The sequence below is a fragment of the Rhinoderma darwinii genome, chromosome 2 (assembly GCF_050947455.1).
Source record: "Rhinoderma darwinii isolate aRhiDar2 chromosome 2, aRhiDar2.hap1, whole genome shotgun sequence".
Classification (NCBI taxonomy): domain Eukaryota; kingdom Metazoa; phylum Chordata; class Amphibia; order Anura; family Rhinodermatidae; genus Rhinoderma; species Rhinoderma darwinii.
Window position 1 is genome coordinate 297,272,878 of NC_134688.1, and position 72,089 is coordinate 297,344,966.

General features: G+C 43.1%; 1 protein-coding gene across 1 annotated transcript; it reads right to left on the minus strand.

Annotated features, from left to right (window-relative positions):
• Positions 1-10,525: 10,525 nt before the first annotated feature.
• SHISA4 (shisa family member 4) lies at positions 10,526-37,781 on the minus strand. The gene is made up of 5 exons (XM_075853488.1): positions 37,174-37,781; positions 27,332-27,503; positions 19,362-19,495; positions 11,291-11,602; positions 10,526-11,182 (listed from the first exon to the last, which is right to left on the minus strand). Exons 1-5 carry the CDS (start codon positions 37,229-37,231, stop codon positions 11,148-11,150), a joined length of 711 nt encoding a protein of 236 aa, XP_075709603.1. The 5' UTR covers positions 37,232-37,781; the 3' UTR covers positions 10,526-11,147.
• Between the last annotated feature and the right edge of the window lie 34,308 nt (positions 37,782-72,089).

Genomic DNA, 72,089 nt, shown 5'->3' on the forward strand with positions numbered 1-72,089 from the left:
ATATTTTTTACAAGCTTTTTTTTTCACATTTTTTTTTACTCTTTACTTTAGTCCCACTAGGGGACTTGAAGGTCCAACTGTCAGATTTTTTTTCTAATACATTGCACTAACTACGTAGTGCAATGTATTAGATCTGTCAGTCATTCACGGACAGCAAGCCGATTAGGCTTTGCCTCCGAGCGGGGCCTAATCGGCTTCCGTAATGGCAAACAGGAGGCCATTGTTAGGTCTCCTGGTGTCATAATAGCAGTCGGCAGTCGTGCGATTGCAGGGCACAGGTGGCGATCTGCTAGCAACCACAAAGATGCAGCGATCACTGCATCCGAGAGGTTAATGGCAGGGATCGGAGCTAGCTCCGGTTCCTGCCTTTACAAGTGGATGTCAGCTGTAACATACAGCTGACATCCGCCGCTGATGACGCCGGCTCATTTCCTGAGCCGGCGCCATCTTGCTGGCAGCTACGGAAGCCTTTCAGGCCCCGCCTCCGGGCGGGGGCTGGAAGTTTTCCGTGCTAGGCACACCGGGAGGCCAGTATTAGGCCTCCGGTTGCCATTGCAGCCACTGACACCCCGGCGATTTCATTGCTGGGGTGTCGATGAGCTGCAAACACCTGAAATGTAGCGATCGCTTTTGATGGCTGCATTTAAGGGGTTAATGGCAGGGATTGAATCGAACTTCGGTCCCCGCCGTTACAGCAGGATGTCAGCTGTCAGATACAGCTGACATCCGGGGATGATGGCACTGACTCAGCTTCTGAGCCGATGCCAAGCATTTGTCGTAAGTATACGACATTTTGCGGGAAGCACTGGCTCTCTATGTCGTATACTTACGACAAATGTCTGGAAGGGGTTAAGATCCAGTAAATGGTAAATAAACACCTTTGAGTGAGCTAAGCCAAGTTTGTGCTCTGTCTAAATCAGGGGTCTCAAACTCGGCCGGGTAAGTGGGCCACATATAGAAAAAATGGGAAGTTGACGGGCCGCATTACTTTCAAATTTGATACAATACAAAATTATTGTTAATCAATTAGTTATTTGAACTACTATAACACTATATTACTATAATAATAATACTACATTACTATAATACTGCTAGGTTTAATTTTTGAGAGAATTCTCCACGTGCTTATTTCAACAATCCAGTTTTCCAGTTTAAGTGTCGCTAAATGCAGTCCGGTGGCTCAGTTGGCAGACGCACGTCAAGATTGGGCAGCCCCTTTTTAGATAGTGCCAGAGTCCTCTGTAGATAGTGCCACAGAGTCCTCTGTAGATAATGCCACAGTGCCCTCTGTAGATAATGCTACAGTGCCCTCTGTAGATAATGCCACAGTGCCCTAGATAATGCCAGTGTCCTCTGTAGATACTGCCACACACCCACTTGTAGATAATGCCACAGTGCCCTCCATAGATGCTGCCGTGCCCTCCGCAGATGCTGCCACAGTGCCCTTCGCAGATGCTGCCACAGTGCCCTCTGCAGATGCTTCCACAGTGCCCTCTGCAGATGCTGCCACACACCCCCAAGTAGATAGCTCCATTGGGGCTCCCTCTAGGAGTGGAATCCCCAGCCAGAGCGTTCCCGACGCTTTGGCTGGGGATTCCTCTGCTGTTGGAGCCCCTGACGTCACTGTCCATACACAGTGACGTCGGGGGATCCTCCTGAACCGGAATGTGATATCAGTGGCAACCCCAGAGTCGGTGTCCCGGAGCAGAGCACTAGTATAGGCTCTGAGCCGGAACTCTGGGGAAGCCACTGACATCAGTGTCCATATATGGACAGTGATGTCTGGGGCTTGCCCAGAGCTGGAGTCCCGGTGCAGAGCCGCTTCTAGTACTCTGCCTGGGATTCCTGCTCTGCTCCTGACATCACTGTCCATATATGGACATGGATGTCAGGGGCAACCCCAGAGCTGGAGTCCCGGGCAGAGCGCTAGTAGGCTCTTCCCGGGACTCCAGCTGTGCTCCTGACATCACTGGGACTCCTGCTCTGGGGACGCCCCTGACATCACTGTCGATGTATGGACAGTGATGTCAGTGGATTCCACAGAGTCCCGGAGCAGAGCCTATAGTAGCGCTCTGCCCGGGACTTCGCTCTGGGGAAGACCCTGACAACACTGTCCATATGTGGACAGCGATGTCAGGGAATTCCACAGAGTCCTGGATCAAAGCATATACTAGCGTTCTGCAAGGGACTCCGGCCTCTGGGGAAGCCCCAGACATCTCTATCCATATGTGGACAGCGATGTCAGGGAATTCCACAGAGTCCCGGAGCAGAGCCGATACTAGCGCTATGCCCGGGACTCCACTCTGGGGAAGCCCCAGATATCGCTGTCCATATGTGGACAGCGATGTCAGGGAATTCCACAGAGTCCCGGAGCAGAGCCTGTACTAGTGGCTCCGTGTTCCGCAGATGACAGCCCCAGGGGCTGCATGCGGCCCGCGTGCTTGAGACCCCTGGTCTAAATCAACCAAGCAAATCTGGTCCAGATTTGACCATTATGCCTTAATCAGTTCAAGTATTGCCGCAAGTTGGTACGAATGAAGGTCAGGGTACCCCATAACTCCCAACTTCACTGTATTGAAAAGAGTAATTTTAGCAATTCTTGGGCACTTTGCATGCCATATAAGGATCAGATAAGGCAACTCCTTGATTGTTGAGCTAGGAAAAATCAAGGTAATACACAAGTATAAAGAATAATTGGGAAGATTTTCACGTTCATCAAGAAAATTATAGATTCATTAATGCATTAATTTTTTTCCTAGTACTATCTATTCGGATGTTTGAGTTAAATTTTATCATTGACAGAGAACGTGATATTTGGATATCTGGGGAAAATCTTTGTTGCCCTAAGTATACGAAAACATTGACTTCAGGAAATGTGTAAGTTCATTATTTGTATGAATGACTAACAGCTGACATTTGTTTTCACTTCATTTATAAAATGAGAGCATAGCATAATCCATAATGATCTTTCTTAGGTTTGTCAAGAAAATAGTGGGGTTGATGCAGGAGACAATAATACAATCTGCATAAAGACTGCATAAAGACCCACTGTATAATTCCCTAAACCACTAATAATACCTTGAATGCCTGGGTTCTTTCTGATTGCTTGAACTGAATGTTCAATAGAAAGGTTGAAAATCACAAGGGAAAGAGGACACCCTTGCCGTATGCCATTGATTATTGAAAAAGATTTGGAACTATAGCCCATACTAGAGAGACCCTAGCCGTAGGGAGCGTGTACAATGATAGTAACAGCATCCAGGAAGAAACCAGAAAAAACATAGAATCACTGTTGCACTCTTATCAAACGCTTTTTTAGCATCTAAGGAAAGTAGTGCAGTGGTGGTTCCCGAGAGGCCCGCCAATTGTACCAGATCCACCAGCCTTCTCTTGGCGTCTCTAGCCTGCTTATTAGGCATAAAACCTATCTGGTCTGGTGAGATAAGTGAGGGAAAAAATGACATTTCATCTTTTGACCAATATAGTGGAGTAGATCGTAACCCTTTCAGGACCAGACTAATTTTCGTTTTTATGCTATTGTTTTTTCCTCCCCACCTTTAAAGAGGCTTTGTCACCAGATTTTGTAACCCCTATCTCCTATTGCAGCAGATCGGCGCTGCAATGTAGATAAGAGTAACGTTTTTTGGCCGAGCATTTTTGGCCAAAGTTATGACCATTATTATATTTATGCAAATGAGGCTCTTAAGTACAACTGGGCGTGTTTAAAGTTATGTACAAGTGGGCGTGTATTGTGTATGTAGATCTGGGCGTTTTTACTTCTTTTACTAGCTGGGCGTTGTGAATAGAAGTGTATGATGCTGACGAATCAGCATCATCCACTTCTCTTCGTCAACACCCAGCTTCTGGCAGTGCACAGACACACAGAGTGTTCTCGAGAGATCACGCTGTGACGTCTCTTCCTGCCCCAGGTCCTGCATCGTGTCGGACGAGCGAGGACACATCGGCACCAGAGGCTACATCGACTTACCTGCAAACGCTGATGCTGCTGCAGAATGAACTGTAGCCTGTCGCCTGGTGCCGATGCCTCTGGCATGACCTAGCAGATGCCTGTCCGTTTTAAATGGACAGGAAGTAATACACTGCCATACAAAAATATTTTTATGCTGATGCAGCTGTATGAGGGCTTGTTTTTTGCAGGACGACTTCTAGTTTTTATTGCTACCATTTTGGAGTACATGCGACTTTTTGATCACTTTTTATCAAATTTTTTTGAAGGCAGGATGAACAGAAAACAGCAATTCTGGAATTGTTTTTTATTTAATTTTTTACGGAGTTCACTGTGCGGGTTAAATAACGTAATCGCTTTATAGGTGGGGTCGTTACGGATGCGGCGATACCAAATATGTGTAATGTTTTCAAGTATTTTATAAGGGAAAAAGTGGGTTTTTCATTTTTTGTTATTTGGGATTTTTACTTATTTATTATAAAAATTGTTAAACTTTTTGTTAACTTAATTTTTAGTCCCGCTAGGGGACTTCACTATGCAATCTTCTGATCGCTTTTATAATACACTGCAATACTTCTGTATTGCAGCGTATTATTCCCTGTAAGTGTAAAACGGACAGGCATCTTCTAGGTCATGCCTCAGGCATGGCCTAGCAGGCATCCAATACAGGCAGACCTGGGGGGCTTTGTTAGGCCCCCAGCTGCCATAGAAGCTATTGGCACCCTGCAGTTGCAATCGCAGGGTGCCGATGGGGTGAAAGTGGGGGCACCCTCCCTCCAAAACCACTATTGAGCGCCGCATCTAAGGGGTAAAATGAGTAAGGTCAATGTTGAAATCGATCCCACCCGTTAGTGCAGGTGTCCGGCTGCCTTTAAACCGCCCGACACCCGCTTTAGCCGGCACAGAACACCCGTGCCGGGCTTATGTCAGAGCACCGTGAAAAGGTGTCGCTTTGGCATAAAAACCCTTAACGGCCGCCGTGACAAGGCGTATTGGTGGTTGTTAAGGGGTTAATTACAAACAATACCGGTTTTCTTTCCTTATTCAGAAATGTTGCGTGTCTGGTCCACAGGAAGATGCCCAAAAAATGCTTCATGAATAGGACGGATTGTGATGCAGTTAAGCAACCTGGATTATTATTTGAGTTTGTGTTTTTAGAGGATATAAACAGGAGAAGAATGATCCCAATCTGTTTTGGGGGTAGATTATAGAGGAAATTGAATATATACCCATTTCTAGAGAGTATATAACATATTTAGTATCATTCTAGGGGCTATAAAAGGCAATTTACACTATTTGTTTGTACAAAAAGGTTACAAGAACATAATGAATTCGCCAGCACGCTAAGAAAAAAAAAAATTACAAGAAGATAATGAATCAGCCAGCACGCTAGAAATAGTACAAGGTGGTAATGAATCAACCAGCATGCTAGAAATAGTTTACTAGTACTTGAGTGTAAGCACTTCAATAGAAAAATATAATTTGTGGTTAGGAAATGCTTTCTGGGTTTCTGACAGTGATCATACAATAAAAGGTTAAGCAACTCACTAAATTACGGTTTGTTTCAGTCCTCCACCATTGATGAGGACAACGTGGTAATGTAGGTATATTACTGCTACGGACAAGCTATTACATCCCTTACTATTGTTTACATGCAGCCCAGCTCTATACACTGTCCACATACACTGTGTTCCAAATTATTATGCACATTGGATTTAAGGGTCATAAACATTTAATTATTCGTTTTTCAATTAAACTCATGGATGGTATTGTGTCTTAGGGCTCTTTGGATCATTGTAATCAATCTCAGACACCTGTGATAATTAGTTTGCCAGGTGTGCCCAATCAAAGGAAAACTACTTAAAGGGGTTTTCCAATCCTTTTTTTTTTTTTTTAAATCAATGCAATGTTCCTCTATTAATATATTAGTGCACTCTGACTAGCTTTTTCTTGATAATAAATGGTTTTAGTAACACTACTCCCTATTGTTTACCTTGAGAGGTTTGTTTTGCTCAGTAAGTTCATTCCTCTTCTCTTCCTGTGTTTCTCCTCCCTGCATGCACTGCTCTAGTCCCAGCATGCAATGTGCATGCAGCAGTGCACTTGCTCCGCCTACTACACCCAGCTCTACTAACTTCTGCAATCTCAGTCTTCATTTTGGTGCTCTCATTCTATTACTGATAGCACAAGCTGAAATCACTGGATATCTGCGTTTTTAACCTCTTAACGCCGAAGGGCGGATATATCAGTGCTCTGCAGCTGCTAGTTCGCGCAGGAGGAGGGATATATCCGTCCTGTGATGGCGCGGGTACTGCCAGTGTACCCACGCGATCAGCGGCAGGAGCACGGCTGTTATACACAGCCTGGCTCTTGCTGCAACTGCCGTAATCGAAGCGCGCTCCGATTCCGGCAATTTAACCCATTAAATGCCGCTGTCAATAGTGACAGCGGCATCTAATGTGTTTGACAGAGGGAGGGAGCTCCCTCTGTTTTATACTGACAGGCAATAATAACAAGAAGTATACCAAAGCATTATATATGCGATCGGCACATCGCATAGTGAAGTCCCATGGTGGGACTAAAAAAAAAATGTCAATCCGTTAAATAAAGTTGGTGAAAAAACAAAAAAAAAATTACAGTGAAAATCAAATAAAACTATTTTTTTTTGCCCAAAAAGTTGTTTTTTGAAAGTAAAAGTGTCAAAACAAATCACACATACACATATATGAAGTCAATGGGTGTGTGAAAACCACGCATGTCGCACAGAAGCACTTCCGTGGGACGTGCGTGATTCGCGCAACAGCACTGTAAAGGATGAATGAAAACAGAAAAGCACCACGTTCTTTTCTGTTTACAAACATCCAAACGGAGTGTCATAATGATGGCGGCTGCGCGAAAACCAGGCAGCCGCGCATCATAAAGGGCTGACACGCGGAGCTGTTAATTGCCTTTTGCGCACGCAAAACGCCGCGCTTTTTGCTTGCACAAAATGCACACGCTCGTGTAAACTCGGCCTTACGGTGACACCAGATGTTTATAGTTCTTTTATGTCTTATGGCATTTGCACAATAAAATACGTTTTGTAAAAAATCATTCACTTTTTGTGTTGCCTTATTCTAAGAGCAAGAACTTTATTATTTTTCCATCAATAAAGCCGTGCGAGGACTTATTTTTTGCGTAACGATCTGTAGTTTCGATCAGGACCATTTTTAGGTACATGCGACTTTTTGATCTCTTTTTAATACATTTTTTGGGAGGTGAAGTGACCAAACAATTGTGATTTTGGTACGGTTTATTATTATTTTCTTTTACGGCGTTCACCGCGCGGGATAAATAACGAAATAATTTTGTAGTTCAGGCCGTTACGGACGCGGCGATACCAATTATGTATATTTTATTTATTTATATATTTTTATTAATAAAAAAGGACTGATAAGGGAAAAAAAGGGGATTTTTTTTAACTTTTATTTTCTTATTTTTACACATCTTTTTTTTTTACTTTATTACTTTGTCCCACAAGGGGACTTGAGGGCAGGAGGCCCTGATCGCTATTCTAATACTCTGCACTACATGCGTAGTGCAGTGTATTAGAACTGTCAGCTATTCACTGACAGCAAGCATAGTGGGTCCTGACTTTGTCAGGACCCATTAGGCTTCCGTCGATGGCATAGCCGGACGCCATTGTTTGGTGTCCGGTTGCCATAGTAACCATCGCCGGCCGCTATCGTGTAGCAGGCCGGCGATGGTAACTTAACCCCTAAAAAGCCGCGATCTCTATTGAACGCGGCTTTTAAGGGGTTAGACAGCGGGGACACAGCGATCGGTCCCCGCTGTAGGAGCTGCGGCAGCTGCTGTACGAGACAGCAGCTGTCACAGCTCCTGCACCTGTCGGGAAGACGGCCGAAACGGCCGTTATTCCCGCAACTTCGTATTCCGTCGGTAATTTATAAGGGATTATAATTTCACAGAGCATGCGCGGTGGAGTGTGTTAACCACGCATGCTCTGAGATAAAGAAGCACGTGGTACGGTTACGTCATTTGTGACGTAACCGTACAGTGTGAAAGCCGGAAACCGGAAGCAAGGCAGAAGACTAAATGGACGGGTCTGCACAGGAAGTGCAGATTTTGCTTCACTAAGGGGGCGGTGACGGAGGAGGATATACGACGCTACAGCCATCTGATGAAACGTAAGTACATTGTAAAGTTATATCATTTTCATTGTTTTATTTAAATAAATGTAATTTTTTAGTTCCGGAATACCCCTTTAAGTAGGACGTTCCACATTATTAAGCAGGCCACAGGTTTCAAGCAATATGGGAAAGAAAAAGGATCTCTCTGCTGCCGAAAAGCGTGAAATAGTGCAATAGTGCAAAATTATCTTCATGGATGACAAAGCACCATCTCATGCTGCAAAGAATACCTCTGTGTCATTGGCTGCTATGGGCATAAAAGGAGAGAAACACTTGTTGTGTCCCCCATGTTCCCCTGACCTCAACCCTATTGAGAACCTTTGGAGCATCCTCAAGCAAAATATCTATGAGGGTGGGAGGCAGTTCACATCAAAACAGAAGCTCTGGGAGGCTATTCTGGCATCCGGCAAAGATATTCAAGCAGAAACTGTCCAAATACTCACAAATTCAATGGATGCAAGAATTGTGAAGGTGATATCAAAGAAGGGGTCCTATGTTAACATGTAACTTGGCCTGCTAAGTTTTTTTTGATTGAAAGAGCTTTTGATTTATGTAAATATGACCTCCTGATGGTGCAAATTCAACAAATTACCATTTTAGTTCTCTTTACAACCTTTAAAATGTTTTGATCTCTGTTGTGCATAATAATGTGAAACAGTGCATTTAGAGTTTTTTTACTTCTAAAAAAAAAATCTGTTATCATTAGGAGATTTGTTCAATAAAATTTGCATTATACTCCAACGGTTGATGGCTAGATTATACTGTCATTTGCATCGACTATTTAGGAAAATTAGCGAAAAATAACATTTTCATAATAATTTGGAACGCGGTGTAGAAGAGGAGAATCCTGCTCTCCTATCTCTATCTACCGCATGTATAGAAGCTGCAGCAGCATGGAGGACATTATACAGCAGTAATGAGCAGTGTAGCTGAGAATCCAGCACTGGTGTGAAATAAGACTTTTACCAGGAAGCTGCTGCAACACATCTGTCTGTGTCTTTTTCACTGTGCTCCTGCTCCCACTCCCCTTTCCATAGACTTCTCTTGGCAGGCTGTGAAGAGACACACCACCACCTTCTGCAATCCGTCAATTTTGTTTTGTAACCAGGGATGGATTTTGCTTGATAACAGGAGGTGGACAGCAGATTAAATAAAGGGAGATAAACTAACTTCACACAGAATTTGCATTTAAAATCTTTAAAAATTGATCTATATCAGATATACTATTAAATCAGAATAAGTTGTTTGAAAAGTTACTATTCATTTAGGGACACAGCCAGTTTTGGCCTTATGGACACAGACCTATTTTTAAAAAACGGACGTGTCACTCTATGTGGTAATAACTTTGGAATGCATTTACTTATCCAAGTCATTCAAAGATTGTTTTCTCCTGACATTACTTTATGCAAGTAGGTAAATTTTGGTCGATACATTGTGTTTATTAGTGAAAAACATTACAATTTCAGGGACATTTAGCATTTTTATAAATTTGAATTTATCTGCTTGTAGGACAGATAGTAATACCACACAAAATCGTTACTAATTAAAGAGAACCTTTCACCTGCTCATACATGTGCAGCTAAGTGCAGAATGTGATGGGCAGGGCTGCACAAACCCTGGGGCACTTTAAATTTTTTCCCTACCCTATGCCCACTTCAGGTTTTTTTTCGTCAAGGTGCTATCCGTTGTTTTAACTGATAGCACCCTGACACATTCATTTTAATGGGGCCATGCACACTTCCGTTATTTTAACAGAACCGTGTGGCCATTCCGTCAAAAATAGGACAGGTCCTACTCCTGCCCGTTTTTGACGGAACAGTCTCGGCATTTTCATTAATTTGGTTTGTGAAACAATGGACTGCACACGGACACCATCCGTGTGCGGCCCCGTGTTTCACGGAACAATCATTAGCAGTCGTACTACGGCTGACGGAAGTGTGCATGCACCCTAATGCACAGATGAGCATGAAGGGGTTAATGTTTATGAATAGAAAATTGGGGGGGGGGGGGGGGGAGATCTATCAACTCTTGAAAGAAACTGGCGTAGAAAAGTTTGCATAAAATGTTTGGATTTTTGATGCATTTACGCCGCTCATGCCACTTTTTAAAAACGCATTTTAAATATTGAGGAGATTTAAGCCAGCTGATACTGGTGTAGATTTCCCTTTCTAATGCACGGACAGCAGAAGATGCCACAGATTTATTAAGAGATGTGCGCCTCTTACTAAATTAGCCGCATCTTACTCCTGCAGGCTTTATATTAAGACTGTTGTATTAAACTCAATTTTTAGTAAATGTGTCCCATTGTCTTTTTAGATTTGGTTTCAGAATTGCTTTTACCACTTTCGTAACAGATGGACAACACAACTAAAACACGGTTTTGTTTATTATGACAGTAACTCCTGATGACATGCCCACGAACAACCCACACATTAAAATATTTGTGAATTAAAAGTTTAGGATGGTAAATAAGTCACCATCTTCATTGTTTTTAATTTATGACAAAATGATCTGCTGTTCTAACACGTTGTATTCACGTGGGACTGGCAAGGTTGTGCTGATGAACGGACACAAATTAGAAAATTAAAAAGCTAGTCGTTTGCTATCAAAATATTGTGGGAACGCGGACTGAAAAATATATACCCCACATTCAAAGTTTTAATGACGATCATGTTAGTCCACAAGACTGAATTTCTGAACTGAAATCTGCCTCTGTATAAACAGGTAACCAGCAGTAAAAATGAACAATATTAAAACATATATACCCATGCAACTCAGTGGCATAAATATGGGAAGTCTGCCGAATGGAGGGATATACATTGCCATGACATGGTAGTACAGTGGTTATACAAAAGGTCTCTTCCTGGGAAGTGCAATGGAAAAGAAAAAGCCCATAAAATAAATACAGGATATCCCTCTGAGATGATCTGGAATCAACGGACCGAATCATGAAATGACCCCCGTGCCATCCACTCGCTCCCTTTGTTTTGTCATACTCCATGATGCATTGTGTTTGGGGGAGCAACTAAGAAAAAGAAAGAAAAGTCAAAACGTTTGTAAGTAAAGAAACTACAAGAACATATATAAAAATTACGAAACAAATTAATATATTTAATAATATAATTTGTCTTACTATTTGGATTGTACATAGGAGGTCCAGGAGGATATAGAGGGTACTGGGCTGTTGGACCACTTGTTGGATACGCAGGCACAGGCTCATATCCTGGTGGAGATGGGGCAAACTTGGGGTCCACGGGATATGGCATTTGTGGGGGATAAGGAGTCTGCATAGGGTATGGAGTTTGCATAGGATATGGAGGCTGCATAGGATAGGACGGCTGTATAGGGTATGACGGCTGTATAGGGTATGACGGCTGTATAGGGTATGACGGCTGTGTAGGATATGGTGGCTGCTGAGAAATTCCGGACATTTGGGTTTCCTGCACTAAAAGACAAAACAGGTTTTCTTTCAGTTTACAAGACTACAGCTTTCAATTGATAGTATAAAAATGCTGCTTAGTACTGCTTATAATATGCCCACTTTACCACACACTTCCACCATAGCAGTGTTACTTTGAATGGAAATACTATAGCTACATTTCCGTAAATCCAAGAACCTTTTTAGAGTACAAATAAATTGTGCATTGTTTTATCAATGATTTAAATCAAGTGCATAGGAAACTGTGATAGCATGTCAAATGCGGAGCGTATGGAAGTTTATTCCCTTTAGGGCTATTGCATAGGCCAGAGTCCTGTGCACAAATTCTGTACGGCAGTGCACGGAGCCTGTACGGCAATGCACGGAGCCTGTACAGCTCCTTAATATGGAGCAATACAGGCTTCGTGCACCGGCCTACAGACCCCACGTGTACAGAGATATTATACACTATAAGCAACACAGAGTCGAATGGAGCACAGCACAATTTTATTTTCTCTCAGAACTGTACAGAATCAGGCAGAAAAAAACCTTGGTATAAAATCAGAGGCACATGGACACAGCCATAAACAAATAGTTCGTTTCTGTACACGTCTGCACTACGATTTCCATTACTCTGTTCCATCAGAGATACAGAATGCAAAAAACTGAAAGGGCCAGATCCATCGCATCACGGAAACCAACGGCACCCGACTTTAATTGGTTCTATCAAGTTTCCGTCATTTTGCCGGACACAATAGCACTGCATGCTGCACTAAATGACGGAGCCTCTTCCGCAAATGTGAACAAGGGCTTAGTCAAGCTGCAACAATAGTTTGCTTGAATGTAAAATAAAGAAGACCACAAACCCAAGGGTAAGGAAACTCAAATCAAGCTGAAGGGGGATTTTTTGAAAATTGTAGGAACTGTCAGGTTCCTAGTGTCTACTGAGATCAATATATAGAGCACTGAACACCACTCACTATTTCAATCTGAAAAGTGTTTGGACAGATAACTGGGTAAGAAGTCTCGGCACTATTATTATTATTATCCCCTCATCCTACTACCTGCCCTTCTGATGCATTTCCTTAGGCCTCATGCACACGACCGTGATTTTCGGGTCGGCCAGCCATGGAGTGACACCCGCGAGCAGCCCGCAAACCGCGGGCAGTGCACATGGCCGCGTGCATTATTTCGTATGAGCCTGGACCGCAGAACACGGCCGTAATAAGACATGTCCGTTCTTTCTACGGTCCGGGCTCCTGGACCATGGAAACCACTGTCGTGTGCATGGCCCCATAGGAATGAATGGGGCCACAATTCTCCCGTGGTTTTTCGGGGAAATTCCAGCCACAAAAGCCCGTTCGTGTGCATGGGGCCTTACATACATTTATAGTAAATTATGTAAAAAATAAAAGTTTTACCATTGTTTGGAGTAGTGTTTGAATTTTGAGGCAGAGTTTGATCTGCCTGCACGCCGTTTGCCACGTTTTTCACCCGCGGCCATTGAGCACCATGGGCATAAACGCTGCGAAAAACACTTTCTCTGCCTCCCATTGATGTCAGTGGGAGGTCAGTGGAGTAAAAAAAAGAAGATAGGGCATGTCGCTTCTTTTTCCCTCAATGGCCACGGGCAAAAAACGTAGCAAACGGCGTGCAGGCAGGTCAAAATCTGCCTCAAAATTCAAGACATTATTTTGAGGCAGAATTTTCTGCCAGCAAAAAACTCAGTGTGAACAGGGCCTAATACAGGATCTCTTGGAACAGATCCAGCAGCAGGTGAGGAAAATGTGCTGACTGGATTGTGTGTACCAAGATGTCTGACATAGGTGGAGTGGGCAGACTTACATTTATCAGGCTGTGAAAGGGGCGGGGGAGGGAGATAAGTGCCTGTACTTCGATCAGGGATAGATGGAGACACAAACTGCCCTATCTTCTACCTAATCAAATAAGCTCTTTAATGTAGATAACAGTTGTTTTTTTTTTAAAAACTTTTATTTTTGACCAAGTTCTGATCATTTTTAGTTTTATGCTAATTTGTTCTAAAATGACCAACTGGGTGTTTTTTTTTTTAAACTTTTCACCAAGTGGGCGTTGTAAAGAAAAGTGTATGACGCTGGCCAATCAGCATTATACACTTGTCTTCAATTCATGCCGAGGTTGTTTCACAGCACAGCGTGATCTCGCGAGATCACGCTTTGACGAGACATCCTCCCGCAGGTCCTTCACAGGAGCGACGGAAGAGTCAACAGACATCGCCTCCAGCCATGACAGGACGTTTATCCGAATCTGCAGCGGCTGGAGGCGATGTCTGTTCAGTCTTCCATGACTTTGGTGAAGGACCTGTGGGAGGAAGTCCTGTCACGCTGTGATCTCGCTGCACTGTGAAACAAGCTGGGCATAAATGGAGAGAAGTGTATGACGCGGATTGGTCAGCGTCATAGACTTTTCTTTACTACGCCCACTTGGTGAAAAGTAAAAAAAACGCCCAGTTGGGTATTTGGAACAAATAAGCCTAAAACTAAAAATGTTCATAACTTGGTCAAAAATAAGCGCTTTTTTAAAAAAAACAACAAAAAAAAAACAAACCTGTTATCTACATTAAAACGCCTATTAGATTAGGTAGAAGATAGGGCAGTTATAAACTGGTGACAGAGCCTCTTTAAGGTCTCATGCACATGGGCACGGAGCCTTACATCTAATTCACTCTTGCCTCATCAACTATCTCCTTGCCGATTTATTGCAGAAACTTCTGCAACTGAAAATCCATTCCGTACATCACAATGGGGATGTTTCTGCAGCATGTGCACGGATTTCTGCAAACCCCATTCTAAAGAATGGGACAGTCCCAGAAAGTTCTGCAACAAATCTGCCGCAAATGAACTTACCCCACACCGCACTGAAACCGTTCTCAAATTTCTAATGACCTCTTGACTACTAAATCTAAGGGGCTTTGCTGCTTCTTCATCTGGCAGCAGCATTTGACACAGTTGATCACTGACTACTACTATTGCTGGCCCTAAAGGACATTGTGCTCTCCTGGTTTACATCTTATCCTTCCAATCGTTCTTTTAGTGTTTCCTTTGCACATTCCACATCTCCTCAGCTTCGCTGGAGTTTATTCAAGTTTTGTGCCAAGTCCTCTCCTATTTTCTCTCTACACAGCCCTAGTTGGGCACACAATCAGAAGATGCGAATCCTGTGAATTATAAAGCACTACAGAAAATTTTGGTGCTATATAAAGATAATAATAATATCAATAAACAATGAAAAACTTATCATTTAACAGTACAGGTGTTAGTTTGATAGAATGAAGTTGTCTTTTTTTTCCATTATGTTATCTCAATTGATTTTTGTATCTGCGACATTTTTCATATAATATTTATATATAAACAGCTGACAGTTGGACAGCCACCGATCTAATATTACAGTTAAAAATGCGGATAACCTCTAAAAGAAGTGTCAATCAGGACTGGACTGGGACATAAAATCAGCCCATTTTAAAGCCAAACAGGCCCTCCTGCGGTCCATGCAAAATGTCTGCGCGTTTGCGGATCCACCCTCCAGCTATACAAAAACATTGCACATTGTTTATGATGCTACTTGAAATGCTGTCTTCTTTTTGTGCTATGTGTGCTTGCATGTCATTATTTACTAGGTGTGTATCTGTGTGCGTACAGGTATGTAATGAACATGTGTGTATGTAGTAGATATGCGCATATATGTATGTAATGGGTGGGCATATGTGTGTGCGTGTAGGTCATTATTTACTAGGTGGGTGCATGTGTGCCCGTGGTGAGAGTTCATACGGGTAGGTTTGTAGTGGGTTTGCCTATGTGTGCATTTTATGGCAATATTACCTGTGTACTGTATGGTATTATACTATATATTGCGATCTTTGGTATATGGAGGCCAGGTCAACACTTTGAACTCTGTCATGTTCCTCAAACCTTTACAGAACAATTTTTATCAGTGCGGCAGGGCGTATTTCCTGCTGAAAGGGGCCACTGCCATTAGGGAATGCCATTGCCAAGAAGGGGTGTATTTGATCTGCAACAACATTTAGGTAGGTTGTACGTGTTAAATTAACATCCGCATGAATGTCAGGACCCATGGTTTCCCAGCAGAAAATTGCCCAGAGCATCACACTCCTTTCGCCGGCTTGCTTTCTTCATATAGTGCATCCTGGTGCCATCTCTTTCCCAGGTAAGCGACGAACACGCGCCAGGCCATCTACAGGATGTAAAAAAAGAACAGGCCACCTTCTTCCATTGCTCTAGTTCTGAGGCTCACAAGCCCATTGTAGTCACTTTTGGCAGTGGACAGGGATTAGCATGGAAACTCTGGCCGGTCTTTGGCTACGCAGCCCCATACACAGCAGTGTTCAGACACCTTTCTATCATAGCCAGCAGTAACTTTTTTCAGCAATTTATGCTACAGTAGCTCTTCTGTGGGATCAGACTAAACGGGCTAGCCTTCACTTCTAAGACACATTAATGAGCCTTGACCATCCATAAACCTGCTGCGGGTTCACTGGTTTCCTTCCTTGTGGCACTTTTGGTAGGTACTAGCCAATGCATACCGGGAAGACCCCCACAAGAGATGCTGTTTTGGAGATGCCCTGACACTGTCGTCTAGACATCGCAATGTGGCCCTTGCAAAGTCGCTCAGATGCTTACGCTTGCCCATTTTTCCTGCTTTCAGCACATCAACTTTGGGTGTGTTCACATCAGCGTTCGCTTTCCGTTGATGGGTTCCGTCTGAGCAACCCATCAACGGAAAGGCAAACGGAAACCATAGTTTCCGTTTGCATTACCATTGATTTCAATGGTAATGCTTTCGTTGCTAATGGTTTCAGTTCGTCTTCGTTCCGCAAGGTTTCACTTTTTTGGACGGAATCAATAGCGCAGTCGACTTGTGTTTTTGGCGGCAGAATCACTGTGATACCGCTGCAAATGTCGCAACACACTACTTTGTCGCAGGTTTAAGCACCCTATTGAATTCAATGGGGGAAAATCCGCAACACAAGAGCAGCGATTCTGGTCTCACACCTATAGTGTCTCCCAGCTCACAAGACTGCTGTGCCAGACGTTCTGCTTCTGAGCTGGGAGAATCCACAGTGAGGGGGAGACCGAGTGTGCAACATGTAAACACATAGAAGATCTCCGCTGCTATATAACCTCATGCCGGATGTATGAAGTAGGAGAAGGAAGAGGCTAGGAAAAGCAGCAATGGTAAATCCGGTCACAGCTTTTTAACTTTTTTTTTTTTTTTAATGACTGCTTCAGGTTTTGGGTGTAGTGAGAAACTCAGATTAACCCCTTCACAAGCAGCCGTCCACTCCTCCAGCAGATTAACCCCTTCACAGCAGCTGTCTACTCCTCATCCAGCAGAATAACCCTACACAAGCAGCTGTCTACTCCTCCTCCAGCAGATTAAGGCTTCATGCACACGACCTTGCCTGTAATTACGGGCACAGACGGCCGCCCGGTTTTACGGGCCGTGCTCCCATTATAAATTATAGGAGCACGGTCCGTAAAATAAAAAAAATAGGACATGTCCTATTTTTTTTGGCAGGTTTCTACGGCACAGACACCCTCTTGTAGACATACGGGAAGGTGTCCGTCGGCCATAGAAATGAATGGGCCCGTAGTTACAAGTGATTTTACGGTGGTGTGCATGGGGCCTAATCCTTCACAAGCAGCTGTCTCCTCCTCCTCTAGCAGATTAACCCTTCACAAGCAGCCGTCTCCTCCTCCTCTAGCAGATTAACCCTTCAGAAGCAGCTGTCTCCTCCGCCTCTAACTGGGCTGCATAATAAACAGGGAAATCTCCTAACCTGGATAATAAAATAATAATAATATCCTGTATGAAGTGAAGTTCAGGCTCCAGGCCTGATTTGCCGCCCATTGTGAGGCAATGGGGAATTCACCACGAATAAGATTTGCTTTTAGCAAATTTATCAGAAAAGTTGGGTAACTTATTCTCTTATTTTATTCAGTGGACCTTCTTAATATGGCTACTGTACTATTACTGCACAGGATGTTGGTCATTATTCTGTGTATGGGAGAGGGGAAGCCCCTCCCAGAACGGGTCAGAGGTGAGAGAGGAGTGAGGTCTCCATGGTAACCTGGACACTGCAGAGATGATAAACCTGTGTTCCACTCAGCCACAGATGTTATTTGATGTGTAAGGCCTAGTTTACACAGAAGTATTGTGCAGGCAGAAATAATCTGCCTCAAAATTCCATCAGGAAATGCCTGTGCTTTTTTGATGTGGCTTTCGCCCGCGTCCATTGAAGACCGCAGGCAAAAAAAACGCAGCGAAAAACGCTTTTTCTGCCTCATTGATCTCAATGGGAGGTCAGAGGAAAACCACGGCAAAAAAAAAAAAAAAAAAAAAGACATGCAGCTTTTATTTTCCTGTGATCGGTTAAAAGCCACCCGGGGAAAAATAAACAAAATCAATGGGAGGCGATGTCGGAAGTATTTTGGCGCGGATTCCTATTCCCGCGTCCAAAAACTCAGTGTTAACTGACTAAGTGACACAAATGAATGTAGAGGGAGGTTGTGACAGGACTCCTGAAATACACTGTAATCTGATCCCTACTGTTACTAACTAATATGGACACCAATCTTTATTATTCTGTCAGCTCATCTTTCGGTCACATGGAAATGATTTAAATGTTCTGTTTTGATTTGTCTTTTGAAGATATAATATCAACAAAGAAGACTGCGGTGAACTTTCCCTATATTATCAGTTATATAGATTTTCTGACTTAGGACTTATTAATCATGAAACCTCATGAGTGGAGGCACCGGCGCTATTATACTATATTCCACTCTACCATATTAGCGGAGACGCAGTATCACTATTACCACACAGGTGGCGCCATATAGGTAAAGTGAAATATGGTAACAGTACTCAGTCCATAGAGGAGGTAGTGAAACAAACAAGGTGTTTTTATTCCAACATGCATTATCAGGTCTTAAGATTAGGAAGTCCTAAACGAGAAAATATACATGACTGATCACATAAAGAGTGTGGTTACCAATTTTGACTTTACTTGTTGATCATGCATGGGGTAACATGTACGAGTAGGACTTCAACTCAGGTGCTGCTTAAACGTGCTTTTCTTCACTCAGGTAGTCATCAGGATAAGGACTACAAAAGGTAAAACCGGTGTCCTGTAAAAATGAGGGAAATCTACTGTTCTGCTAAGGTTATATTTGAAACAATTTTTAGAACTTCATCTACTGTAAGTCTTTGGCTGGGTTCACACACCCTATTTACAGACGTAATTCGGGCGTTTTAACCTCGAATTACGTCCGGAAATACGGCTCTAATGCGCCGGCAAACATCTGCGCATTCATTTGAATGGGCTTTACGATGTTCTGTGCCGACGGTCATTTTTTTTACGCGCCGCTGTCAAAAGACGGCGCGTAAATAAGACGCCCGCGTCAAAGAAGTGCCTGTCACTTCTTGGGACGTAATTGGAGCCGTTTTCCATTGGCACCATAGAAAAACAGCTCCAATTACGTCTGTAATGGACGCAGCGAAAAACGCAGGCAACATGCCATTACGTCTGAAATTCAGGAGCTGTTTTCTCCTGAAAACAGCTCCGTGATTTCAGCCGTAATGGACGCTGCCGTGTGAACATACCCTTTGGGTTCTTCTAAGAACCGGTAGGTCTTCTTTAAACGGTGCAGCATAGCATGATGACAGATCCGCTTTAAATAAGTTAAAAAGATTTTTTTTACTTGTAGTACACTTTTCAAATTAGACTCACCAGCGTATGGTGTTCCACGTTGGCGGCGCCGTTGATATAAATAGCAGCAAGAACACATAAAGCAGCAAAGGAGTGTAGCAATCACCACAAAGAAGAGGACGACAGCGAAGCTAATTCCAGCAATCGTCTTTGGGCTGCAGCAGAAAAAAATTTGGTTAGCTTAGAATTTCAGAATGCAAGTTATGAAAAAAAGAAGATAGAATGGAAAGACAAGTTTATTTTTATATTATACAGTCGATATTTCAGTTTTGACCAAGTTATTCTTATGTTAGGCTTCGTTCCCATCAGCATCAGGGCTCTGTTTTGATCTTTCCGTCTGAGCTTTCCATCAGAACGGAAACCTAACTGAAGCAAATAGAAACCATAGATGGATCCGGTGCAAATGGTTTCCATTTGTCTCCAGTTGTGCAAGGGCTCCGTAGTTTTGACTGAGTGAATAGCATAGTCAACTACTGTATTGCTTCAGTCAAAATGACGGATCCCTTGCACAACTGAGACAAACGGAAACCATTTGCACCGGATTCATCATATTGAAACCAAACATAATGCAAACGGAAATCTATGGTTTCCATTTGTTTCACTCAGGGTTCCGTTCTGGCGGAGAGCTCCGACGGAATGCCAGAACGGAGCCCTGACGCAGATGTGAACGAAGCCTTAGCTGTCTACCACAGTATATTGAAAAATAAATATAAAAATAAATGGTCACAAACTTTTTAACAAACTTTGCATAAATCAATAGTGCATGTGAATATAAGAAGGAAAAACTGAGAATTAGAGAGCCTGCAGAGGGGAAAACTGCTAAAAAAAAAAATCATATAATGGCCAGAAATAGTGCTATTCCTCATGTACACACATATGACAGCTTAGGGCCTATTTACATCTGCGTTCCCGATCTGTCGAAGATCCGGCCTAAAAATAATAGCGCAACATGCTAAGATATTGTTTCCGGTAAAACCAAGGGCACCCCGACAGATTCCATTAAAGTCAATGGGTTTGGTCGCCCGACGTTGGTGTCCGCTTGTACAACGGAAACACCGCTTCAGGTATTTTCGTTGCTCTACGCCTCGGATGGAGCAGAAAAACGGAAAGACCAACGCTGGTCTGAACCTGCCGTTATTCTAAAGGTTCACCTGAAAAGTTAGGTATGCTTTAAACAATGACTAGTGCAGACTTTCAGTTTTAATATCAGGGGGATTTACATCCAAACCAGGAATTACAAAAATTTTAATACATAGTCCCATTTTAGGGGCTCAAAAGTAGTTGGACAAATGACCAATCACAAATTGTCATATCTTAATACTTGGTTCCAAATAATTTGCCATCAATAACGGACTGAAATCTGAAAACCCATTTTCAAATGTGGGTTTCTTCCCCACTGATTCTCTGCCAGGTCTTTACCGCAGTTTCTGAGGGCTCTTGGGGCATTTAAACTTCAGTTGTGCCTTCAGGAACGGAGATGTGTGCTCGATTGACTTGGTCTTTGCAGGACATTTAACTTTTTTGCCTTTAACCCCTTCCCGCCGCAGCCATTTTTCAGATTTTCATTTTCGTTTTTTCCTCCCCACCTTCCAAAAGCCATAACTTTTTTATTTTTCCGTCTATATAGTCCTATGAGGGCTTGATTTTTGTGGGACGAGTTGTAGTTTTTCGTAGCACCATTTATTGTGCCATATAATGTACTAGGAAACGGGGAAAAAATTATTTGTGGGGTAGAAAATGGAAAAAACTGTGATTCCTCCATTGCTTTTACGGAATTGAACCGTGCAACTACAACAACATGTTAACTTTATTCTGTGGGTCAATACGATTACGGGGATACGAAATATATATCGTTTTTACTACTTTTACAAGTAAAAACCTAAGTGTAAAAAATAACATTTGTGTCGCCAAATTCTGAGAGCCATAACTTTTTCATTTTTCCGTCAATTATGTGGTAGGGGGGCTTATTTTTTGCGGGATAAGCTGTAGTTTTTAAATGATACCATTTTGGGGTACATGCAATGTTTTGATCACTTTTTATTTCATTTTTTTGTGGGAGATGTGGGTGACCAAAAAATAGTGACTCTGGAGTTTACTTTTTTTTTACGGCGTACACCGTGAAGGTTAAATAATGATATATTGTAATAGTTCAGACTTTTACGGATGCGGCGATACCAATTATCTTTATTTCTTTTTTACTATGCTCTAGGGGGAAAATGGGAAGTTTTTTTTGGACATTTTTATTTTTTTACATAAAAAACAAACTCTTTATTTTACTAATTTATAATTTTTTTTAATAGTCGCCCTAGGGGACTTCAGCCAGCGATTGTTGGATCGCTTACACGATATACTGCAATACTAACGTATTTCAGTATATCGTGATTTTGACAGGCTTCTATTAAGCCCTGCCAGAGGCAGGGCTTAATAGGAGCACAAAGATGGCGGACCTGGATGCCTTCATTAGGCCCCCAGGCCGCCATAGCAACCATCGATGACCTGTTAGAGGGCGGTCGCTATTGACCACGCCATTTAACGAGTTATACAGCAGACACCCGCATCGTATGGAGCGGGTTCACTCCGTGAGCCCGTTCCATACTTCCTCTACCCGACTAGGACGTATGGATAGGTCAAACAACAAGTGGTTTGTATATCAAGTGGAGTTCCAAAAACCGGAGTTGAAAAGAGGAGTTAAAGCCCAAGTAAGTGCTCTTCTACTTATTTTTCTTTTTGATTAACACCTGTTCGCTGTTTTTTTTTTTTTTTTTGTAACTTGGATAATGGATAGCAAGATTGGAGGTTTTCTTCAGTGCACAGTTTGCCATATGTATGCACGACTGGAGCCGGAGTTCCAGGGTGAATATCTCTGTGGCAGATGTGAGCATGTTGTTCACCTGGAAGCTCGTATTAGAGATCTGGAGGACCAGAATGCAACACTGAGGAGGATAGACAATTTTGAGCGGAGCTTGCTGCTCACAGAGCATGCAGTTAGTGGGTTAGAACTGGAGGGTGAAGACATGGGTGAGCAGGATCAGGTAAGTAGCTGGGTTAATGTAGTTAGGGGCAGTAGAAAGGGGTCAAAGAAAAGGAAGGCCGGTCCGGTTTCTGACATTCCAGGCAAAATTGCCAAGTTGGGTGATGATGCGAGGGTGTCAGTCTCAGAAATGGCAGCCCTAGTGGATACTGATCTCCCTAACAGCCGGGAGAACAGCCCAGCTAGTAGTCGGCGGGATGGTAATGCAGGTAAGCCAAGACAATTGATAGTCGTAGGGGATTCTATAATCAGGAAGACGGATAGAATAATTTGTCGCCAAGACCACCTCAACCGAATGGTTTTCTGTCTCCCTGGTGCCAGGGTTCGGCATGTGGTGGAACGGGTGGACAAATTGCTGGGAGGGGCTGGTGATGATCCAGCTGTCGTGGTCCATGTCGGTACCAACGACAGAATAAATGGTAGGTGGAGGAGCCTTAAGAATAATTTTAAAGAACTAGGCTACAAGCTGAAGGGAAGGACCTCCAAGGTTGTATTCTCAGGAATACTGCCTGTGCCATGCGCATCACAGGAAAGAAAGCAGGAGCTCAGGGAGTTAAATGCATGGCTGAAGTCTTGGTGTAGAGAAGGATTTGGGTTCCTAGAGCACTGGGCTGACTTTTCATTGGGGTACAAACTGTATTCTGCAGATGATTTGCACCTAAATGGAAGGGGGTCCGCTGTGCTGGGGGAGAGAATTCTAGCTGGGGTGGCGGAGTATTTAAACTAGGGCTGAGGAGGGAGGTCAATGTAGAAAAAAAAGGGGTAGCCAGGTTAGAGAGGGGTCAGACTATATTGGTGGGGGGAGAAACAGAATGTGGGGAGAGGACTAGACAACAAGATAAGGAGATCCTTTCGTTACAAAACATCAGTGTAAATAAAAAGGACCGATTAATGTCAAATCACATTTCTGATAATAAAAGTGAAAAACTGACAGGCAAGTTAAAGTGTATGTTCACAAATGCCAGAAGTCTAGCAAGCAAAATGGGGGAGCTGGAGGCCTTGATACTGGAAGAAAATATAGATATAGTTGGTGTTGCTGAAACATGGCTGGACTCTTCACATGACTGGGCTGTAAATCTACAGGGTTTTACACTTTTTCGGAAAGACAGGACAAATAGGAAAGGTGGTGGTGTATGTCTGTATGTGAGAAGTGATATGAAGGCGAGTGTGAAAGAGACAATAGTGGGTGAATACTGTGAGGAGGTTGAAACCTTGTGGGTGGAACTAGAAAGGGAGGTAAACACTGAAAAAATTACTTTTGGTGTAATCTATAGACCCCCCAATATAACTGAGGAGATGGAAGGTCAGATATATAAACAGATGGAGCGGGCTGCACAGGCGGGTACTGTAGTGATAATGGGAGATTTTAATTTCCGGGATATTAATTGGTGTCATGGTTCGGCTTCAACTGCAAAGGGGAGACATTTCCTCAACCTGTTGCAGGAAAATTTTATGGGCCAGTTTGTGGAAGACCCGACTAGAGGTGAAGCTCTGTTGGATCTGGTCATTTCTAATAATGCAGATCTTGTTGGGAATGTCAATGTTCGTGAAAACCTCGGTAACAGTGATCACAATATAGTTACATTTTACCTATACTGTAAAAAACAAACGCAGGCTGGGAGGGCAAAAACATTTAATTTTAAGAAAGCCAATTTCCCCAGGATGAGGGCGGCAATTCAGGATATAGACTGGGAAGAACTAATGTCAAATAATGGAACAAATGATAAATGGGAGATTTTCAAGTCTACTTTGAGTTATTATAGTGCAAAATGTATTCCTATAGGTAACAAGTATAAACGACTCAAATTAAACCCCACATGGCTTACACCTTCTGTGAAAGGGGCAATACATGACAAAAAAAGGGCATTTAAAAAATACAAATCTGAGGGTACAGCTGTAGCCTTTGTAAAATATAAAGAGCTTAATAAAATCTGTAAAAATGTAATAAATTAGCAAAAATACAAAATGAAAGGCAGGTGGCCAAGGATAGTAAAACAAATCCTAAAAAATTCTTCAAGCATATAAATGCAAAAAAGCCCAGGTCTGAACATGTAGGACCCCTAGATAGTGGTAATGGGGAGTTGATCACAGGGGATCAAGAGAAGGCAGAGTTACTAAATGGGTTCTTTAGCTCTGTATATACAACTGAAGAAGGAGCAGCTGATGTAGCCGGTGCCAGTGCTGTTAAATATATCAGTTGATATACTGAATTGGATGAATGTAGAGATGGTCCAAGCTATATTAAATAAAATAAATGTGCACAAGGCCCTGGGACCAGATGGGTTACACCCTAGAATTCTTAAAGAGCTTAGTTCAGTTATTTCTGTCCCCCTTTTCATAATATTCAGAGAATCTCTAGTGACTGGTATAGTGCCAAGGGACTGGCGCAGCGCAAATGTGGTGCCTATTTTCAAAAAGGGCTCTAGGTCTTCCCCAGGTAATTATAGACCAGTAAGCTTAACATCCATCGTGGGGAAAATGTTTGAGGGGCTATTGAGGGACTATATACAGGATTATGTGACAATAAATAGCATTATAAGTGACAGCCAGCACGGTTTTACTAAGGACAGAAGTTGTCAAACTAACCTAATCTGTTTTTATGAAGAGGTGAGCAGAAGTCTAGACAGAGGGGCCGCTGTGGATTTAGTGTTTTTGGACTTTGCAAAGGCATTTGACACTGTCCCCCATAGACGCCTAATGGGTAAATTAAGGACTATAGGTTTAGAAAATATAGTTTGTAATTGGATTGAGAATTGGCTCAAGGACCGAATCCAGAGAGTTGTGGTCAATGATTCCTACTCTGAATGGTCCCCGGTAATAAGTGGTGTACCCCAGGGTTCAGTGCTGGGACCACTATTATTCAACTTATTTATAAATGATATAGAGGATGGGATTAATAGCACTATTTCTATTTTTGCAGATGACACCAAGCTATGTAATATAGTTCAGACTATGGAAGATGTTCATGAATTACAGGCAGATTTAAACAAACTAAGTGTTTGGGCGTCCACTTGGCAGATGAAGTTTAATGTAGATAAATGTAAAGTTATGCATCTGGGTACCAACAACCTGCATGCATCATATGTCCTAGGGGGAGCTACACTGGCGGATTCACTTGTTGAGAAGGATCTGGGTGTACTTGTAAATCATAAACTCAATAACAGCATGCAGTGTCAATCAGCTGCTTCAAAGGCCAGCAGGATATTGTCGTGTATTAAAAGAGGCATGGACTCGCGGGACAGGGATGTAATATTACCACTTTACAAAGCATTAGTGAAGCCTCATCTAGAATATGCAGTCCAGTTCTGGGCTCCAGTTCATAGAAAGGATGCCCTGGAGTTGGAAAAAATACAAAGAAGAGCAACGAAGCTAATTAGGGGCATGGAGAATTTAAGTTATGAGGAAAGATTGAAAGAATTAAACCTATTTAGCCTTGAAAAAAGACGACTAAGGGGGGACATGATTAACTTATATAAATATATTAATGGCACATACAAAAAATATGGTGAAATCCTGTTCCTTGTAAAACCCCCTCAAAAAACAAGGGGGCACTCCCTCCGTCTGGAGAAAAAAAGGTTCAAGCTGCAGAGGCGACAAGGCTTCTTTACAGTGAGAACTGTGAATCTATGGAATAGTCTACCGCAGGAGCTGGTCACAGCAGGGACAGTAGATGGCTTTAAAAAAGGGTTAGATAATTTCCTAGAACAAAAAAATATTAGCTCCTATGTGTAGAAATTTTTCCTTCCCTTTTCCCTTCCCTTGGTTGAACTTGATGGACATGTGTCTTTTTTCAGCCGTACTAACTATGTAACTAAATGTCGGGAAGGGGTTAACAAATACAAAAAAAACAAAAACGTTTGTAGGTGGTATGCTTTGGATCATAAGCAGTTTCTTCCCTTCTCTATACTCTTCTTACATCGTTCATCGTCCGGTCTGTCCTCAAGGTGTGGTTTCCTGAACCGTACATACTGTTGTAGATTTTATTGGAAAAACTATATTCTGGTGTACTGGTTTATGAGGCTTACATCTTGAGAGAAGTACTCTATATTTACTATGATGACATCTTCTCTTTGTTGCAGATTTTAACACAAATACATCTGCCTTCTCAAGGGTATACTTCATCCTGCCAACTGTTGTGAATAGTGTTTTTCCGGGCATGGAATGCTTCCGTCATCTACTAGTTATTCTTCTAAGGTCTTTGGGGCCTTTTGATGTTTTGAAGCTCATCGGTGAATTTTTAAGAATGTAAGGAAAAGTGGATTTGGCCGCATCGAACATTTTTTTTTCAATTATCTATCCAATTGCTTTCTTTTGCTTTTTTAGCCTAATGAGAACTTGCAGGGACAGCACTTCATATGAAGAGTTAATAGAAACAGATTCCAAATGTCACACTTGAATTTACCTGCAGACCTTATTTGCTTACAAGTAAAGTAAATAATGTGAGAATAACACAAGCCTTTGTCATAGAAAAGCTGACCATTAGCCAATTACTTTTGAGCCCCTAAAACTGGAGATCTATGTATAAACATTATTTGCAATTCCTACGGCATTGACCCAATTTGGATGGAAATACCCTTAGGCCTCATGCACACAGCCATGTGCACGGCCGTGATTTTTGGGTCACCCCGCGAGCCGCCCGCAAATTGCGGGCCGTGCACATGGCCGCGTCCATTTTTTTCTATGAGCCTGGACCATGCACGGACCATGGAAACCACGGTCGTGTGCATGGCCCCATATAAACGAATGGGGCCGCAATTCTCCCGTGGATTTTCGGGGGAATTGCAGCCGCAAAAGCACATTCGTGTGCATGGGGCCTTATATTAAAGTTGAAAGTTTGCACTTTGATCCCAATTGTCAACAAATCCAATATGCTGTAGTAGACAGCTAAAAATTGTCAAATATTTATGAATCTAAATGTATATAAAAGTCTGTTTAGATGAAAAGAACTAGGAAATGGTACCTTATAAAAAGACAGCTCTTTTGCATCCTCTCTGTGATCAATCTACTAAGGTCTATACAGCAATATCTCTGCTCACAGTTCCCACAGCAAAATGTACCAAAATTACAATCAAACTTTGAACGCCAAAAACCTCCAGGGTCATGGTATCCAATGCAATCTTGATCCCCGGATACTAAAAAAGAAAGCAAAAGCGGTGTATCAATTTAAATGTAATGAAGCTTGATCATTGTGAACTTATGTTTCGATTCGGGTTCCCGGAAAAATACATTTAATTTGGCACAAGTTGCACAATGTATCAAAATGGCGCACACTACATAATACACACAACTTAAATGGAGACTAACTTTTTAAACAAAATAAAGCACACCAGTATAACATCAAATCCAATATTTCAGATGGCTCAATGAGAATTGGGACACAAGAGTCTCTGGGTTCAAATCCGGACACCCTTTTTTCTATCGTGAGGGCTACCTAGTAATGAATGGTAGTAGCTGTTAATGTTTTAAAGGAGATAGCTCAACGGCCTTTTATTTTAAAATGTTTCGATTAAAAGTTTTGTTTTAGGTTCCTTCATTACTTGTATTGATAGAATTGAGGAGAAATAACTGAACTTTAGATTTGCCTAATAAGTTACTTTCTTCAAAGCACTGTAAACAAGAACAAATATATACTCTAAGGCGGAATTCACACGACAGGGTTTCCCGGCCGGGTGACGGCCGTTCATAAATCGTCCGTCACCCGGCTGCATTAGGAACAATAGACCCCTAATGGGGCTATTCACACGACCGATTTTTTGACGGGCCGGGAAAACCGGCCGTCAAAAAATGGTACATGCCCTATTTTCGGCCGGGTACCCAGCCGCCCGGCTCCCATAGAAGTCTATGGGGCCGGGTAATACACGGCCATCACCGGAATGTGTCCCGAGTGATGGCCGGGTCTACCGTCGCTCGCGCACTCTCTCCTCCTCCTCACAGCGCAGAGTGCATGTGAGGAGGAGGAGTGTATCCCATTCAGAAGAAGCGCTGTTTGCTGGCGGTAACACTTTGGGGGTACTGCTGTAGCGAGGTCCCTGCTCTGCTATGTGCAGGGGTACTGTGTGGCAGGGCTGGGGTGTACAGCAGGTGGAAGGGGGCGCTGTGATGGCTCCCTTCCCAAATCTCCCTGGCCCGGCGAATCAGCCTCCTTTCCGCCCTGGCGCTTTTTCAGGCGTCGCTACAGCTATAGCAGCCATAGCGGCTGCTAGCGGCGACACCTAACATGGCCGATGGCGCCGCTAGCAGCTGCTGCGGCTGCTACTGCTGTAGCTTCGTCCCTGCTCTATGTGCTAACCCCACTTTAGCTCCCTGAAGGAGCAGAATCCCCATGTGTTCGGGGATTCCGCTCCTGGACAGAGCGCTTGATGTCTCTGTCCATATATGGACAGTGACATCAGGGGAAACTCCTGAAGTGGAATCACCGGCCACATGGAGATTCCACTTCAGGCGTTGCCCCTGATGTCCCTATCCAGATATGGTTAGAGACATCAAGCGCTCTGTCCAGGGGGACATACAAAAGAATGTTGAAAACTAATGAAGTAAAAGAATGAACATTATTAGTAATAATAAGTAATAATAAGGTTAACTGGCAATCATGTGACCTTACTGGGTGTGTTTATAGTGGGTTGACTCAAAAAAACAATTGACAAATGAAATTCATCCGATTAAAAAACGGTCAGGGAAAAAAACGAATGCAAATCGGCCGGTAAAAACGGCAACACTGCCCGGAACGGAATCGGAACGGATGCAAACCGGCCGGGAAAATCGGCCGACACTCGGACCCTGTCGTGCGAATGAGGCCTAAAAGCCGTTTACGTTGTGCTATGGTTTGTAAATCAACTGCGTCTCGGTTCGATGAATTGCCATTAGTTAAGGTTATGTAAAGTGGTAGAACCAGGGGTGGAATGTAGTCAAGTTAATTTTTGTTGGTTCTATCACTTTGAGCTAATGTTGTTGCAAAGATGTACCAGGGGGTACCATAGCACAAGGACATTATGCATTCCTAAGAGTAAAGCTGGGTTCACACACCCTATTTACGGACATAATTCGGGCGTTTTAGCCTCGAATTACGTCCGAAAATACGGCTCCAAAGCGTCGGCAAACATCTGCCCATTCATTAGAATGGGGTTACGATGTTCTGTGCCGACAGTCATCTTTTTTACGCGCCGCGTCAAAGAAGTGCCTGTCACTTCTTGAGACGTAATTAGAGCCGTTTTCCATTGACACCATGGAAAACCAGTTCCAATTACGTCTGTAATGGACGCAGCGAAAAGCGCCTGCACTTGCCATTACGTCTGAAATGCCGGAGCGGTTTTCTCCTGAAAACAGCTCCGTAATTTCAGCCGTAACGGAGGCTGCCGTGTGAACATACCCTAAGAGTTTACATCAAGTACGCGCGCACACACACACACACACACACACACACACACACACACACACCTGCCGATAATAAAGCCTACGGAGCTTTGGTGAGAAGAGTTTTTTGGAGAATATTGTACGAACTGTGGTGAATAGGATATAAAAGGTGGTACCCTTAGGTACCCTGTGGTATTACGATCTGTTTTACAAGCAGATACGTTTAAATTTAGAAAAATGCAAATTTTTGCACATTTTTTCAGGAATAAATACCGATATTATTGACCAAAATTTTTCACTAACAAAGTACATGTCACGAGAAAACAATCTCAGAATCGCTTGGATAGGTAAAAGCATTCCGATGTTACTACCACATAAAGTAACATGCCCGATTTGAAAAAAATCGGCTGTGTCCTGAAGGCCAAAACAGGCTGGGTCCTGAAGGGGTTAATCTATTTATTTTTTTTGTAACACAGAAAGTTTTACCAGAGAAATGCAACTCAATATCTATTGCCCAAATTCTGCAGTTTTTAGAAATATCCCACATGTGGTCCTAGTGTGCCAATGGACTGAAGCACAGACCTCAGAAGCAAAGGAGCACCTAGAGGATTTTGGGGCCTCCTTTTTATTAGTAAAATATTTTAGGCACCATGTCAGGTTTGAAAAGGTCTTGTGATGCCAAAACAAAGGAAACACCCGCAAAAAGACCCCATTTTGGAAATTACACCCCACAATTAATTATTCTAGGGGTGTAGTGAGCGTTTTGACCCCACAGGTGTTTCATAGATTTTATTAGAATTTGGATGTGAAAATGAAAATTTTTATTTTTTTTCAATAAGATGTAGTTTTAGCTAAAAAAAAACAAAACACAATGTCCACAACGAATAAAGAAAAAAAAGCCCCCCAACATTTGTAAAGCAACTTCTCTGGAGTATGAAAATACCCCACACGTGGGCATAAACTGCTGTTTGGACACAAGGCAGGGCTCAGAATAGAAGGATCGCCATTTGGCTTTTGGAGTACAAATTTTGCTGGATTGATTTCTTGATACAATGTTGCTTTTGCAAAGCCCCTAAGGTACCAGTACAGTGGAAACTACCCAAAAGTGACTCCATTTACGAAACTACACCCCTTGAGGAATCCATCTAGGGGTGTAGTGAGCATTTTTACTCTACAAATGTTTTATAGATTTTATTCGAATTGGGCAGGGAAAATAAAAAAAAATCATTTTCCTTCAATAAGACGTAGCTTAATCTCCAAATTTTTAATCTTCTCAATAAATAAATAAAAAATAAAAAAAGAACCCCAACATTTGTAAAGCAAGTTCTCCCAAGTACAGCAATACCCCATATATGGTCATAAACTGCTGTTTGAGCACACAGTAGGGCTCAGAAGGAAGCAGCGCCATTTGGCTTTTGGTGTGCGGATTTTGCTGGATTGGTTTCTGGGCGCTGTCGCATTTGCAAAGCCCCTGTGTTACCAAAACAGTAGAAACCCCCCAGAAGTAACCCCATTTTGCCAAATACATATCTCAAGGTATGCACCTAGGGGTGTAGTGAACATGTTAACCCCGCAGGTGTTTTGCAGAAATTAGTGTGCACTCGATGTTGCAGAGTGAAAATGGGATTTTTCCATAGATATGCCAATATGCGGTGAACCATAACAAGACAGCTCTCAATTATTATGCTGCGTTTCCTGGTTTTAGAAACACCCTACATGTGGCCCTAGTCTTTTGCCTGGACATTTGACCAGGCTCAGGAGTGAAAGAGTACCATGCGAAATTGAGGCCTAATTTGGTGATTTACAAAGTATTGGTTCACAATTGCAGATGCTCTGATGTGAAATAATAAAAAGAAACCCCTGAGAAGTGACCCCATTTTGGAAACTACACCCCTCAAGGCGGTGCCAAAACAGTGGAAATCCCCCAAAAGTGACCCCATTTTGGAAACTACCTAGGGGTATAGTGAGCATTTTGACCACGCAGGTTTTTTGCAAAAATTATTGGAAGTAGGCCGTGAAAATTAAAATCTACATTCTTTCAAATAAAATGTAGGTTTAGCTAATTTTTTCTAATTTCCGCAAGGACTAATGGAGAAAAAGCACCACAACATTTGTAAAGCAATTTCTCCCGATTAAAACCCTACCCCACATGTGGTCATAAACGGCTGTTTGGGCACACGGCGGGGCTTAGCAGGGAAAGAGCACCATTTGGCTTTTGGAGCTCAAATTTAGCAGAAATGGTTTGCGAAGGCCATGTCGCTTTTGCACAGCCCCTGAGAGACCAAAACAGTGAAAACGCAAAAAACGTGACTCCATTTAGGAAACGACACCCCTTGAACAATCCATCTAGGGGGTGTAGTGAGCATTTTGACCCCACAGGGGTTTCATAGACTTTATTAGAATTGTGCAGTGAAGATAAATATGGCGACACAATTTTATTTTTTTCTGTTAAAGTGTTTTTACTTTGTAAAAGTACTAAAAGAAACTATACAAATAAATTTGGTATCGCCCTAATCGTATTGGATCTCAAAATAAACCCTAAAGACTATGGCGGATTTGCATTTCTTTTCACATTCCACCCCACAAAATAATTTCTAAAAGTTTCCCAGTACATTATATGGTACATAATTTTAACGCCAATCTTCGTTTATTCATTTTAGTATTTTCCTCCATTAGGCCCCATGCACACGACAGTATTTTTCATCAGTAATTACATCAGAAAAAAGAAGAACTTTTTTTTAAATTATTGTTGGCAAAGTATCGTTTTGGTATGGAGTATCGCAATACTACACAAAGTATCGGAATCTAAATTTCGGTATCGTGACAACTCCACTTGCGGAGATTATGATGTTTTGGGGCAGATGTGCTTTGCCCCCCCCCCCCCATTCCCAAATATTAGGGCCATGATAATTACCTCTTAAAACTGAAGGAGTGTTCCCAACTGACCTGCACATCGGGATAGCAAGTAAGCGTTATACAATGCCATCTGTACGATCTGCGCAGCCAGCTTTATGTACCATGGGACATGGCTATGTGGTAAATCCAGAGTATTGTACAAAATATCTGCGCTCCAGTATTGCCTAATCTTTGACTTCTTCACTAGCCATATAAGCAGGCCATGAATAAGGACACAGACGTGTCAGAAACGCGTAGGCACATTTGAACAGGGCTTACTGCTATCCTTCACCTAACATTCATTCCTGTACTCTGCCACAGAACTACTCCATATAGTTCTATCATTTTTATCTTTGTTATACCAATAAAATTGGAACAGGAGTTCCTTTTTAACGCACACCCAGCGCTGGATCTTGGTTCTGTTTTTTTTTTTTTCTCCATATAAGCAGCACAAGGCCCTAAAGTTTCCTCATCTCTGCTGCATCTATGGGGTCCACCTGTGGGGTCCAGCAAATGATGATGGGGGGTTTTGGTGAAAAACTACTGGACCTAAAAATTTAGTTTGGGCCATCATTTTGCATCAATGCATTCTAAGAGTCATAACGTTTTATTTTTCCATTGGCGGAGGGCTTCGTTTTTGTGAAACAAGCTTTAATTTTTATTGGTTCCATTTCACTTTTTGGGGAAACGAGGAAATAAAAATAAAAAAACAGCAGTTCTTGCACTTTTTTTTTTTTTGTTCGATACAGCGTTCACCATGCAATATAAACAACATGTTAACTTTATTCTGTGGGTCGATACGATTACAGCGATACCAAATTTATATAGTTTTTTTACATTTTACTACTTTCTCACAATATAAATACTCTTTTCTACAAAAAAAAATCATGTTTTAGTGCCACCATTTTCTGAGAGCCATAACTTTTTTATTTTTAGGTAATGGTGGGAGATCTCGTTTTTTGCGTGACGAACTGTCGTTTTCATTTGTACCAATTTGGGATACTTGCGACTTTTAGATTACTTTTTATTCCACTTATTTTTTTTCAGACAGGGTGACCAAATTTCTGTCATCGTTTGTTTATTTTTTTTTTTATGGTGTTCACCGTGCGGTAAAAATAATGTGATATTTTTATAGTGCAGGCCTTTCCGAACCCAGGTATACCTATTATGTATAGTTTTTTTTCAATAATAAAAGGACTTGATCAGTGAAACAGTGCAATTATTGTTTTTATTACTAAGGCTGGATTCACACGAGCGTTGCGTTTTTGCGCGCGCAAACAACGCAGCGTTTTGCGCGCGCAAAAACCATTTGACAGCTGCGTGTGTCATCCGTGTCTGATGCGCGGCTGCGTGATTTTCGCGCAGCCGGCATCATAGAGATGAGGCTTGTCGACGCCCGTCACTGTCCAAGGTGCTGAAAGAGCTAAATCTTTCAGCACCCTCGACAGTGAATGCCGAACACAACAGCGAAAAACCTGTAAAAAAAAAGATAAAGTTCCTACTTAACGAGAACTTCCCGGCCGTTGCCTTGGTGACGCGTCCTTGGTGACGCGCCTCTCTTGACATCGGGCCCCACCTCCCTGGATGACGCGGCAGTCCAAGTGACCGCTGCAGCCTGTGATTGGCTGCAGCCTGTGCTTGGCCTGTGATTGGCTGGAGCTGTCACTTGAACTGAAGTGTCATCCCGGGAGGTCGGACTGCAGGAAGGAGACAGGAGTTTATCGGTAAGTTAGAACTTCGGTTTTTTTTTACAGGTTCATGTATTTTGGGATCGCAAGTCACTGTCCATGGTGCTGAAACAGTTTAACTCTTTCAGCACCATGCACAGTGAATGTCTCCCGACGGAAATTTTTTTGCCGTGTTCGGCCAAAACGAGTTTGGCCGAACCCGGTGAAGTTAGCTTCGGTTGTCGGGGTTCGCTAATCGCAAAGACACTCCGTTTGGATGTTCGGAAACAGAAAAGCACGCGGTGCTTTTCTGTTTACATTCATCCTTTTGACAGCTGTTGCGCAAACACGCAGTTCGCACGGAAGTGCTTCCGTGCGACATGCGTGGTTTTCACGCACCCATTGACTTCAATGGGTGCGTGATGCGTTGAAAACGCTGAATCAACGGACATGTCGTGAGTTTTTTGCAACGGAGCAACGCTGCGCAAAAAACGCTGCCATGTCTGCACGGCCCCATTGACTAATATAGCTACGGGCAACGCACGTGAAAATCACGCGCGTTAACCGCGCGTAGTTTACGTTCGTCTGAATAAGCCCTTAAAGCTTCTATTTCTTTTTCTAAAACATTTTTTTTTACTCTTACTTGGGGACTTGAAGATCTGAACTTCTGATCCCCTGTACAGTACACTGCACAACTTATGTAGTGAAGTGTATTGTAACTCATTTTTCAACTGACAGTTAGTATATTAGGTCCTGCCATGGGCAGGGCCTAATAGGCTTCCGTACATGGCCGACCAGCAAGCCATTGCTAGGCTTCCTGGTTGCCATAGCAACCATAACCATCTTGCGATCGCTCGCCGGGGTTCAATGGGGTACAGAGGGAGCCCCCACCCTCTGCTAACCACTTAAATGGGGCGGTTGCTCTTGACCGTTGAATTTAAGGGGTTAAATTAAGACGATCAGCGGTAACTGTGATATTACAGCCGACATCCACTGCAGATGACGCGGGCACAGCTCCTGTGCCCGCTTCATCTTTATGAGGTGACTGTACACACATTTGCTCTAAGTGAGCCGTAATATGGATGTACTGTCACGTACATTTGCAGGAAGAGGTTAATCATATGGTCAACAAACCCGTATATAAGCCTTGCCCCTGTAAAAAAATCTTGGCATCTTAGGCTCTGTTCACATCTCCTTTTAGATTCTGCAAAAAGATCAATTTCAAACAAATTGTACCTTAAAGGAGTTTTCCGAGTTACATTTTTACGTTGTAACTAATCCTAACGTCTCCTTCACATTAAAGGGGTTGTCCAACTTCTGACAACTGATGACCTATTTACCGGATAGGTCATCAGTATGTCATCGGTGCGGGTCCGACACCTGGACCCCACACCGATAAGCCGCTCCAGTGGATAGGTCATCAGAAGCTGGAAAACCCCTTTAACTTTCACATTTTCTTACTAATTCCAAAGTGCCCCCGTTCTCCGCTTTCTTTGTGCATCACGTAACCTGTGATGTCACATGTTCTTTGGCTTCTAAAGATGTGCTATATACCCATCACATGGGTTAGTAGCCGATACTCCTAGCCGAGTAAACCGTACGTAACTAGTGTGTATTTTTATAGCGGGGAGCACGCACCTGCACTCTTTATGTGCCAGGCATGCGTGGTTGTTGCAGTAGCATTTGGCCTGTTGGCTAATAGTGATTGAATGGGAAGGAATTAAATGGATTGATTTGGAATAAAGGATGTTGAGTGATGATGAGCAGGAGCAAATAGTTACTCCAGAAAAAAAGGGAAGAGAATAAAGCACGCTTAGAGCGTGCATGGTATCATGGGAAATGTAGTCTCAGCAGAAAGAGCTGAGTAAACAAAAATGCCCCTCAAGCCATGTCAACAAACAGCATGTGATGGGAACATGCAATAATGGTTTCTCTTTTATGGTCAGTGGCGTTTATTTCTCTAATTTTTCCCATAGGCTTCCCAAAAATACACATCAGTGTTTTTTGCGGATCCGTTGTTCCATTCCGCAAATGATAGAACGTGTCCTATACCTGTCTGTTCTTGCGGACCCATGACGCCCATTTAAGTCTACGGTTCCGCAAAAATAACGGACAACACACGAAAGCCATACGTGTGCTGTCTGCATTTTGCGGATACATTGCTAGGACGCCTGGGAAATGCGATCATTTGACCTTCCTATGGGTGTCTCCAGAGGGGGTGGGACAAGAGAGTTCCAATTTTCTCCTTCTGTTATTTTTGTGGCCCGCGAAATACAGAGGACACAAGGTAACAAAACGGCCGCAATATACGGACATACTGAAGGGCTGGGGAAGCCACTCTGAGTCATTACGGACCCGAACCCACACGTCCCGATCAGATGGTCCCATGTTGCAAGATCAAGAGGATAAGAAGTGACAACTCCTGTAGGTGGTTATTACAAGCTGGCATAGGTGTTAGTGCATTATACATGGATGTTAATCCTAGCCAAACATAAATGTTTTTTTGGCTCAAATACTCTTTAAATGCAAACAAGCCATAGCGTGACTATTTTCAAGGCTCACGTAGGATCTGTTTTGATCATTTCCCCGCCCTAAGTCACTGCGGCTACGGAAGAAAAGCATGCGTGACACGGAGCCACGAGGAGCTGCGCACATCGTTATGACGTCGCAGTTATATTGTTAGCCATGTCTTGTCAGTGTGAAGTTTAGGATTTCGTCACCAGAACGTACAGTAAACACCACCCTGTAGTGCGTTTATTATACGCATTAGAATTACCTCTGACGTTCATACAAGTTGCACTACAGCCATTTATAATTTTATAGACAAGAAACTTTCTCCCCTCCATGAACAATCGGCTACATTATGGATATATATAAGCTAGAGGCTCACCGAAGGGTGACAAGACAGAAAGCAGGATCCAGGCGGCTCCCAGGAGCGGCGCTGCCATCTTCAGTTTCAAGCAGGACTGATGGAGTATCCGGCAGCCTCCCTCCAGTCTAGGTTGCAGTCGCTGCTGGTATGTTTGATGACGTATGAGTAACTTGGTGTAGAGCCGTCACGTGACCTCTCTACATCTCCTTCCTAGTCAGAGCAGGGCTTGTAAGGATGAAGCTGTGTGGAATCTGCACTGTGTCTGACTTCACTGGGGGATTTAGGGAGGGGAACTTTCTTAGCAAATGCTGTAGTGCTTTATAGTGAAGGATTTGTTATGAGGTTACGAGGACTCGGGTGGTCAGTTGATACAGATTACGGTGCTGAAGAGGACGTCTGGATGAGGTTAGGGTTACAAGAGAACGATTTATTTTACGGTGTGGTCTTGCACCGCATGGGTTAAAATGCTCTACTGGTGTGAGATACAGCACGTAAAGATCTATACAGGGCATTCTGTTGTGGTGGGGGCTAATATGCTGTTGTAATGGCGGTTAACATGCTAAACTGGGGGTACATGCTTTGGCGTCGTGGGGTCTGTGTTCATGTGCAGTGGGATTTCATTTGCTGTGTAGGGGGGGGGGGAGCAGGGGTGAACCTAGCCCCTCTGCTGCCTGAGGCGAACTATAAAAAGGCGCGCCCCCCCCCCCCCCAAACTTCTCACGGCTGACGGTCTCCTAAGTGACCCAACAATGCAGCACTAGCAGCCGGGGCGTCACTAAGGTGTAAAAACGTCACGAGAAATAGCCCCAATACATATGTGTCCCCCCCCCCCCAAAACAAATGTGTATAGGAGAACGCATAGCATATCTATAGCACTACGACCCTATAAACTATTGATAGGATTAGATACAGTGGCTCAGCAGACAGTATCACACATGATAGGATTAGCTATAAGGCCCAGCAGACAGTATCACACATGATAGGATTAGATACAGTGGCCCAGCAGACAGTATCACACATGATAGGATTAGATACAGTAGCTCAGCAGACAGTATCACACATTATAGGATTACATACAGTGGCTCAGCAGACAGTATCACACACATGATGGGATTAGATACAGTAGCTCAGCAGACAGTATCACACATGATAGGATTAGATACAGTGGCTCAGCAGACAGTATCACACATGATAGGATTAGATACACGGCTCAGCAGACAGTATCACACATGATAGGATTAGATACAGTGGCCCAGCAGACAGTATCACACATTATAGGATTACATACAATGGCTCAGCAGACAGTATCACACATGATAGGATTAGATACACGGCTCAGCAGACAGTATCACACATGGTAGGATTAGATACAGTAGCTCAGCAGACAGTATTACACATGATAGGATTAGATAGTGGCCCAGCAGACAGTATCACACATGATAGGATTAGATACAGTAGCTCAGCAGACAGTATCACACATGATAGATTAGATATAGTGGCTCAGCAGACAGTATCACACATGATAGGATTAGAGATAGGGCCCAGCAGACAGTATCACACATGATAGGATTAGATACAGTGGCTCAGCAGACAGTATCACACATGAGGATTAGATACAGTGGCTCAGCAGACAGTATCACACATGAGAGGATTAGATACAGTGGCTCAGCAGACAGTATCACACATGATAGGATTAGATACAACAGCTCAGCAGACAGTATCACACATGATAGGATTAGATACAATGGCTCAGCAGACAGTATCACACATGATAGGATTAGATACACTGGCTCCGCAGACAGTATCACACATGATGGAATTAGATACACCGCTCAGCAGACAGTATCACATGATAGGATTAGATACAGTAGCTCAGCAGACAGTATCACACATAATAGGATTAGATACAATGGCTCAGCAGACAGTATCACACATGAGGATTAGATACAGTGGCTCAGCAGACAGCATTACACATGATAGGATTAGATACAGTGGCTCAGCAGACAGTATCACCCATGATAGGATTAGATACAGTGGCTCAGCAGACAGTATCACACATGAGGATTAGATACAGTGGCTCAGCAGACAGTATCACACATGAGAGGATTAGATACAGTGGCTCAGCAGACAGTATCACACATGATAGGATTAGATACAATGGCTCAGCAGACAGTATCACACATGATAGGATTAGATACAATGGCTCAGCAGACAGTATCACACATGATAGGATTAGATACACGGGCTCCGCAGACAGTATCACACATGATGGAATTAGATACACCGCTCAGCAGACAGTATCACATGATAGGATTAGATACAGTAGCTCAGCAGACAGTATCACACATAATAGGATTAGATACAATGGCTCAGCAGACAGTATCACACATGAGGATTAGATACAGTGGCTCAGCAGACAGCATTACACATGATAGGATTAGATACAGTGGCTCAGCAGACAGTATCACCCATGATAGGATTAGATACAGCAGCTCAGCAGACAGTATCACACAAGATAGGATGAGATATACAGCTCAGCAGACAGTATCACACATGAGGATTAGATACAGTGGCTCAGCAGACAGTATCACACATGATAGGATTAGATACACAGCTCAGCAGACAGTATCACACATGATAGGATTAGATACAGTGGCTCAGCAGACAGTATCACACATGATAGGATTAGATACAATGGCTCAGCAGACAGTATCACACATGAGATGATTAGATACAGTCGCTCAGCAGACAGTATCACACATGATAGGATTAGATACACAGCTCAGCAGACAGTATCACACATGATAGGATTAGATACAGTGGCTCAGCAGACAGTATCACACATGAGAGGATTAGATACAGTGGCTCAGCAGACAGTATCACACATGATAGGATTAGATACAGTGGTTCAGCAGACAATATCACACATAATTGGATTAGATACAGGACTCAGCTCGCTGACATTGCGGCTCCAGCGCTGGACCCAGGAAAGGTAAGATTAATAATTGTTTTGCTTTTTTATGTGCTACTAATTCTTTTTGTGTTTTTTTTACAGGTTCGGTTGTTGGACTTCGGATACGAGGACTTCAATGACAGCGTTTTTTTATTCTCAATAAAATGGTTAATGGGGCTTGTGTTTTTTTATTTCAATAAAATATTTTTTCTATGTGCTTGTACTTTTTTTAAACTTTATTATTACCGCCTTAGTAATGGCCGCCGGCTGATTGACAACCTCCATTACTAAGGCGGGGCTTAATGTTAGCAGGTGCAGAGGCCAACACTAAGCCCCATTATTACCCCGATACCCACCGCCACCAGGGGTACTGGGAAGAGCCGGGTACGAACCAGTACCCGACCATCTGTAGTAAAGGCTAGGCACCGGGGCGGCCACAGGCTGGTAGTATTAGGCTGGGGAAGGCCAAAAACAGTGACCCTTCCCACCCTGGTAATGCTGCCTGCTGTTGCTGTGTTGTATCTGGCTGGTTATGAAAATTGGGGGGGACCCCACATCGTTCTTTCCTTTTATTTTATTTTTTTTGACGTGGGGTCCCCCCCCATTTTTCATAACCAGGCAGATACAATAAAGCAGCAGCAGGCAGCATTACCAGGGTGGGCAGGGCCACTGTATCTGGCCTTTCCCAGCCTGATAATAGCAGCCTGCAGCCGCCCCATTGCCCGACCATCACTACAGATGGTCAAGTACTGGATCATACCCGGCTCTTTCCAGCACCCCTGGTGGTGGTGGGTACCGGGGTAATAAAGGGGGTTAGTGTTAGCCTCTGTACCGGCTAACACTAAGCCCCGCCTTGGCAATGGATGCTGTCAATCAGCCGGCGGCCATTACTAAGGTGGTAGTAATATAGTTTAAAAAAAAACACAAAGACATAGAAAAAATATTTTATTGAAATAAAAATAAACCACACAACCCTCATTAACCATTTTATTGATAATAAAAAAAGCCGTCATCGAAGTAGTCCTGGAATCCGACGTCGTCCAACGACCGAACCTGTAAGAAAACACACAAAAAACGATTAGTAACACATGTGTTAGGCTTAGATACAGGGCCCATGTGTGATACTGTCTGTGGGACCCTGTATCTAAGCCTACCACAAGGTAGGCTTAGATACAGGGTCCAGCTGACAGTAATCTTATACAGTAATACAGGGCCCATCAGACAGGATCACACATGGGCCATGTATCTAAGCCTACCATGTGATTGGCTTGGATACAGGGCCCAGCAGACAGGATCACACAATCTGTGATCCTGTCTCATGGGCCCTCTAAGCCTGCTACAACGTAGGCTTAAAGGGGTTGTGCAGACCCTAAACATTGATGGCCTATCCTCAGGATAGGCCATCAATAGCTGATGTGTCGTTGTCCGTCTCCCGGGACCCGCAAATCAGCTGTTTTGAAGGGGCCGCAGCACTCGTACGAGAGCTGCTTCCCCTTCATTTCCCAGACTCGCTCACACTGTGAATCGCCGACACGGATTCACAGTGTAAACCAGTGACCGGAATGAAGGGGAAGCAGCTCTCGTACGAGTGCTGCGGCCCCTTCAAAGCAGCTGATTGGTGGGGTCCGACTCCCGGCCAATCAGCTTCAGCAGACAGGGATATTAATCTTACCCTCCTCTTCAGCCGTGACGGAAGCCCTGTCTTGACTCTATCCAGGATCACAATGTTGTGCGCGGCGCATAGCGTTGTGACGTCAGGACCTCCACTGCGCTCCGGAACCAGGAAGGTAAGTACTGTCAAGTACTATAGTAACAGGGGCCCGTAACTTTTTATTGATGTGGTGCGGGGGGCTGCGGGCCCCCCTGGCTTCGGGGCCGGTCGCAATTGCAACCGCTGCGACCCCTATAGCTACGCCACTGCCTATAATATTGCAACATACACTACGCACAATACTGCTACACAGTCTACAAACACAATACCAGTATATACACTATATACTCTACACATCAGTTTTCCCACTATTTACACAAAAGCACAGCAAAAACAGTCTCTAAATTATTGCTACAAAACTACAATGTGTGAATGTCCTTACAGTATCATATGTACACGAGAATCATATATATCCACATACACAGATTATATATACATATATATATACACACACACACACACACACACACACATACACATATACTGTATATAAAACACACGCATTTACACACTCATACACACACTTCCCTTCTATGTAGGATCTCTAATGCAGACAGTCTCATATATAGACGAGAATCATATATATCCACACAGATACACACACACACACACACACACACACACATACACACAAACATTTACACACTCATACACACACTTACCTTCTATGTAGGATCTCTCATGCAGTCTCCTGAAGCAGAAGGGGCTTTACAACATGTCCCATCCCAGGACAGCAGATGTAACAGGCTGCAGAAGCTGGTCTGTTAGAAGAATAGGGGGACACAGCACACGAGAGGAGGGGGGCAGAGTAGAGGGAAGCAAGGGGACACAGGAGAGGAGGGGGACACAGGAGAGGAGGGGGGCACAGGAGAGGAGGGGGGCACAGGAGAGGAGGGGGGCACAGGAGAGGAGGGGGCACAGGAGAGGAGGGGGACACAGGAGAGGGAAGCAAGGGGACACAGGAGAGGAGGGGGACACAGGAGAGGAGGGGGCACAGGAGGGGAGGAGGGTTATACAGGAGAGGGACACAGGGGAGGAGGAGGGCACAGGAGAGGGACACAGGGGAGGACTAGACACGGAGCTTCCTCTCTGCAGACGCTGAGGCTGTGAATTCTCCCCCCTCTTCTCTGTTCCGACTGCTTCAGACGAAAGGGAGAGAGAGGGAGAGGAGGTAGTTTGTAATCACAGCAGTCCACCGCTCACCTCATGCGTCTCGTCACTTGTCATCTTGCTTGAGGAGAGAGCGCTCCTCCTGCAGACCTGCTCGCGCGTGCTGCGTACAGCGTCAGAGAGGAGGAGGAGTGTTCTCACAGACGTGCCCATCATGTGGCACGTCTGCTAAGTAAAATAAGCCCCCTCCCCCCGGTCCAGTCGGTCCCTGGTGCAAAATGCCGCCCCCCACTTTCGGCTAGGCTGCGCCGCCTGAGGCTGTCAGCTCACCTTGCCTCATGGTAGATGCGGCACTGGGGGGGAGGGGTCCTCTCCACCTCCGTACCCCCCACTATGCAATAAATGTCTGATAGCCGGGTTAGGCCCCATGCGCACAAACTTATTTTTGCGGCCGCAATTCACGGCCCCGTTCATTTCAATGGGCCCATGTACACGACCGTGGTTTCCACGTTCCGTGCATTGCCCAGGAGCCTGGACCGCAAAAAGAATGGACATGTCTTATTACAGCCGTGTTTTGTGATCCAGGCTCATAGAAATTAATGCACGGCCCGCGATTTGCGGGTGACACTCCGCGGCCGTCCGAACCGCGAGTCATGGCCCGTGCACACGACTACGGTCGTGTGCATGAGGCCTTACCCTCCTATTGGGAGAATGGAAATGACCTAAGGCTACATTCACACGACAGTGAAAAAAAATGGCCATTAACCCCTTCCCTCTTTAGCCACTTTTGACCTTCCTAACAGAGACTCATTTTTCAAATCTGACATGTTTCACTTTATGTGGTAATAACTTCGGAATGCTTTCACCTATCCAAGCGATTCTGAGATTGTTTTCTCGTGACACATTGTACTTTATGTTACTGGAAAAATTTGCTCGATACGTTCAGTATTTAAATATGAAAAACACCAAAATGTAGCGAAAAATGTGCAAAAATGTACATATTTCTAAATTTAAATGTATCTGCGTGTAGGACAGGCAGTTATACTACACAAAAGTCGCTAATTAACATCCCCCACATGTCTACATTAGATTGACATAGTTTTTTGAACATCCTTTTATTTCTCTAGGACGTTACGAGGCTTAGAACTTTAGCAGCAATTTCTCACATTTTCAAGAAAATTTCAAAAGGCTATTTTTACAGGGGCCAGTTCAGTTGTGAAGTGGCTTTGAGGGCCTTATATATTAGAAACCTCTAAAAAAAAAAAAAAAAAAAAGTCACCCCATTTTAAAAACTTCACCCCTCAAAGTATTCAAAACAGCATTTAGAAAGTTTCTTAACCCTTTAGACGTTTCACAGGAATTAAACGAAAGTAGAGGTGAAATTTACAAATTCAATTTTTTGTTGCAGAAATTCATTTTTAATCCATTTTTTTGTAACACAAAGTTTTACCAGAGAAACACAACTCAGGTTTGAAGGGCTCTTGCGGTGCCAAAACAGTGGAAACCCCCCACAAGTGACACCATTTGGGAAACTACACCCCTCAAGGAAATTATCTAGCGGTATAGTGAGCATTTTGACCCTACAGGTTGATTGCAGAAATTATTGGAAGTAGGCCGTGAAAATGGAAATCTACATTCTTTCAAAGAAAATGTAGGTTTAGCTAATTTTTTCTCATTTCCACGAGGGCTAAAGGAGAAAAAGCACTGCAAAATTTGTAAAGCAATTTCTCCCGAGTAAAACAATACCACATATGTGGTAATAAATGGCTGTTTGAACACACAGCAGGGCTTAGAAGGGAAAGAGCGCCATTTGGCTTTTAGAGCTCAAATTCAGCAGGAATGGTTTGCGGAGGCCATGTCGCATTTGCAAAGCCCCTGAGGGACCAAAACAGTGGAAACCCCCCACAAGTGTCCCCATTTTGGAAACTACACGCCTTGAGGAAATGATCTAGGGGTATAAGTTAGCATTTTGACACCGCAGGTTTTTTGCAGAAATTGTTGGAAGTAGGCCGTGAAAATGAAAATCTACATTCTTTCAAAGAAAATAGATAGATACTTTATCCCCAAAGGGTAATTGGTTTACAGTTGTAACTCCCATTTATAATACATATTCTACAAAAACAATACAACATACATCGACAACATATAATAAAATATGTATTAAAAAGCATCATCACACACTATAAAGACATATTATAAAGTGCAATAGCTTTTGGCATAAAAGATCTTTCAAATCGTTCTTTCCTACATCGAAATTGTAGCAATCGATCACTAAAACAGCTTTGTTTATCGATTTAAAATGCTATGCAACGGATGCAATTCCTCTAATTCAATTGCACTAATCTTCCTTAATAACCTTTTATCCAATACCTCCTCAAATAACGGCACCTCACTAACCATGATCGCTTTTCCCTTTTTAATCACCTTATTCAATTTATTCTTTTCAGCTTCTCTAATGTTACTGTAAAGGATTTACCAGACACAGCTTCTGTGTCGACGCCCGTGGTTAATCAGCCTGCATCTGTGCCTAGGTCTGTTAGAGTGACTCGATCTGCTACCACTCAGGCTGGGAGGCTGAGGAGTGGGAGAGCCTATCACAGCCTGGCCAGACGGAGCTAGCTCCTGCCCTCTGTCTATTTATACCTTCATTTCCTGCTCCTCCTTTGCCTGTGATTCTGTCTGGTTTCCTGGCTCTGCTGCTCCTGCTAGTACTATTTACCTCTGCTTCATATTGACCCTGGCTTTACGGACTACTCTCCTGCTCTGCGTTTGGTACCTCGTACACTCCTGGTTTGACTCGGCTCGTTCACTACTCTTGTTGCTCACGGTGTTGCCGTGGGCAACTGCCCCATTTCCCTTCGCTTCTGTGCAAATTACGTAAAAAAATACAACCGGCTCATTGCCTTTTTGTACACCTTTTCTGTATTCTCGATCCAATCCAAATATATACCCAAATATTTGTACGATCTCACTCTCTCCACTTCCTGATTTAGAATAGACACCGGCGCCACTATCTCTCTTTTTTTCTGCGTAAATCAATAATCATTTCTTTTGTTTTCCCAATATTTAATTCCAACCCATTATCCACACTCCATTTAACAAATTCAGATATCACATCCCTATATTCTTTATCACAGTCACCCTTTACTGCCCCCCATAATTACAGAATCATCAGAGAATTTCTGTAGACGACAACTTCCAGTATTGTACCTAAAATCTGCCGTATATAGCGCAAATAAAAACGGCGATAAAACAGTCCCCTGTGGTGCTCCAATATCACTTATTTCTATCCTCGATGTACATTCCCCACTCTGCACACACTGGGGGTGTCCCTTAAGTAATCAAATATCCAATTGGACACTCTAGGGTTAATTTGCATTCCTTCCAATTTATTTTTCATTAGATCCGGCCTTATCAAATTAAAAGCACTAGAAAAATCAAAAAACATGACTCTCACTATCACCCCCTGCACCTCCAAAAAAAAAAGAGTATGCCCTATGTAAAAAATATAAAACTGTGTCCTCCACCCCAATTCTACGTTTATAGGCAAAATGTAGGTTTAGCTAATTTTTTTTCTCATTTCCACAAGGACTAAAGGAGAAAAAGCTGTAAATTTGTAAAGCTATTTCTCCCGAGTAAAACAATACCCCACATGTGGTCATAAACAGCTGTTTGGACACACGGCAGGGCTTAGAAGGGAAAGAGTGCCATTTGGCTTTTGGAGCTCAAATTTAGCAGGAATGGTTTGCAGGGGCCATGTCGCATTTGCAAAGCACCTGAGGGACCAAAACAGTGAAAACGCCCAAAAAGTTACTCCATTTAGGAAACTACACCCCTTTAGGAATTCATCTACGGGTGTAGTGATCATTTTGACCCCACAGGTGTTTCATATAATTAATTAGAATTGGGAAGTAAAAATAAAAACAATCCCTTTTCTTCAATAAGACGTAGCTTTAGCTCAACATTTTTCATTTTCTCAACAAATAAAGGAAAAAAAGAACCCCAACATTTGTAAAGCAACTTCTCTGGAGTACGGAAATACCCTATATGTGGTCATAAACTGCTGTTGGCCACACGGCAAGGATCAGAAGAGAAGAAGCGGCTTTTGGAGCACAGATTTTGCTGGATTGGTTTCTTGACACCATGTCGCTTTTGCAAAGCCCCTAAGGTACCAGTACAGTGGAAACTACCCAAAAGGGACTCCATTTGTGATACTACACTCCTTGAGGAATTAATCTAGGGGTGTAGTGAGCATTTTGACCCCACAGGTGTTTCATAGATTTTAATTGAATTGGGCAGTGAAAATAAAAAAAATTTCCAATAAGATGTAGCTTTAAAGCAAAATTTAGTGGTCTCCGATCATTTTTAACCCCTCAGATGCGGTGCTGAATAGCAAGTGCCGCATCTGAGTGGTTTGAGAGGGAAGGGGCCGCATCGGAGCGGTTTTCGGGGGGATCTCCTGAAGTCCGGGCTGCTGGTAACAGCCTCGGGTTTCAGGGCAACGATCGGAGACCACTAGCAGTGGTCTCCGATTGTATTTAACCCCTCAGATGACAAGTGCCGGCCGCATCTGAGTGGTTTACGAGGGAGGGGGCCGCATCGGAGCGGTTTTCTCGGGGATCTGTATGAGAAGAGACAGACAGAGAATTTTACTGTGACACCAAAGACACAAAATGTAAAAAAAATCAATATATAAACTTTATATAAACTTCAATTGTATACCTAGGCTAGGGTTATCCTTAGGACACGTTCACACGTGGCGGAGTTTTTCCGCAGCAAATGTTGGTGCAGATTGGGGCAATTACGCAACGAATCTGCACCAACATTTGCATTTTTTTTTTTTTAAACTCGTTTTATTGAAAGAGTTTGCACAATACAAATGTCTGTAGTAAAGAACAGTAAAGAAACACATTTAGGTAATAATACATTAAATGAAGATAGAGGCATAGTAGTAATGGTAGTAATTAACAGGTCATGACACATTACATCACATATTAATCTTCAATAAGGACATCCCAACGGGCACCATACATTTTATGGTCAATTTCCAAATTATTTCAGGCAAAATATAGAAGTCCTGCAAGTAACCATTCGTATGCCATCAGCCCTCCTCAAGATTGCAGCAACTGGTCCCTCAGATCTGTGAATCTATGCGGAGTGTACAGAGTGCATGGTGAACCACACCAAATCTGCCATATTTTATAAAATTTACTAATACACCCTCTTTTCTTATATAAAACTCGCTCATATGGAATAATGGAATTGATCAGCGATTTCCATTTCGCCACCCTAGGTGGTCTCTGATCCAACCACCGAAGTGCGATGGTTTTCCTTGCCATAAACAATACCTCTTGCAGAAGAATGCGCAGGTGGAATGGCCACTGATCCTCAGTCAGCACCCCAAATAGACAGACCTTTGGTGAGAGGGGGATCGGCTGCTTCACCACTTCCTCAACCACTCTCATCACATCCCCCCAAAAGGAGGCCACCAATGGACAATCCCAAATCATATGCCAGAAATCAGATCTGGGAAAACGGCATCTATGGCATTCAGTACTGGGGTATCTACCCATTCTGTATAACCTCACCGGCGTGAGATAGCTCTGATGAACTATGGATAGCTGAATCATTTTGTTATTTGCCGCCGGTGAGACCGAGAGAGGAGATGAGAGTACATCCTCCCCCGTCAGATCTGGTATCAAGCCCTCCCATTTATCCTTCACCGGTAACGTGACATTGGCCAATTTAGCTTGTATAAGAGCAGTGTAGACAGCAGAGATCAGCCCCCTGGGGCCCTGTGATCTAAAAACTCCAATAAGAGGAAATCGTGAGAATTCGTGATCTGACCTAGGATATTGACTCGCGAAAGCATGTCTCAGCTGCAGATATCGATAGAAACCTTCTCTAGGAATTTGGAAGTCCTCTTGCATTTGTGTAAAGGATTTAAAGATGTTATCAACATACACATCCCCAATTCTACCCACCTCAAAGCCACACCAGAAAGGGGGGCTTGCCCCTCCATTAGATGAGGACGAAGGGGGTTATCCCACAGTGGCATGTCCACCTGTATATCCGCATATGCATAAATTTGTTTGGCAGCCATCCAGGCCTGCACTGCCACCCTATGGACTGGAAGCATTGCCTTATAGGTTCCCGGGGAACTTTCCAGCAACTGGCCAGAGATGTGTAAGATGCAAATATGTAGCGAGATGCTGTTCCCTCGTTGGTAACGGGTCCGGCCCTGTCCATAGCTGTAGGTACCTCAGCTGCCCAGCTAGATAATACATGAACAGGTCCGGTAATGCCATCCCTCCCTCATGCAAAGGTCTCTGCAGGGTAGACAAACTAAGTTTGGATCTATTGGATCCCCAAATAAAGGCTGGGAATAAGGCATGAAAGTATTTAAAAAAGGCCTTATATACTGGTATGGCTGCATGCTCCAGGACATATAGACATTTTGGCAGAATAACCATTTTAATTAAGTTTACTCGGCCCGTCACTGCCAATGGAAGGGCCCCCCACACCTTGAACTTGAGTTTGATATAATCCAACAGAGGCAGTATATTGGTGATTCGGTCCTGCCTATGGTCTCGGTTTATAATAATACCTAGATATTTAAAGGACGACACCACCTGCAAACCGTACTCAGCATCCGCCCACCCTATCCCCTTTAAAGGCATGAAAAAGGATTTATTCCAATTAACATGTAGGCCAGAAAATCTACCGAACTGGTTCAGAATTTCAATAGCTAGCCCCAAATTGTCCCTCTGATATGACATGTACAATATCACATCATCTGCATACAAACTGATCCTCTCCTCTCTTCCCCCCAACATTATTCCCTGATATTCTGGGTGCGTTCTGATACGGATCGCCAAAGGTTCAATAGCTACTGCAAACAAGAGCGGGGAGAGAGGGCACCCCTGCCTAGTACCTTTACGGAGTTGAAAGTAGGGGGACATTATACCATTGATCAAAATTTGTGCCCTCGGATCCTTATACAGGATTGTTATCCATTTAATAAAAGTCGGGCCAAAACCAAACCTCTGTAATGTTTCAAACAAATATGCCCACTCAACGGAATCGAAGGCCTTGGCCGCATCAAGAGATGCCATTGCCCAGTCTTCCTTCAGTGCCTCACCTATTTGAGCCAAAATTTGAACCTTGCGTATATTGTCAGAAGTGGACCTCCCAGGCATGAAGCCCGCCTGGTCCGGGTGGATGATTTGTAATATCACCTTATTCAATCTATTTGCTAGTACCTTTGCAAGTAGCTTGTAATCTAGATTCAATCATGAAATAGGACGGTAAGAACTACATTCACTAGGGTCTTTGTCAGGCTTTAGTAACACTACAATCGTGGCATCATAGAAACTATCCGGGAGTTTACCCTCCCTCAGAGCGTGAGAATACATAGAGCATAGTGGGGAAATGAGCTGGTCAGAATAACGAAGGTATACCTCCAGTGGAACCCCGTCCGGGCCCGATGCCTTACCCTTCGACATATCCCTCAATGCCTGTATAACCTCGTCTTCCGTAATGTCAAGTTCTAGCATGTCCCTGCCTGCCACATCCAACTGCGGAAAGTTCAAATCTTCCAAATATGATATACACTCGGACCACTCATACGTAGACTGGGAGGAGTATAAGTCCCTATAGAATTGAGTGAAGCGAGCAGCTATGCTGGGAGTATCAGTCAAGTCACGTCCCTGACCATCCTTAATCTTTAGTATTGCTGAGCTCTGAGAGCTGTGGTGAATTAAATGAGCCAGCAATATGCTAGATTGGTTACCCAATTCAAAGTAGGTTTGCCGAGCAAAAAATAGTTTCCTATCAGATTTTTCTTGTAGCAGTAATAAGTATCTGCGGCCCACCGTCAGCCATGCATGCTTGTTAGCCTCCGAGGGGTTCTCTATGTACTCGCCCTCCAGCGGTTTACATTGATGCGCCAACTGACCCTCTTCCTTTGCCGCCTCACGTTTTATGTAAGATATTGTAGATCGCAAGCACCCTCTCAGATAGGCCTTTAGGGTATCCCATAAAATATTTAAATTATCGCACAAGCTATTGGTGTCTTGGAAAATCTCTAATTGATCCGGTATGCGATCTTGCGGCCCTATCAGGGTGAGCCAGAATGGGTGAATTTTCAAGTTACCAGTTCTCACAGGCCCTGGGTGATTGAATCGCGCCACCACCGGAGAGTGGTCCGACACCCCCCTAGCTTCATAAGAGATATCCGTTACCATAGGAACCATTAGGACTTTCCCAAAGATGTAATCTATACGGGACAGGGAGTTTCTACCAAGAGAGTGACATGAGTATACCTTTGCATTCGGATACCTGCACCTGAATATACCAACATTTGCATATTTGACAGGTAATTCAGACGTTGCAGAAAAGACAGCGGACTTGCCAAAGATTTCAGTTTTTGCATTGCAAAGGCTGAAATCCACAGTGAAATTCCGCTTCTTCTCCGCCACAGACAGTGCATACTGCAGAGGGAAAATTCCGCACCGCAGCCTATGGTCCGCAGCAGAGTTTTCCACAACGTCTGAACTAACTTGCCTAAAAATGTATTTAAACAAATGTAAAAAATGGCCGCTGGAGAATTCCACTGCGGACTGTCCATAGGAAGCACTGTAACGCCTTCAGGGAGGCAGGTTGGACCCATTCAGCCACAGCCTGAACCTTGGCAGGGTCCATGCGGAATTCATTAGGAGTGAGGATTTGTCCCAAAAATGGTATCTCCTGCACCCCAAACACACATTTTTCGGTTTTAGCAAAGAGTTTGTTTTCCCGAAGGGCCTGGATCACCTTCCTGACATGCTCAATGTGGGAGGACCAGTCCTTGGAAAACACAAGTATGTCATCAAGGTACACTACAAGAAATAACCCCAGGTAGTCTCTTAAAATCTCATTTATGAAATTCTGGAAGACCGCGGGAGCATTACACAACCCAAAGGGCATGACTAGGTATTTGAAATTACCTTCGGGCGTGTTAAACGCAGTCTTCCACTCATCCCCTTCTCTGACTCGGATAAGGTCATAAGCCCCCCGAAGATCAAACTTGGAGAACCTGATTGAAGAGATCAGGAATCAAAGGAAGGGGATACTGGTTCCTTAGTGACTTTATTCAAGTTTCGGTAATCGATGCACGGCCTAAGACCACCATCATTCTTCCCTACGAAGAAGAAGCCAGCACCCACAGGAGAAGTAGAGGGGCGAATGTAACCCTTGGCCAGGCTTTCCTGGATATATTCTCTCATGGCCGCACGTTCGGGACAAGAGAGATTAAATATCCTACCCTTAGGGAGCTTAGCTCCTGGTACCAAATCGATTGTGCAATCGCATTCTCTATGAGGAGGTAACACTTCGGAGGCCTTTTTAGAAAAAACATCAGCGAAGTCCTGAATAAACTCAGGTAGAGTGTTCACCTCCTCAGGGAGAGAAATAAAATTAACAGAAAAACAGGACGTCATGCATTCATTACCAGTTAAACGTGGGATTATGCATCTGCAACCAGGGAAGGCCTAAAACCAAATCAGAGTCGATACCCACTACCGGGACAGGTTTAGGAAAATCAATCAATGGCATAGCTAGAGACATAGCAAATTCCACAGACATAATATTAGCAGAAGACCCTGAATCCACGAAGGCACTGCCGGTGACAGACCTACCCTCAAAAGAGACCTGAAAGGGAAGCAAGATCTTATTAGGTTTCATATTTAAGGGAAATACCTGTGCGCCCAAGCGACCTCCCCGATGGTCACTTAGGCGCGGAAGTTTTCCGGCTGCTTATTCTTACACCTAGGACAGTTGTTCACTTGATGCTTGTCATCCCCACAGTAGAAGCAGAGACCATTCTTCCTGCGGATCTCTCTACGTTGTTGGGGAGACAACGAGTTGCATTGGTTCATCCGAGTTTTCCGTGGAAGAACGAAGCAACGGAACCTCGGGAGCCATCATGGGGGAGCCAGAGGAGAAGGCACAAAAACTTTCAAGTCGTCGTTCCCTGAGACATCGGTCAAGACGTACTGCTAAAGCCATAACCTGATCTAGAGAGTCCGAAGAGGTATAGCTAACTAACAGGTCTTTCAGGGTGTTCGACAGACCCAATCTAAACTGGCACCTCAAGGCAGGGTCATTCCAGCGAGAAGCTACACACCACTTCCTAAAGTCAGAACAGTACTCTTCAACGGGTCTCTTACCCTGACGTAAGGTCACCAGCTGACTCTCGGCAAAGGCAGTCTTGTCAGTCTCGTCATAGATGAGCCCGAGAGCGGAAAAAAAAGTCAACAGAGGAAAGTTCAGGGGCGTCAGGAGCCAAGGAGAAGGCCCATTCTTGGGGGCCGTCCTGGAGCTGGGAGACATACCCACTCGCTGGCTCTCAGAACCTGAGGAGTGGGGCCTTAGATGGAAATAGAGTCTACAACTCTCCCAAAAGGAGAAAAAAAGTCTTCCGGTCCCCTGAGAACCGGTCAGGCAACTTGTCCCGCAAAAAACAAGACCTTATACAGCTGTGTCAATGCAAAAATAAAAAAGTTATAGCTGTTGGAATGCGACGATGGAAAAACGTAAAAAATAGCTTGGTCATTAGGGCCCAGAATGCAAGAAGGGGGAAAGGGTTAAACCACTTTATGAGCGATTTTTAGCTTTATGCTAATGAGTTTCTTAATGCCCAAGTGGGCGTGTTTTTACTTAAGACCAAGTGGGCGTTGTACAGAGGAGTGTATGACGCTGACCAATCAGCGTCATGCACTTCTCTCCATTCATTTACACTGCACTAGCGATATAGTTATATCGCTATGTGCAGCCACATACACTAACATTACTGCAGTGTCCTGATAATGAAAATACATCACTACCAGCCAGGACGTGATGTGTATTCAGAATCCTGACACGTATGTAGCGTCTGAGATTTACAGCAAGGCAAACGTAATCTCGTGAGATTACGATGTAACCTGTAATTTCAAACGAGATTACATTTGCCTTGCTGAAATCGCACAGAAAAGATTCAGAATTGTCTGATTTAAGATCAATTAATGATTATGCGATGAAAAGATTGTTCTCCACAGGAAGTGTCCAACTGGGAGCGGAAGGTGTGAAAACCGGATTCTAACAGAATGTGGACGGATAAAGGAAGGTAAACCGGTAGCATCCAAGGCACTCTTGATGGCACTTGCATTGATGGTGTGAGCTCACATATGCCTTCGAGAGTGCAAGGATCAATTTGGTAAGATCTAATTGGTAGGTCCCAAGTTTTTACAGCTGTTGCTGCTAAATTCTGTTAGTGGTGTTTGATTTGCCTACAGAATAGTCCTGGCAAACCGGTGCCAACCTTATCATCATACCCGCCTCCCAAAGAAAAGAGACCTTGAGAGGCTTTCCCAGGCCATACAAATCAGAGTAAGAAAATTGGTTTGAGACACTTGTCACATAAACATATGGTATTTGTGAATATTTCAGTGGGTAGGAGCTGTTACAGGTAACTAGCTCAAAACAAGGTACAAATCCTGCTAAAAAGTGTAACACCAAGTGAAAATAAAATGTACCCAGTAACTACACATTTTCTAGGTGCCCTGTCCATTGGGACAGAGAAGTTTTTTTTATATAAAGGTGGTTGTTTGAATTAGTTTAACCCCTTAACGCACCATGACGTAACTGTACGTCATGGTGAGCAGTAAGTTCGCGCACCTTGACGTACAGTTACGTCAGTGCTTTGACAGTTAACCGCCGCGCGGCGCTACACCGCAGCGGCGGTTAACTGTGCAGGGCGTCAGCCCTGCTCTCCCCGTTGCCGATCAGCGGCCTGTCGCCGCTGATATCGGCAGTTAACCCCTTAATTGCGGCGCTCGATTTTGAACGCCACAATTAAGGTCTTTAGCGCCGATCGGCAGCCCCCATGTGAAATCACGGGGGCTGGCGATGGTACCCATGGCAACCGGACGCCAGACAATTGCTTCCGGGTTGCCATGTACAGAAGCCTATGAGGACCACCCCGAGGGTGGTCGTCGTAGGCTTCCTGTCAGTGTGACTGTCACGTCACAATGACAGTTGAAATGCATTACACTACGTGTGTAGTGTAATGTATTCCAGCAGCGATCAGAGCTGCAAGTCTAAGTGTCCCCTAGTGGGACAAGTGAAAAAAGTAAAAAAATAAATAAAAATGTTTTAAAAAAAGTGTAAAAATAAAAGTTATAAGTGACATAAACAAGAACTGCTTTTTTTCCTATAATAAGTCTTTCATTATAGGAAAAAAAATGAACACGTAAAAAAAAAGTACACATATTTGGTATCACCGCGTTCGTAACGACCCCAACTATAAAACTATAATATTATTTTTCCCGCACAGTGAACGCCGCAAAAAAAATAAAACGAAAAACAATGACAGAATCACTATTTTTTGGTCACCACCCCTCACAAAATATGTAATAAAAAGTGATCAAAAAGTCGCATGTATGCCAAAATAGTACCGATACAAACTACAACCCGTCCCGCAAAAAACAAGCCCTTACACAGCTTTTTTGACTGAAAAATAAAAAAGTTATGGCTCTCAGAATATGGTGACACAGAAAATACATTATTTTCTAAATAAGTTATTTTATTGCTCAAATGCTGCAAAACATAAAAAAACTTATATACATATGGTATCGCCGTAATCATACCGACCCGCAGAATAAAGTATAATAGTCATTTATAGCCCAGGGTAAACGGCGTCAAAAAGAAATAAAAATCATTGTCAGAATTGATGGTTTTTGGTCACCTGGCTTGCCGAAAAATTGAATAAAAAGTGATCAACAAAATCGCATGTACCCCAAAATGGTACCAATGAAAATTACAGATTGTCCCGCAATAAGCCCTCACACGGCTCCGGTGGTGAAAAAATAAAAAAAGTTCCGGCTCCCAGATTATGGCGGTGCAAAATGTGCAGAGTGTTCCAAAAGCGGCTAAGATCGGGCGCCATTTATCAGTGCGACACCGGCCACATATCTGCGGATTATTATTTATTTACCCCATTATTATACCCTCTTATTATGCCCCTGATGTACTCTGCCCAGCCTACATGTGCCCCCACATTATAAACTGAAATACCAGCAAAACGCCAGAGCTACTACCGAGCAAAATATGCGCTCCAAAAGCCAAATGGCGTCCCTCCCTTCTGAGCCCTACAGCGTGCCCAAACAGCCGTTTATGTCCACCGATATGGCATCGTACCAAAAAATGGTACCAATAAAAACGACAGCTCGTCCCGCAAAAAATAAGCCCCCACACCGCTCTATTGACAGAAAAATAAAAAAGTAGTGGCTCTTGGAAAGCGGGGAGGAAAAACGAAAAAGCAAAACATGAATCAGTTCGTAAAGGGTTAATTACTTTCTAATGAAAAAACATTTATGACCACATGTGGGGTATTGCCGTACTCGGGAGAAATTGCTTTACAAACGTTGGGGTGCATTTTCTCCTTTATCCTTTGTGAAATTGAAAAAATTCAACATTTTAGTGGAAATAATGTTGATATTAATTTTCACGGCCTAATTCTAATAAATTCTGCAAAAGACGTGTGGGGCCTAAATGCTCACTATACCCCTAGATAGATTCCTTAAGTGGTGTAGTTTCCCAAATGGGGTTACTTTTGGGGGGCTTCCACTGTTTCGGTCTCTCAGGGGCTTTGCAAATTCGACATGACACCCAAAAACATTCCAGCTAAATTTGAGCTCCAAAAGCCAAATAGCGCTCCTTTCCTTCTAAGCCCCGGTGTGGGTCCAAACAGCAGTTTATTACCACATATGGCGTATTTACGTAATCAGGAGAAATTGTTTTACAAATGTTGCGGTGCTTTTTCTCCTTTATTCCTTGTAAAAATTAAAAATGGCTACCTTTTTTCAGAAAAAAAGTAGATTTTCATCTTCACATACTAATTCAAATAAATTTAGCAAAAAAACTGTGGGTTCAAAATGCTAACTATACCCATAGATAAATTCCTTGAGGGGTATAGTTTCCAAAATGGGGTCACTATTGGGGCGTTTCCACGGTTTTCTTCCCTCCAGTGCATTGCAAACGCGACACGGCACTGAAAACTATTCCAGCAAAATCAGAAATCCAAAATCCAAATGGTGCTCCTTCTCTTCTGAGGCCTGCTGTGGGTCCAAACAGCAATTTATTACCACATATGGGGTATTGCTATAATCGGAAGACATTGCTTTACATATGTTGGGGTGTTTTTTCTACTTTATTCCTTGTAAAAATGTAAAATTTCCTAATTTTTTCACAAAAGAAGTAGATTTTCACCTTCACATACTAATTCAAATAAATTTAGCAAAAAAACTGTGGGTTCAAAATGCTAACTATACCCATAGATAAATTCCTTGAGGGGTATAGTTTCCAAAATGGGGTCACTTTTGGGGTGTTTCCACTGTTTTGGCAGCACAAGGCCTCCTCACACCTGACATGGTACCTAAAATATATTCTAATAAAATAGAGGCCCAAAATCCACTAGGTGCTCCTTTGCTTCTGAGGCCTCTGTTTCAGTCCATGACCGCGCTAGGGCCACATGTGGGATATTTCTCTAAACTGCAGAATCTGGGCAATAAATATTGAGTTGCATTTCTTGGGTAAAACCTTCTGTGGTACAGAAAAAATTTATTACAAATGAATTTTTGAAGAAAAAAAATGAAATTTGTAAATTTCACCTCTACATTGCTTTAATTCCTGTGAAACGCCTAAAGGGCTAAAATACTTTGTGAATGCTGTTTTGAATACTTTGATGGGTGCAGTTTTCAAAATGGGGTGATTTATGGTGACTTTCTAATATATAAGGCCCTCAAAGCCATTTCAGAACTGAACTCGTCCCTGAAAAAATAGCCTTTTGAAATTTTCTTGAAAATATGAGAAATTGCTGCTAAAGTTCTAAGCGTTGTAACGTCCTAGAAAAATAAAAGAATGTTCAAAAAACGACGCAAACATAAAGTAGACATATGGGAAATATAAACTAGTATGTATTTTGTGTGGTATTACTATCTGTTTTACAAGTAAATACATAAAAATTTAGAAAAATGCTAATTTTTGCTAATTTTCTCTAAATCTTGGCGTTTCTTACAAATAAATATTGAATTTAATGACAAAATTTTTTCAGTAATATAAAGTACAACATGTCACGAGAAAACAATCCCAGAATCGCTTGGATAGGTAAAAGCATTCTGGAGTTATTACCACATAAAGTGACACATGTCAGATTTGCAAAAATGGGGCTGGTCCTGAAGGCCAAAACAGGCTTAGACACTAAGGGGTTAAGGGCCTGACATTGTTATTGTATGTACTTAGAATAACTTTTATATATTATACCGATGTTGTTTTCACTAGATGAACATTTATTTTAACAACTGACAAGGGTTGGGTCCCCAGCAAGTGCCAGTAAACATGGACTAAAAGACTTTTAACATGATTAACTCCATCACTGAGATCCGGCAGGCGCAGCCTGAGCCAATACAACGCGCTTGTCATGAACTGAAGACCGTGTCACAATTCTAAGCAGCCGCACAGACAAACAACTTACCGGAGGAAGAGGACAGATGTGGTACTCACTATAAAACTCCACTACTCCGTCTATGTGGCATCTCACCCCAGTCTCACAGCATGAGGTGCTGTGTACAGCCCGATGATGTATACTAGAAGAGACTTTGTCTGACAGATAAGAAGGACCAAACCAAATCCTAAAGACATAAGCAAAGGTCAAAGTAAAGCAAAGGTCAAAGTAAAGCAAAGACCAAAAACCTGAGTGAAACCATCAGCAGCATCCAAGTGTTTTAATAAGTAAGTGACCAGTAGAGGGTAATAATAAATCCCCCACTGGACACCACCGTGCAGTCTGACTCCACAATTGTGTGGTTTACCCTAAGGGAGACAGTCAGTGAAAAGCAGAAGACAAAATAAGAAGAGGACGATGATGTACAGGACTTGCAATGAACTGATGGGACCCAAATCTTAGGGGTGATAGCATGAGATTGGTGATAGCATTATTTTATTAGTTGAGGCCCTATTTTTTATATTGTCTCAGGTTTATAATTATGTGTGTAAATATGCCACGGTATTTCAAATTCCAGTCTGAGGTGTTATATTTGCAGGGGTAAAAGTCCCATTAGGACAGTAAGTGACAGTGCAATACAATTATGTCCAATACATGAGCCATGGTGGAGAAGTTTGGACTATTGCTAACATAAGTAGGTTTAGCAGTAAAGTATGCTCATAATATAGAGAAAGTGGCAGATTTGACAATGTTACAGAAGATGTGTTTGATGTTTTGAATGCTGCCCAAGGGGGCATGTGCATGTGCCAAGGAGTTGGCCCAGCCTGTTGCCTTTATATAGACCTTTTGGCATTATGCAGGTCAAGTAAGACCTAGATAAAGCTGAGAAAATAAAGGAAGCGTTCAGGAAAGCCAATTCTAAAGATGATTGGAGCCTGGAGTGGCCTGATTGGTTGTCATGGCTCCATCCCTCTAACTGGTTTAAGGGTGTTGGGGGATGGATAATGTGGTTGCTCCAGAGTGTCCTGCAGGTTGTTTTATTATGTATTGCATTATATTTGCTTCTGAGCCTCATTTTCTGGGGCTTGCCAAAACGTTTGTAATGCTTCGCAGCAAAGGCTAAAATGATTACCCACCATCCTAGATCCTTTGATCGGACATACCCCATGAGTGAAATGGGTATGGGGAGGAATTTTGTTGACCTGCCCAGAGGATGAGGTTAGGTGAGTCCTCAAAGGGGGATAAGCCATTCTTTAAATACCCGGCTTGGATGAAAAATGTCCTCAAATAAACAAAAGGTGGGAAATGGGAAAGTGAATAAAATGTTTAAATGATTCCAACTTGCATAGACTCCATCTTGTATGGTGGCGACCATTTTGGATAGTTGGAATCCATCTTGTGGCCTGAAGGAGCTGTTTCGAGATTAATAGATATATTCGCTTTTTAAAGCAATCATTACTTATGTCAGCAGTTGTCTTGAAACAATTCTGTTATGTGTTCCCGAGTTGAATGTTTTTATTATTTTTGTGTGATAAGGAGCCGATCATCCTTGAGAGTCTGGAGAATGACCATGTTTACCATAAGGGAGGGGTCAATCTGACTCTTAGCCTTGGAGAAGAGGTTTGTTTAATATAAGGGAGGGGTTAGTCTGATTCCTAGCATTTATGACACGGTATATTTTTGGAATTCATAGTTTTACACTTCAGACGTCTTGTTAGTGTATGATTGGTTCAGGACATAACATATTGTCATTATATGCTATTGGCTAAATGAAATCCAAATTAATGTTATATTGTAATCGATTGGCTGGAATCAAGCTGCTCCTACTTCGAAAGATATTATTGTAATGGTTTGATGAATAAGCAGCAGAGAAGGATTTTGAGCATACAAAACAGTCTCTTGTGTCATCTTTTCTCTCAGATATGTATATATCGATTTACCTATGATTTGGAACTAGAGGGCACGTATCGGTTGACATACCCAATACAAATTTCAGTCTAATATATCTTGGCACATGATTGCGTTAACACACACAGAAAATCTTGGAAAACCAATATACTGACTCAATAAATATACAGGAGATCGGTTCTATAATTTAGCCCTTTGGGGAAACATGTATCCATTTTGAGAATTCATATGGCTTTTCTATTCAACAGAAGCTTGCGCCAATCACCTCCTCTTCTAGGTTTGGAAACTTTTTTTCTATAGAGAAAATTTTAAAAAATTCAGGTTTCTCCCTGGTGTACATCCAGAAAATGTCTCGCTGCTACAGACACATTGGGTTTTTTGGGATTATGTATGTCCGCTAGATGTTTACTGATACGTTACTTCAGAGATCTAGTAGTGCACCCGACATATTGTGACCTACACATGTTGAACTGTATCAAATACACCACGTGACTGGTAATGCAAATCACAAATGCGCTGATAATAAAGTGCTGTTCTGTGGAAAAAGACTGGAAACTATTACATATGACTCTACCCTAGGGGAAGCAGTAGAGAACTGCAGCCGCTTGTGCTGGCGTCTCCGGGGATGGAGACGCTGGCAAGTTCCAAGTGTCCCGTGGTCGTAGCTGCCGGTGAGTATGATGTGTTGGCAGTCAGCGACCGCAGGCACAACAGTACCCCCCACTTACGCCCCCCCTCTACTTAGGTCCAGAGCGTAGGATGAAATTCTTGATGAGAGTTGAGGCGTTTTCTTCTGGCTCCCAAGACCTCTCCTCTGGACCAAACCCTATTCAGTCCACCAGACAAAGTTTTTCCTCCTACACTTTTGTAGTCCAGGATGTCCTTTACCTCAAATACATCAGAAGAACTGCTGGGAGTAACTGTAGAACCAGGAGATTTACTATAACGGTTCAGGACCACAGGCTTTTGGAGGGACAAATCGAATGAGTTGGAAGTTTTGAGCGTAGGAGGCAGCCGGAGCTCATGGGACACAGGGTTTATTTGTTGTAAAACCTTGAAGGGGCCGAGGAACCTGGGATAGCGAATTTGTGGGAAGGGATCCTAAGACTAATGTTCTTTGAAGACAGCAAAACCTTGACTCAGGGGGAAAATTGAGGAAGAACTTTTATTTTCTTATCGGCATATTTTTTCATGCGATCAACTGCCCGAAGAATCGCGGACTTCATTTGCTGCCAGATGTGAAGAAAAGTCCCAAAGGAAGAATTGTCTGCAGGCATTTGAGACAAAGCTGGCACAGGAAGAGGAACTCGTGGATGCTGACTGTATACAATGAAGAATGGAAAAGAAGCAGTAGACTCACTTGTATGGTTATTGTAAGAGCATTCCGCCCAAGGCAGAAGCTGTGCCCAATTGTCATGTTGAACAGAAACAAAATGGCGAAGATAATTTTCAAGTATTTGGTTGATCCTTTCCACTTGACCATTAGGGTATGTTCACACGGCCTGTTTTCAGACATAATTCTGGCGTTTTGCGCCTCGAATTACGCCTGAAAAAACTGCTCCATTACGCCTACAAACATCTGCCCATTGCTTGCAATGGGTTTTACGATGTTCTATTCAGACGAGGTGTCAAAAGACGGCGCGTAAAAAGACGCCTGCAAAAAAGAAGCGCATGTCACTTCTTTGGACATTTTTGGAGCCGTTTTTCATTGACTCCATTGAAAAACCGCTCCAATTACGTCCGTAATGGATGCCGCGAAAAAACGCGAGTACTTGCAAAAACGCCTGAAAACAGCTCTGTGTTTTCAGACGTATTTTACGTTTGCGTGTGAACATACCCTTAGACTGTGGGTGATAAGCAGAAGAAAAGCTTCACATCTAACAGACCACATAGGGCTCGCCTGAATTTGGACGTGAACTGTACACCTCAGACACAATATGGTGGGGTAGTTCATGCAGACGAATCATGTGCTGGATGAACAGATTTTCCACATGAGGAGCTGAGGGAAAACCAGTTAAAGGAACGACATGTGCCATTTTGGCGAAACGGTCCACCACTAACCAGACGATAGTACATCCAACAGAAGTCTGCATGGCGATATGCTGCTAGGGGGCATCAGGCAGTGGCAGAGGTTGGAGCAGACCAGCAGGTTTGGAATGGGTAGATTTGTTTATGGCACAATTAGTACAGGAGGAAATATAGTCCAAAACATCCTTAGGTATCGTAGGCCACCAGTAGTGACGAGCAATAAAGTCCCAAGTCTTACGGGCAGCAGAGTGCCAAGCCAGTTTGGAATTATGTCCCCAGGAGGAATGTCCTTGATCTGGAAAGCAATAATCCTGGAAGGATCAATTATGTGTTGAGGATTTTTTTCAGAGTCGTCTGACTAATGACGGAGACAGAGCATCAGCATTAATATTTTTGTCCGCAGGGAGGAAGTAAAGAGGAAATCAGAATCTAGCGAAGAACAACGACCATCTGGTTGACGTGGGTGTAGTCGCTGTGCAGACTGCAAATATGTACGTTTTTTGTGATCTGCGAAGATGATGATGATGATGGGATGAGCAGCCCGCTCCAGCAGATGTCTCCACTCTTCCAAGGCCAACTTGACCACGAGTAATTCTCGGTCCCCAACGGAATAGTTATGCTCAGCAGGAGAGAAGAGTTTGGATAAGAATCCACAGGATACACCCATACCTTTGGAATTATTTTGAACCGTGAATGCTTCAGCAACGATGGAAAAGGCATCTACCTACAAGGAAAACTGTTGAGTCACATCAGGATGATGAAGTTCAGAGGCAGAAGTGAAGATGCTCTTGAGGTTGGGGAATTCCGACTCTGCCTCAGGGGACCAATCCTTAGCATTCACATCCTTCTTGGTAAGAGTTGAGATGGAAGCAGTAAGAGATGAGAAACTTGGGATGAACGGTCGATAAAAATAATCCAATCCAAGAAGTCTCTGTATAGCTCAGAGTCACATAAATAAACACAAAAGTTTGAACAGCACAGTCGAGCAAAATAAAACAAAACAGGTCCATTCTACTCTGGGTGATTTTTATTAGTTTAATGCTGGTTCCTATCATCCCCAGATATATGTAGGCTTTGCAATGGAACAAACACAATTACTGGATACGGGACACAGGAACATAGGTTACAACTAAGGGACCATTTGCAAAACTAATATGGATAGGCACAACAACGCTCAGGCAAGGAGGAATAGGGCAGAGTCCATTTTATAGTCCAGGGTGCGTAGGGATTGGGTAGGAAACAATTTACTGGTGCGCTCGCTGGCCCTTTAAGGCTGGGAACAAGCGTGCGCACACCCTAGAGAAATGCAGTAGAGAAATGTAGCAGCATGTAGTGGCGTCTCCGGAGAGGGAGATGCCGGCATGCTCCAAGTGTCCTGCGGTTGCCAGTGAGTACGCCGTGCCGGCAGTCAGCGACCGCGGGCACGATAGCGAGAGAAGCAACCGCTCTCTCTGCCCAAGAGGTAGTCACTGCTCTAGTAGAGTGGGCAAACTATAGGCAGAGTGAATTGCCAGCTTAATCCAGCTAGCTACCAAGTCAAAGGAAGCCTTATAACCCTTGCAGATGCCACGAAACTGGAGTAATAGTTTCTCATCCTCTCCACTCGGAAGAGGATCTTCTTCTAGCCAATGGCTAACAAAAAAGTAAATTTAAGGGTCAGCTTTCTAAAGAAATCTCACTGATAGGTTCAAAAGAAGGCTGAGACATAGCAGAAAGAATCACATTCAAATCCCAGAGAGGAACCACCGATCTAACAGAGGGATATAATCTGAAAGTAGCATTAATAAACCTCTTCATCCAGGGCTGAACTGCCAGTCTCACATCATAGTGGGACATAAGAGCTGCAATCTGCACATTAAGAGAGCTTGGTTTTAGATGTTTGCCTAAACGTGCGTGAAGAAAATCCAGGATTAGAGATGTCTGGGGCCCCCAGAAGTTCTGGCTTTACTTCCACAAAGTTGATAGAGGTCTTCCAAACGTTAAGGTAAATGTTAGAAGTTACACTGTTTTCACTGGAGAGCAAGGTGGAAGGTGCTTTCTTTGAAAATAGTCTTCTAGATAGAATCTTCCTCTTTAAAATTCATGCCCTGAGATGTAATTTGCATAAATGAGGATGGACCAGGGGATTCTGGACTATAAGGTCCTTTGTCATAGGGAGAACAATTGGTTGGTCTACCGAAAGGGCCTGCTACTAGGTATACCAAGGCCTATTTGGTCAACAAGAGGCATTTAGGATTATTGCTGCTCCTTCCCTTATATTTTGTATTACTCTGGAGATCAGGCATTGGGGGTAAGGTGGAGGCATCCCCAACCTCCTGAGTCCAATCCTGAGCTAAGGTATCTACTGCTGAGAGAAGAAACCATATCGGTCTACCGTCCTGTTTATTTCTGGTGGCAAAAAGATCTATAGTGGGAGCACCCCATTTGCTAACCATCATAATAAAAACCTGAATTGCTAGGACGCCATTTTGCTCACTTGGGTGTGAGTGGGATAGTCTGCTACCTGGTTGTCCTGATCTCTCGGGTGTAATGCCGAGAGAATAGGGACAGGAGTTTCTGCCCAAACAAAAATGCCTGCTGAAAGACTCGGAAGGAAGTTAGACCTTGTCCCAACCTTGTGGTTAATATAGGCCACTGCGCTCATGTTGTCGGAGTATATTTTCATGTGTCTTCCCGCTAGTGGAGGACCTAAAGCTCTGAATGCTAGACCAATCGCCAATAATTCTTTGAAGTGTGAAGACGTCAAACTCATTGCCATACTAACATCCCTGCCAGGTTAACTCTGAATGCACTCCCCAACCCCAAGGGCTGGCATCCGTAGTTATAAAAAAAAAAAAAAAAAATCCCAGAAAACCAAGATTCTAGATTCCTTAAAGGGAGTCTGTCAACCGAATATCCGTATTAAACTAGTAACAGGGTATTGTAGAGGAAACGAACCTGTTTCTGGTGTTTATTTTCATTTTCTGCCAACTGCCTCCTTTGTATAGAAATAGGTTTTATTAAGTTTATCCTAATAAGCATTTAGGTGCAATGAGGTTGTTACCATTGCACCTAAATGCTCTTACTTCGCTCCCCAGTTCATCCCTCCTTACATTGATTGACAGGTGCCAGGCAGCGTAATCGGCGCATTCATGACTCGCCCCGTACTATCTGTAATGTGTACATGCGCAGTACGATCTTTCTGCTCGACGTTCCAATCGGCAGTACTGCGCATGCGTAGTGTCCCTGCTGTTTATTCGGCGCATGCGCAGTACTGCCTATTAGAACATCGAGCAGAAAGATTGTACTGCGTATGCGCCGAGTGAAGAGCAGGGACGTGTGCGTTACAGATATTACTGGGCCAGGCATGAACGTGCCGATTACGCTGCCTAGACCCGGTCAATCAATGTAAGAAGGGAGTGAGGGGGGGGTTGAACTGGGGAGCAAAGTAAGAGCATTTAGGTGCAATGGTAACGCCCTCAGTGCACCTAAATGCTCATTAGCATAAAATTAATAAAACATTTCTCTACACAGGATGCAGTAAGCAGAAAATTTAAATAAATGTTAGAAACAGGTTAGTGTCCTCTACAATACCCTGTTACCAGTTTAACTCGGACATTCTGGTGACAGACTCCCTTTAACTGGGTCCACCACAGAATAGACATCCTTGTGCCTGCTCTTGGATGAAAGTTTAGATCTAAAGAACCGGGGGAGCCATCCCATTCTTGAGGGGTCTGGTGTGAATCTCTGCCAATTTTAATGCTGGCATTGCCAAGATCAGGCCCAAAATAAACATTGCTTCTCTGAAAGCACATCCATAGGATAGAGAACAAAAGAATTGGATCTTTTTTTATCACCTGCATCTGAATGAATTGGGAGTTGGTGCCGATTTCTTTCAATTTATGTTACAGCCTAGGTCTGTTAGCGTTGACCAAAGGAATTGTAGGCTGACGCTCAGAGATCGATGGGAGAAAGACACAGAGAATCGTCCAAATACGGTATTAGCAGGATGTTTATTTTCCAACCTCACATTTTTTTGCAATTTCTGCATTCAGATTTATAAAAATTCTGGGGGCTGGGAGACCCCAAAAGGAATGGCCATGTATAGTAAGTAATCTAAGGCAGCGGCCCCCAACCACCGGACTGTGCATCATTTGGCACTGGTATCTGCCCCGGTGGCAGCAGGGAATTCCAAGTGAAAACCCGCACCAAACTGTGGTGCAGTTTGTCGCCCGGAATGTCCGCTGCGGAAAACTGCAACATTTTGACGTTTCATCCCAAGCACTGTAAACTTTCAGATTGGTTGCGCTGTGAATATTCGGAGAACGTGATTGGTTTATGTGCAGGGTAATGAACATACAGACAAGCAGTAGAAGACTGACTAAGGGATTAGCATTTCATTGAATTCAGTCTTCTACTGCTTGTCTGTATGTTCATTACCCTGCACATAAACCAATCACGTTCTCCGAATATTCACAGCGCAATCAATCTGAAAGTTTACAGTGCTGGGGAATAAGTGACTGGGGCAGAAGAGGATGGAGGCGCAGCCTTATATAATGGATCGAGCGGGTTCCCCAGCATTTAAAAAAAAAACAGGATCCTGACCTGTCCACAGAGTTTAAGGCAGCAGAGTATTTCAGGAGATGGGTGTGCGGATCTTGTGCGTGGTGGTGACTTGCCAATCATGTGAAGGTGTTATTGAGGACAGGAGTGGAGGAGAGGTAACCGACTGAGAGCTACGTAATGGTAAGAGCAGAGTTCACAGCAGCACAGAATATTTCAGGAGAGGAGCGTGCAGATGTTGAGGAGTGTATGACGCTGACTGGTCACTGATTGGTCAGCGTCATACACAAACACGCCCAGTTGGACATAACGAAAAAAAAACGCCCAAGTTGTCCATTTCAAAGCTCATTTGCATATATATATATATATATATATATAAAATAGTTCATAACTTGGCCAAAAATGAACGTTTTTTAAAAAAAAACAAAACGTTGCTGTTATCTACATTGCAGCGCCGATCACATGCAATAGGAGATAGGGGTTTGAGAATCTGGTGACAGAGCCTCTTTAACCCCTTAATGACCGCCGATACGTCTTTTTACGGCGGTCATTAGTGGGCTTTATTCTAGAGCGCCGCCAAACTACGTCGCTGCATTAGAATAAAGTAAACAGAGCAGGGAGCCGTGAAATCTCCCTGCTCTCAGCTGCCAGAAGCAGCTGAGGGCTGGGAGCGTCCCTGCTCTGCCGGGTGAGATCGATATTAGTATCGATCTCACCTGTTTAACCCTTCAGATGCGGTGCACAATAGCGAGCACCGCATCTGAATGGTTTTGGAGAGAGGGAGGGAGCTCCCTCTCATCTCACTGACACCCGGCGATAAAATCGCCGAGTGTCTGTGTCTTCTATGGCAGCCGGGGGTCTAATAAAGACCCCCAGGTCTGCCTGCAGCGAATGCCTGCTAGATCATGCCGCAGGCATGACCTAGCAGATGCCTGTCCGTTTTAAACGGACAGGCAGTAATACACTGCAATACAAAAGTATTGCAGTGTATTATAATAGCGATCGGATGATAGGGAAGTCCCCTAGTGGGACTAGTAAAAAAGTAAAAAAAGTTTAATAAAGTTAATTTAAAAAAAAAGTGAAAAAAAAAAAAATGAAAAACCCAGCTTTTCCCCTTACAAAATGCTTTACTATTAAAAAAAACTACAATAAAGCAAAAACGTTACACATATTTGGTATCGCCGCGTCCGTAACGACCCCGACTATAACGCTGTTACATTATTTAACCCGCACTGTGAACGCCGTAAAAAATAAAATAAAAAACAATGGAAAAATTGCTGTTTTCTGTTAATCCTGACTTAAAAAAAATGTGATAGAAAGTGATCAAAAAGTCGCATCTACTCCAAAATGGTACCAATAAAAACTGCAAGTCGTCCCGCAAAAAACAAGACCTTATACAGCTATGCCGACGCAAAAATAAAAAAGTTACAGCTCTTCGAATGTGACAATGGAAAAATGTAAAAAATGGCTTGGACATTAGGGCCCAGAATGCCAGCAGGGGGAAGGGGTTAAGAACCTGATGCCTTCATTAAAAAAAACAAACAACACACACACACTATCTCGTGCAGACCAATAGAAAATAAATGGAGCTGTGGCCGACCATAGATTAAAACTTCTAGAGAAAGTGCAAAAAAAATAAAATGAACAAAAGGCTGCAACGGACTTGGACCTGATTTTACCTTGGATTGCAGATCAAAACATTTGAAAAAAATAGGATGAAGGGATATGGAGACATCACGGTAAGCCGTACTTCCTTAATATGTAACAAGAGCCCAAAATAGAAAACCTCTCAAATAGATCTAATTAGGAAAATGAAAAAAAAAAAATGCCCTTTCACTTTAGTAATAAAAGCTCTGGCCCTTTAAGAGTTGAGATGACAGCTCTCCACAGGTAGAAGTGAGCAGTCAAAGTCTTGCCAGATTTTGACTGCTGTGAGACTTCATGGTTCAGAGCTGAGAGCCCACCCGGAGAAGGGGGAGAAGCAGTGTGCAGCATGTAAACACTGGGGAGACCTGTGCTGCCATCTGGCTTCATGCTTGATGTGGTTATATTATCAGCAATGTAAGATGGATTCCTGTGTATTATGGAGCAGCAGGAGGTTAGAAGAAGATGCAAAGATAAATTCTGCTTCTCTCCCATTTTCTCAGTGGCTGCTGCTGACTCTGTATGTAGGGAGAGACTCACATTAACCCTTTAAAAGCAGCTGTATCTTCCTCCACTAGCAGACTAACCAACTTTTCAAGCAGCTTTTTCCTCCTCTAGTGGGGCTGCATAAGGCCCTGTTCACACAGAGTTTGCCGAGTTTTTTGACGTGGAAACTGCGCTGCAAATCTCCTCAAAAGCCGCGAGTAAAAAAAAACGCGTCGCGGTAAAAAGAAGCATCATGACCCATCTTGAGGCGGTTTCCGCCTCCAAAACCCCATTTCAGTCAGTCAGAAAGAGGAAAAAACCGCCTCGACGAGTGTTTTGACGAGTTTTTGTCAAACCACTGTGCAAAAACCGTCTGGAGCAGTTTTTGCAGGAGGAATTTTCCTCCTGCAAATAACTCCGTGTGAACATAGCCTAATACACAGAAATCTTATCACATGGCTGACAGATTCAAGCTGGAGGTCAGCCAATTTTACACTATTGACCAGCAATTAAAAAACAGGTGATTTGATCCGCTCACCCTTTCTCCTGGGCAGATCGGAGTACAAGACTCCATTCAGACACTATGTAAAATCAACTCCTCCCCTCACAGTTGGTACCTCCCAGAAAAGAAGGCACTCTTATGAGATTTGAACTTCATTCGGCTGAAAAGGAAGTAGAAACGTTGTGATGTAAGACTTGGGTTGTTACAGTGCAGACACACTGCGGCCAAAACCGCACTGACATGTGCATCGGCGCAGTTTTCAAATGGACTACAGGGAAAAACAACTCCAATGTTCATGGCCGCGCAGTTATGCAGCTAAACGGCAGTTTACCACTCGGCCATTAACCCCTTAGTGACCAGCCCATTTTAGGCCCTAATGACCAAGCTATTTTATTCGTTTTTCTATAGTCGCATTCAAAGAGCTATAACCTTTTTTATTTTTTCGTCTACATCGCTGTATGAGGACTTGTTTTTTGCGGGATTAGTTGTGCTTTTTAATAGCACCATTTTTGGGTACATATAATTTTTATATTAACTTTTATTAACCTTTTTGGGGGGGGATTATAAAAAAAACCTGAAATTCCGCCATTGTTCTATGCGTTTTTAAATTGACGCCGTTCACTGTGCGACGTAAATAACATGTTACCTTTATTCTATGGGTCGGTACGATTACGGCGATACCACATATGTAGAGGTTTTTTTTATGTTTTACGACTTTTTCACAATAAAAACACTTTTGAACTAAAATTATTTGTTTTTGCATCGTCGCTTTCCAAGAGCCGTAATTTTTTTATTTTTCCATCAATGTAGTGATTTTTTGGGCTTGTTTTCTGCGGGACAAGACGTAGTTTTGAATGGTACTGTTTTGGGGTGCATGGGACTTATTGATTCATTTTTATTATGACTTTTTTTGGGGGGCAATGGAAAAAAATTGCAATTTCGCCATGGTTTTTTGCGTTTTTTTTTACGGTGTTCACTTTGCGGTTTAAATTACATATTAACTTTATTAATGGAGTCATTACGGTCGCGGCGATACCACATATGTGTACTTTTTTTTTTTTTTTACACTTTTACTAAATAAAACCACTTTTTATGGAAAAAAATGGTTTTATTTATTTTTTTACTGTACTTTTTATTAATAATCTTTATTTCACTTTGATGACTGATTTTATTAGTCCCACTAGGGGACTTTACTGTGCGATGTTCCGATCGCTGCTATAATGCTCTGGTATACTTCGTATACCAGAGCATTATTGCCTGTCAGTGTAAATCTGACAGGCAATCTGTTAGGACGTGCCTCCGGCGCGTCCTAACAGGAATATGTCCAGGGCAGACCTGGGGGCTTTTATCAGTCCCCCGGCTGCCATGACACCCCATCGGAGACCCGCGATTTCATTCGCGGGCCGCCGATGGGTGAGAGAGGGAGCACACTCCCTCTGTAAACAAAGTTAAATGCCGCGGTCGCTATTGACAGCGGCATTTAACGGGTTAAACGGCCGCGATCGAAGTAAACTTCGATCGCGGGCGTTGGAGCAGGAGCTCAGCTGTCATCAGACAGCAGAGCCCCGGCTCCTGCCTGCACGGGAGACTCGTGCAGGACTTAGACTAGGCTGACGTGAAAAGGCGTCAGCCTAGCCTAAAGCCCATTAGTGACCAACGTAAAAAGGCGTATTAGTGGTCACTAAGGGGTTAACAATGAAAATACTTTTCCCTGTAGTCAATTTGAAAACTGTGCCGATGTACATGGCAGCAGGGTGCATCCGTACCATGAGAAATCCTCTGTTCTGCTCAGATGCCGTTTTCACAGCTTCCCATCTTCTCTGAATTCATTTACAGTGCTGAATGAGCGCTGTGTATAGAATAGTGGCTGTTGCCTCAGTTGGTCCAGTGGTCATGTGAGCCAGCACAGTCCTAACAGTGATCAGTCACTAGAACACAGCCGATTTCAAATGTGCAGCCCAGTTATAGTAGAAAAGTATAGTGTAAAAAAAAAAACCCCAAAAAAAAAACCCACAATATGGAATAACAAAGTCCCCCAAAGATATTTTTTCTGACTTTTAAGGGACAGGCCATAATAATAAAAATAAGAAATGAAATGCATATTACACATAAAATACCCTCCCTGCAAATCATTGTTGTACCGCTAGCCCTGATCTAAAATAGACATGTAATATATCAAAATTTACGGTAGACAATGTCTAGCACAAAAAAAAAAGTCTATTAAAGGGTAAAACAGAAAAAAAGCATATTAGCATATTGCAAACTCAGTCTAAAAATGCTAAAAAAAACCACAAAAACCAAAAGTGTATAGAAAAAAAAACACCGCAAAAATCTCGTCGCTAGCCCAACAAATAAAATAGTTATAGCCTTTTAACTAACGTGTGCTAAAAATCGCTAATCCCTGGTCCTGAACCGGTAAAAAAATATGGTGTGTACAGATGTAGACCTATGCGTGTCCATGGATACACACAATAAACAAACCACATTTAGGTCTTGGACACGGTGAAAATCTTTCCATTATACTTTTCCT

Coding starts and splice junctions, on each gene's coding strand:
- SHISA4 (XM_075853488.1), bottom strand. CDS start 37,231: ATGGCAGCGCCGCTCCTGGGAGCCGCCTGGATCCTGCTTTCTGTCTTG. Junction 19,496..27,331: donor AAGAGCTGTCTTTTTATAAG/GTACCATTTCCT, acceptor TTTCTGCTGCAG/CCCAAAGACGATTGCTGGAA. Junction 11,183..11,290: donor TCCTATGTACAATCCAAATA/GTAAGACAAATT, acceptor TCTTTTTCTTAG/TTGCTCCCCCAAACACAATG.